Source organism: Cricetulus griseus, chromosome 6 (genome assembly GCF_003668045.3).
Source record: "Cricetulus griseus strain 17A/GY chromosome 6, alternate assembly CriGri-PICRH-1.0, whole genome shotgun sequence".
In the NCBI taxonomy this organism is placed as follows: domain Eukaryota; kingdom Metazoa; phylum Chordata; class Mammalia; order Rodentia; family Cricetidae; genus Cricetulus; species Cricetulus griseus.
This window is the reverse complement of record NC_048599.1, coordinates 61,584,188-61,656,276: the sequence shown is the minus strand read 5'-3', so window position 1 is coordinate 61,656,276 and position 72,089 is coordinate 61,584,188. Positions and strand designations below refer to the sequence as shown.

Below are 72,089 nucleotides of genomic sequence, written 5' to 3'. Positions count from 1 at the left end.
CAAACAACAAATGCCACCCTGCCTCAGACATTGCCAAGGCAAATGCCTCTGTTAGGCTGAAGCCATTGGCTAGCAGGCATCCTGTCAGCACCTTGCAGCCAGCTCTTCCAGGACACCTGTCACTGACTACCACTGGTCCTTCAACACTGAGAAACGCAAGCCCCACCCCCACCCCCAGGCCTGTCCTTCCTTCTAATCTCATACATATGACTGGGATGTGGAAACCAGGAAGTGGGGGGGCATGTGTGAGGAAGCTGTGACAATGAGGACAGTCTACATGAATGGGGATTGCAGAAGGATTCTGAGAAGGGTGGGTGGATTGATCAATAGTTGGAGGATGACAAGTATACTTTGGGGGAGAGACAGAACCAAACTGGAGTGAGATTAGAAGGAAGGCTATTTGTTTTATTTGGTGCTCTTTGCAGTTTCCAGATTGCTGACTTCTTCATAACCAGAAACAAGCATAAAGATAAGCCGGGAAAAGTACCACCATGTCACCCTTCCTTGTGTCATTAGCCATTGAGCCTTCTCTCCGTCTTCCAGAATCTTTCTAAGTTTCTTTGAGATACAATGTGCTGGAGTTGTGTTGCTGTGGTGTGTGTGTGTGTGTGTGTGTGTGTGTGTGTGTGTGTGTGTGTGTGTGTGTGTTTATTTCCAGTTCTAGGGATCGAGCCCAGGGCCTCATTCCTGAGAGGCAAGCACATTGTGCTACAGCCCAAGCCCATGTGTGTAGTTTTTAATAGTACTTATCAGAGGAATGGAGATGAATACAACTATTCCATTGACTTGGCAACAATCTGATGTTTAAAATATATTTGTGTTATATTTCTATCAGAAAATTTATGTTTTTCAGAGACTTAGCTCGACCATAAGTTCCTCCTTAAAGCTCTTCCTAGTCTTTCTATCCCAGATTAGAGTCCCTTCCTCTCAGTGTCCCCAGATTCACCAATGCCTCATGACAGAATCACCATACTGTTTTGCAGATGCCCATCAAATTGTCCATCTCACACTGTATGAACAGTGCTTCATTTGCCATTGAACCTCCAGAGCCTACAGTAATCTCTGGCATGTGATTGACACTCCATAAATGCATTTGGAAAAGCACACACGCACGCTTTCCTAACTAAAATCTTCATGAGCATGCTGGTAACCTTCATAGAAAGGTCACCACTTGGTTTGTTAACTAGAGACTGTGCAGCCAGGCTTGTTAACCTCTGGAAATGAAGCTCTCACAAATCGTCCTTAAGCAGAATAATCAGCAACGAAATAATCCTGTAACCTTCTACCAGCCTGCGTTTCCACCCACCAGAAGACACTTTCTTCCCACTAAGATGACAGGAGGACAGATCCTAGCTCATGTCGTATCTTGGCTTCCTCCACAATCTTTTCTTTATAACCACCTTAGCCTACTTTGCACAGTAGGAAACCAGTTACTTTTGTTATAAATGGCTGTGTGTTATTTCTTTCGAAGCATGTCACCGTTGCCACATTTCCACACCTATACACACTAAGCAAGTAGGAATAGCATCTTTCCTTAATCTATGTCTTGATGTCTTGTACATACCAGGTCCTCAGTAAACATTTATTTTCAAAGAAAAACAAAACTTAAAAGAAGCGTGTTTGGGAAGGACATCCTTAAGTTGTGAGTTAAGATGCTTGACTCTCGCTGGAGAGATGGCTCAGTGAGTAAGCACTGGCTGCTCTTCCAGAGGAGATGGATCAACTCTCAATGCCCACATAATAGCTTACAACCACCCAAACTCCAGTTCCAAGGAATCGGATACCCTCTTCTGGCCTCTGTAGGCACCAGGAATGCATGTGGGGTACATAAATAAAATTAGACAGAACACTCATACACATAAAATATACTTTTTTGGATGAATTCTCCTTCCAGATCAGCTTCTTACTCAGTGCTTACACTAACTCAGTACTGAGACCTTTGTTCCTTGCTTTCTCCATTGGCAAACTGGGAAGAAAACATGACCATTACAGACACCTTAACATATGCTTGAGCTTCGTGCCAATGAGTTAAGTGATGTTTAGTAGAGCTGTTTGTCTGTGCATTTCTCAAAGGCAGCTCAAATTATTAGGTTCACAGGGATCAGGCTAATCAAGTGACTTCAAGAGCTCAGAAGTAAATCACTAGCTCCAGACTAGTTCAGACTGTATAAAGCTCATCTGATGGAAGCTACCCTCTCAGCTGTGCCTGTCTTGGACACCTTGGCTGGTGATGAGGCTGTCTGTAATCAGTAACTTTCACAAAATACATGTATCTACTTAGACAGACACAGTTTATCTGCAGACTAATTTTTACACAAGATGCCTTAAATATAAGTATTTTGGAAGAGAGGATAGCATGGGTTCTGTTCATGGAGTCGTTTTCTGGATATAAATAAGTATCGTCAAGGTCATTTTCAGCTACATGGAAAACATCCCTCCAAAATGCAGGGAGTTGAGTATTAAGAGTCGAGGAGACCAGGGACGTGAGATGACATGGATAAAGATGACTGCTGCCAAGGGTGAGGACCTGAGTTCAATGCCAGGAACCCATGTGGTAGGAGAAAACTGACTCCCACAAGCTGTCCGCTGACCTCCACATGCATGCTGTAGCATTGCATACACACACAGAGGAGGGGGGCGTCAAGGAGACACAGCTGGAGACCTGGCACAATTGGCAAGGTGTTTAGTGCATGAACATGAGAACCTGAATTTGATCCCAGCACCCAAGTGAAAAAGGCAGGCAGCAGCATGCTCTTTTAATCATAGCCTTTAGGAAACAGAGACAGGAGGACCCTTGGGACTTGCTAGCTAGTAAGTCTAATCAAACCAGGGAGCTCCAGGCTCCAGAATAAGTGATTCTGATGATGGTGATAATGATGATGATGATGATAAATGTGGAGAAGCTTTTGAGGAAGACCCCAACATAACTCAACCTCTGGCCTCTACACATGTGTACATACACAGACGTGCACACATTTATACCACAGAGAGAAGAGTCATTCTCTAAATCAAGAACAGGAAATGCAATGAACCCAAAGCTGGGTGGGAGACAACTCTAGGAACCTGCTAGCATTGCCTGGAAAGGACCTCTAGCTCTGCTGGAACAAAACAGTGAGGCCTCTGGCCCCAAAATCCTTCCTCCACAAGAGGTTAGAGATATGGCTCAGCAATTAAGAGCATTGGCTGCTCTTCCAGGAGATGCAGGTTCAATTCCCTGCACCCACATGGTGGGTCACAACTAGCTGTAACTCCAGTTCCCGGAGATCTGAAGTTGCCTTCTGGATCCTGTGCACACGAGGCATGCATGTGGTACATAGATATGCCTGGAGGCAAAACTCCTCTATACATAAAGTAAAAGTAAATAAATCTCAAAAAAGCTTAAAAAAAAATCACAGAATGAACCACAAGAGGCTTCCTTCTGAATGCACAAAAGGAAGTTCAGAAGCCCTTCCAGAATGAAGACTTGTCTCTGAGCCTGTGTTCAATGGAATCAAGCTTGGAGCTGGAGCCTGTAGAGCAACCTTGCCATTATTCAACAGAAAATAATTTTAGCAGTTTCTGTAGGAGGCAAGGAGGGAAGAGTGGCTGATGAATCAGATGAGCTTGGATATATAAAAGGGCCAGTGGGAGGAGTGATGATCCAGGATAACAGGGAGAAGAGGGAGGCAAATGGAAAGCTGTTCACCTCTCTGCTTTTGACTTTAATTCTTGAACCCCAGTGTCAATTAAGTGACTACTAGAGCTTATTATTATGTATACAATATCTGCTGTGCAACACTCGTGTATACACGTAGTGGTTGCCTGCTGAGGGTTCACAATTTCATTGAGTGTAATCCAGGAAAAGGGTATTGTAAAAATAAAACACATTACTAAATCAATTCTCTCTGAATAGAGACATTTGAGAAATGGGGCATTAGCATACATTTTGTAAACAGGAGGCTTTTATACTAATAAAGAGGATGTATTTGTTGTTCATTTTGTTTTGTTCAGGTGGATTCGCTAACATAGGATGTTTTGGATAAAATAACGACTTACTTTTCCTTCACCACCTCATAAAAATCTCATAGGAGTCCCTCTGTACACCCCCACCATTGCCTCCTGGGACGGGTAAGAGTTCATGTTTGTAATCCCTGGGAACTGTTTCATTTCCTGCCTTCCAGACTCTATGCCCAGAAGGATTCAATTCACATTTGTAGGCTCCCCTCTCCTCATGACCAGATGACTTGAAGCTAAATCAACTTCTCCCACAGTCTCCTACTACCGTCACTGAGTTCCATTAGCAGGTTCAAGGAGTCCCAACCTGGACCTTACAGCTGAGCTTTGATGGGCACATCCCTGTCTGTCTGTTACTGGTCTATTCTGCTGACTGTTAGAGCTCATTTTGCTGAAGATTTTATCTTCCAGTGCTGACTGACTCAGTCTCAGATTCTATCCTCTTCTCATCCGAAACAGCTCTTGGGTGCTATTCTTATTAATCCCTGTCCGAGCCACTGTCAATCCAACTTTAACATCACAACCTCTTAATTCTTCTCCCAGCCTCCAGACATGCTGCTTCCTGGAAGTACTTTCCACTTTGCAGCCATCCACTTTTTAAGCCCTATAGTACCTTCTTCTTGCTCCTCAAATAAAACCTAACTACCTTAATAATAATAAAAGACTTGCCTTGATGGGACCACCATTATCACACTGACTTTGTGTTCACTCTCCACCCACAGCCCTCTCCACCTTAGACTCCAGACACATTAAAGTGAATCTCTATGAACCAATCAGTTTCCTTTTCATGGTACTCATGCCTGGGAAATTGCCTGTTGCCTCTTCATCCATCACATTCCGGGTGAGATGGCACATTTGTAGAGAATCCTTTCCCTGGCTTACTGAGATGAGTTGTGTGTGGATACTTGACTCCATGTATCAGTTGCTTTTCTTGCCATTGCCATAATGATAGGAGTAACTTAGGGAATAAAGATTGACATGGATGCACAGCTTCCCAGGAACAGTCCATCATGGTGGGAAAGGAATGGCAGAGCAGCACTTGTGCATGACAGCAGGAGCTCGTGGCTGCTGTTTTACATGTCAGCAGATAAGGAACAGAGAATTAGACCATAACTGGAAACAGCCATGACCTTACAGGCCTAGGTGCCTACAACCACTAATAAGATCCAATGTCCCAAAAGTTTTGCGTTCTCCCAAAAGAGTACTGACAAATGAAAACCAGGTACTCAAAATGTTAGCCTGTAGAGGATGGTCCAGATTTATGACAGCAGTAATGCTGATGTGACACTACCCACTTATTTACCTCTATTTGGCCTTTATTATGTAGGCCACATCCAACTACAACACACACACAAAAAGCTACAACAGAAGGCCTTCAGCCCACTGTTGCCATGATGGCTGTAAATCTGGGAGCAGCTCTCACTTCAGTTGTCTTTCTTTATTGTAAAATGAATGAGTCCAACAAAAGGATCATTCAAACCCTTCTAGAATTGTTAGTGTCTATTTGAAATCCTTCCAAATGAAAGCCTTAGGATCAGCCATTCCCAGTGTCAGTACAGAACAGTTAAGTACACACACAATTAAAGAAACAAACAGACATGCCTAGAAATGTTTAGTTGCTATGGTTTGGACAAGAGAAAGTCACCCAAAAGGCTCTTGTGTAGAAGGTCTGATTTCCTGGATGATGGCGCTACTGAGAGGTGGTGGTTGGATTATTCAGGCTTTTACATCTGTTCCATCAGAATGGACTATTAGGAAAAGGAAGCTGGTTGAAGATATATATATATATATATATATATATATATATATATATATATATCTGGGTACGTGTTCTTGAGGTTCTTACCTTTTCTCTTTGTCCCCTGGCTGTCACAAAGTTGGTAGCTTTGTCTTCCCTATTCTTCCACTATGCTATTCAGCTGGTTCTGCCATGTTCTTCTGCCACCTGTTCAACCTCAACACAAGTCCAGAAACAATGGAATCAAACACAAGAACACTGGTCCCAAGAAATGAAGCTATTGTGAATATATCTGGCCCCATTTGCAATGGAGTGAGGGACACTGGGACATGGACTAGATGGCATTTGTATTACATTGGTATCAGTTTAATTTACATTTGTCCATGTCTTGAGATTTTGTAGGAGGCCAAATTTAAAGATTAGGGACTAATTAATGTTGTGAAGGAGATTCCAAGACAGAGTGTTGTTCAGGCTGTGGCATGGTTGTTGCCGACTGCCTTTGTCCTGATTGATGACAAAACAATGGAACCAAAAAGCAGAGCAGAAGGATTTTGAAAACTTGTAGTTGGGGAAAATAAAGTGTGGTTCCCGAAGAGATTAATCGTGCTAAAGTCACCCATTTTTCACAAGGCAGTAGGTAAAATGCTTTAAGGGTGTCCCAGGAATTGGTTGAGCCCTACTCATCACAGGCTCAAAGGAACAATCATTTGGAAGACCCTACTATTGAAAGACAACACTGGGACACCCTGCCCCCTCCAGGACTCATTTCTTCATGCTCAGTCATCCAAATGCCCCAAGCTAGCCATGGTCTGATGGGCCTAGCTATTTCTTGAGCTAGTAGGCTTGCCTCCCCCATGTGATTCTATATTGGCATGAAGTGCCAGGAATTAACATTTACTTTGCTGGATTTTGGTCCAACATCAGTCCCATCCCTCTTTTCTATGACCCATTACTCTCTTTTAGAGTGTACTATTCTACATTGGATAAATATAAGTATTTTCCATTTTTACAGGGGCTCATAGAGAAGCATCTCGGAGAAGATGTGGAATGGGAACTTTGCCCCAAGTATCATGGATTTTGTACTTGACCTTTTGATCTGGAACTGTTTAGGCCATGAGTGTAATTTGCATTAGGAGATAGACATGAGACTTTTGAGCCCAAGGAGTGGAATGCTGTGTTAGTTACTTCACCTGTTTCTTTAATAAAATACTCTCACAAAAGCAATTTAAGGGAGAAAGTGTTCATTCTGGCTGGCAGTTCAAGGATACAGTCTATCCTGGCAGGGAAGTCACAGCAGCTGGAACTCGAGGTAGCTGGTTTCATTGCAATTGTAAACAGGAAGCAGAGAGCTTTCTTTCTTTTTCTTTTAATTCTTTCTAGGACCCCAGCCCAGGGCATGGTGCTACCCACAGTTAAGATGGGTCTCCTCACCTCACTGAACCTAATCTAGATAACCCCTCAAAGGCTTGAGCAGAGGCAAATTCACCGATGTTCTGTCAGCTTATTTCCTGGATTAGTGTATATAGCATCATGTTAAAAACAGGCATTAACCATCACACATGTCATGGTTTTAATATGAGTGTCCCCACCCCAAAAAAGTCTTAGGTTGAAGGCTCTGATTGGTGACACCATTGAGGTGATTAGATTATAAAGGCTCCAATTTCATGAATGGACTGAGTTATTGAAGAATGTATACCTGAATGAACACTTAGAAAACAGGGCTTAGCAGGAAGACGTAACCAGGATATCTTTTGTGGGATAGTTCTTGCCTCTGAGATCCCTTCTGTCTTTTTCTGCCCCTTGGCCCGTAAGGATAGCAGCTTTTCTCTGCCACACTGCCTGCCACGGTGCACTTCCTCACCACTGGTCCAAGAACAAGAGAGTGAGCTGTTGGTGTACCTTGAAATTTCAGAAGCCAAGATACATTGTCCCCTCTCTAAACTGCGTCTCTCAGATGTTTGTCACAGTAACAAAACAAGAAAAAGTTTGTAATATGAGAAACTTTCCCCAAAAAGGAGCTGTGTTTCCCCTCCAAGTGCCTTTGCCCTTGAGCTGAATTCTCACCACTCTGGAAAGAGAAAGATTAAGATACCAGCAGGTTCAGTCAGAGTCTGGTCAGGGCTCGGTCTCTGCCTCCAAGATGACTGCTGTTTTGTTAGCCAGAGGGACAGTTACTGGGTCCTCACATGGCAGGAATACAAGGGCAGAAGAAGCCTAGCTAAGTCACTACAGTCAATTGATGAGGTCACCAATCCCACTCATTAGAACCCTATCCTCGTGACTAAATCTCCTAAAATCCCCACTTCCTAATACTATCACATGTTAATTGTTTCAGTACAGACTGGAGGCCACATTCAGACGGTAGCTCTAGAGAAGACTGGGTTTTATATGGATATTGAGCACAATGGCCCTTACTCTCAGTCCCAGGCAGCTTAGTGAGCACAATGTGACTGGGTATGTAGCAAGAACCTCCATACTCAGGCTATTGGGTGAGCACCAAGGGAGAACACATCACTACCACATTCCCTTCAGAATCAGTTTGTATTTGCCTTGTTAGTTTGGAAGGGTAAAACTCCTCCTAAATGTCAAGATGAAACACTGAGTCACTTCCAAAGCCTCTTTCTCTGGCTCCACCTCCCCAGCCGCCCCCAGGGTGCTGTTCTTAGACCTCTACTCATTCCTCCTCACTTTCCCAGCTGAATTCATTTACTCCTACCATTCAGTATCAATCCAAATGGCACCAATGCCAAATGTTTATATCAAGTTCCAAAGACCAACATCTGTCCATGGGACCTGCCAGAAGACTGCCAAGATGTCCTATGGGTATTCCTAACATTAAAAGCTGCCAAAGGGCCCCTCTGCTCTACAGGGTCTGTCCAAGCTGACCTATAGCTGTACCCAGGTACCATCTGGAGCCTACACAGTTTCCTTTCTAGTCCATTCTCTTGAGGGAAAGCTGAGCTACTTTACACATACCCCAAAGTGTGAAGGGAGCTCTTTGTCGGACTGTAGAGCATCCTGTGGGCTGCTATCCTCAGCACATGTTGGGAGTAGAGATAGACAGGAAGGTTGTATAGGCCTGAGTAATTTCATGTAATTCTGGTATGAAACTTGGAGGATGACATGAATATACATTCTAGCATAGGTAGGTACATAGGGACTGCAGCATTTCATTTAAATATGTAGTAGCTTGATTCATTACTTTTAAATATTTAGACATAAGGGATATGGGATCCCATTGATAGCCTTTCACCAAGCTTCAGGAATAGAAGCAGAGAGCCTGGGCACCATAGGCTCCCCACATTCCAAACCAAACCTTTCTTTGTGCCCTTGACTATCTTAGCTTGTTGTGTTTGAAAAGTAGAGATGGAAATATGAGGCAACACACAGTTTTCATGAGAGATGATTTCAGGGAAACAGTACCAGATGAGAGAGGGGGATAGAAAGGAAGAACAGGGGCTGGAGAGATGGTTCAGAGGTTAAGAGCACTGGCTGTTCTTCCAGAGGTCCTGACTTCAATTCCCAGCAACCACATGGTGGCTCACAACCATCTGTAATGAGATCTGGTGCCTTCTTCGGGTGTGCAGGCATATATGGAGGCAGAATGTTGTATACATAATAAATAAATAAATAAATAAATAAATCTAAAAAAAAGAAGAAGAAAAGAAAGGAAGAACAGAAAGCCAATGAAGAGATGCCATGGGTACCTGGTTCTGCCACAACACCTGAAGGTCAAAGAATGCCTTGGACCACCCAAAGCATAGAAATGGGAGCAACTACCCTTCATTTCCTTCCTCCATTGATTGATGGTTGCACTGCTACTGTTAATTCTCAAAATTTTTGTGCTTGGACCCAGCACGCCCCAAAGCAGAAAGCAAAGACCAGGGCATTTAGAGAGGATACAAAGTGAGTGGAAAGTGACCTATAATGAATGATCTGCTCCAGTCATGGTGAGAAACAGAGACAGAGATCAAGAAGAGCAGAAGCGGGTGTCAGATGTGTTGTGCCCCCTCTCTTTCCTGAACAAAAATTCTGTAATTATCCTATTTTCTGCCCTTATTACCAATGCCGCAAATGACTTCGGCTTCCAAGGAGAGGATGCTGGAGTCCAATTGCTTCTATTCCTTGTGTTCTTAGCCTGTCAATCACAAAGCCTTGACAAACTGGTCTCTATAGAGTTCCTCGTCTGGAACCCTTCCTCTGCATTTCCCTCCCTTTGACTTAGAATTAGCAATTGTCAGACCAATTGAAGGAGCTTACTCCAGGTCAATACTAATGGAAGATTACATGGTGATGTCTCCTGCAAGCAGCATTAGCTGACTTGTAAAGAACACCCATCAACCCTCTGACCCATCTTCACCAACTCCAGTCTCAACCATGTACCATGACCTTTACTGTCTCTTATCACTTAAGTATTCTTCTATCTTAGGACCTTCATGTGTATGCCCTATTACTACAGAGTCAAGTCAAGACTCTCTACTTAACTCACAGCATCCTTTCCTCTTTTCAGACTTCCCTTGCCTCAAGTTCATCACCCACATGTGTGTACACATACACACACACACACACACACACACACACACACACACACACACACACACAGTGCTCCAGCCGTACCCAGCTTCTCACCATTGTCCCAACTTGCCATGTGCTTATGAGCCTACACACTGTGCTCCACACTCCTTGTCAACGTACAAGTCATCTCTGCAGCATCACCCTGTTGTTCCTACACATCGATAAATCCTGTTCTAACCAAAATGCCACCTTCTCTGCCTCCTCTGAGATGATTCTGTGCTATTCCCAATGGAGCACTTGGATCATGGTATTATCATGTACTTGGATGACTCTTTCCATCTTTGGGAGATCTTCCCGGTCAGTAATAATGTTTTATTCAACTGTGTATTCTTGGTAAGCAGCCAGTGGTGAACACAAAACAAAATGGCATGATTGTTAGATGAGTGCAAGAATGAAAAACTGCTGAGTCACACTGAAACAGCTGCTACCCACGCTCCCTCCCATCTGTCTCACTTAAGAGGCACGTAAACAAAGACACTGACGTGGAGAATTCAGAAGGAAAACACTGATGAAAGGGTCTAATGCCCGTACATGCTCAAGAAGTGAGTTGCAAATGAGCTAAGTCACTGGTGTCTCTTGTGGAAATACCAGAGGTGCTAAAGTGGCCGTTAGCACATGCATAACAAGTGATAGCACAGAATGAACTGGAGTGGGCAGGCCCAATGCTATGAAAATTGTCTGATGCAGGCTATATTCAGAGGGAAGAAGCCAGTCAAATGTTCAGAATCATCTCTGTCTCCGTTTTTATCTCTTTGACAGTCTATGCATTTTTACAGTATTTATTTCAAACCTTGCCCCACAGAACATCCTGTAATTCAAATTGGTAAATGTAAAATCAGCTAGGTTTCTGTTTGTATAATAGTCACATGTTTTTATTCATGCTAGGAAAATATGTAGGGAAGCAAGGTAGGACTGCTTCCTGCTCTTACAGAGTTTGTGTCCTAGCACCTGCATAGCAGCTATAATTTCAGGACATCTGACCCCATCTTCTGGCCTCTAAATGTACCAGAAGATGCATGGCAGAAACACACACACACACACACACACACACACACACACACACACCTTTAAAAGAAAACAAGTGAAGCATTAAGTACCCTAAACTCACTTGTGGGTATAAGATGAGTGTGAGGGTGTCTGTGGGTGAGTGTGAGGGTATCTGTGGGTGTGAGTGTGAGGGTGTCTGTGAGAATGAGGGTGTCTGTGGGTGTGAGTGTGAGTGTGTCTGTGGGTGTGAGTGTGAGGGTGTCTGTGGGTGAGTGTGAGGGTGTCTGTGGGTGGGTGTGAGGGTGTCTGTGGGTGGGTGTGAGGGTGTCTGTGAGAGTGAGGGTGTCTGTGGGTGTGAGTGTGAGGGTGTCTGTGGGTGTGAGTGTGAGGGTGTCTGTGGGTGTGTGAGGGTGTCTGTGGGTGTGAGTGTGAGGGTGTCTGTGGGTGAGTGTGAGGGTGTCTGTGGGTGAGTGTGAGGGTGTCTGTGGGTGTGAGTGTGAGAGTGTCTGTGGATGAGTGTGAGGGTTCTGTGAGTGTGAGTGTGAGTGTGTCTGTGGGTGAGTGTGAGGGTGTCTGTGGGTGTGAGTGTCAGGGTGTCTGTGGGTGAGTGTGAGGGTGTCTGTGGGTGTGAGTGTGAGGGTGTCTGTGGGTGTGAGTGTGAGGGTGTCTGTGAGTGTGAAGGTTCTGTGGGTGTGAGTGTGAGTGTGTCTGTGGGTGTGAGTGTGAGTGTGTCTGTGGGTGAGTGTGAGGGTGTCTGTGGGTGTGAGTGTCAGGGTGTCTGTGGGTGAGTGTGAGGGTGTCTGTGGGTGTGAGTGTGAGGGTGTCTGTGGGTGTGAGTGTGAGGGTGTCTGTGAGTGTGAGGGTTCTGTGGGTGTGAGTGTGAGTGTGTCTGTGGGTGAGTGTGAGGGTGTCTGTGAGTGTGAGGGTGTCTGTGAGAGTGAGGCTGTCTGTGGGTGAGTGTGAGTGTGTCTGTGGGTGTGAGTGTGAGGGTGTCTGTGGGTGAGTGTGAGGGTGTCTGTGGGTGGGTGTGAGGGTGTCTGTGAGTGTGAGGGTGTCTGTGGGTGAGTGTGAGGGTGTCTGTGGGTGGGTGTGAGGGTGTCTGTGAGAGTGAGGGTGTCTGTGGGTGTGAGTGTGAGGGTGTCTGTGGGTGTGAGTGTGAGGGTGTCTGTGGGTGTGAGTGTGAGGGTGTCTGTGGGTGTGAGTGTGAGGGTGTCTGTGGGTGTGAGTGTGAGGGTGTCTGTGGGTGTGAGTGTGAGGGTGTCTGTGGGTGTGAGTGTGAGGGTGTCTGTGGGTGAGTGTGAGGGTTCTGTGGGTGTGAGTGTGAGTGTGTCTGTGGGTGAGTGTGAGGGTGTCTGTGGGTGTGAGGGTGTCTGAGAGTGAGGGTGTCTGTGGGTGAGTGTGAGGGTGTCTGTGGGTGTGAGTGTGAGGATTCTGTGAGTGAGGGTGTCTGTGGGTGTGAGTGTGAGGGTGTCTGTGAGTGTGAGTGTGAGGGTGTCTGTGAGTGTGAGTGTGCTTTCAGAGAGAATTCACTGAAAGGAAAGACCTTCTGTGAATGGGAGCAGCACTATTGCATAGACTGGGTCAAAACCAGCGGAAAGAGAAGGAGAAGGCAGAGCATTGACGCTCCCCTCCTCTACTTACTGGTCTACCGAAATGTACACATGGAGGAAACTCCATGCCTACCACCACATGTCTCCACACTACCAGGCCTTCCCTGCCATGAGAAACTGTAGATCCTAAAGCTGCAAGTCAGAAGAAGAAGAAGGAGGAGGAGGAAGAGGAGGAGAAGGAGGAGGAGGAGGAGGAAGAAGAAAAGAAGAAGAAGAAGAAGAAGAAGAAGAAGAAGAAGAAGAAGAAGAAGAAGAAGAAGAAGAAGAAGAAGAAGAAGAAGAAGAAACCTTCCTTCTGGTCCTAGTGATAAGAAAACTAACTGATGCAAAAAAAAATATGTAAAGTGTTGGAGATTACAAACACAGGACACAGGCCAGCCAAATGACATTCTCAACTTAAGGCCAAGAACCCTGCAAAGACCAGCCATCCAGCAAACATCTACCATCCAGTAAACTCCTATGGTTGCCAAGAGGCATAACTATAGACCAGCACCAGGGAATTGTGTTTCTCCTGTATGAGCAGACACCAAGGGATGGAGTGAACAAGTTGGGTATCTTTACACCACCATGTTCCAGCTTCACAGAGGTAGAATCCCTTGTTAACATTACACAATAATTAACACAAGAAAATGAAATCCTTTGTAAAGTGTAAATTTCCCTTCAGTTATGTTTGTTCTATGAGTGCAGCCACATTTCCTTTAAATGGCATGCAAAACAGATGCAAGAGAATCAGTAGGAAGAGTGTCCCTGTCCCAGTGATGTCCAAGTAATCTTGTTTGTGTCTCTGTAAAATCATTGTATGATATGGAACACCTAAAGCAGTACCCCATCCATCTATTTTATCTGTTCCCACTACTACACTGCACCACTGCTATGACTGTAAGTAGAAACACAGCTGACTCCATCCTCAGCAAAATGGAGTTTTGCTTTCTGATGAAAATACTAGTGTGAACCATGGGTGATGGAAATGTCACTGTCTCAATCCTCCACTACTAGATTCTAGACACCCATTTCCCATCAGTTCCAAATTGTTTTCTTCCCCTAACTAGAAAACTTTCTAGTCTTCTGAGATAAGCCAGGTGGATTAGTTGACGCAGGAGTCCTCTCATTAGTTACTACGCACTGAGTCACAGTCACAGCATTCGAAATTAAAGTCAGACCACAGAGGAAGCAAAGAGGACTCCACATGTGTGTGTGCGCAAGCCTTGAGGATAAAGTCCAGCTCATCCTCCTCATGTAAGTCAGCCAAGAATGAAGAGGAACAAAACAGAAAGGCCAGCCAAAGGCTGCTGAGAGATGCACATCACCAGGTGGCCCCATCTGTCCAGTGCCAGGTAGGAGACAGCACAAGCCTTCACAGAACAATAAGAGATATAAGAGTTGTAAGTTATAAAGTCTGAGTGTAAGGGCCATTAAATATAGAAAGGGATGACTAAGAAAGACAGAATGATCCTGGGTACATTCCCAAAACAGAAGTACTCTTCACCTGGCTGGGATTGCTTGGTTATTACCTGGCTAAAGAAACATTAGGGGAAGCATCTAATGCAAGCTTTTGTCTGTGAGGTGGCTTAGACAAATCGTAACTGTTTCACAAGCTCTGTCCCAGTACAACCTCAGCTTCTGGTATTTCCTCTCCCTCCTCCAGTCCCCCAGGACATAGATGCACTCATCATTCTGTTATCATTGTTTTATTCTGATTACTTACGGATGCTTCCTGGAACAGGGTGTCTAGAGAAGCATTAAGCAAGCAAAATAGGACTCTGCCTCTTACTTCTTTTTCCATTCTAAAAACTATGCCCCAGAGACATAGCTTACTCAACAATTACCAACCCCATACCTGAACTGCTATGTGGTCTATCGTTATGGAAATCACACTGATAAACAGGATATCTGTCTGAGCAAAAGAATTTGATAGCCCTGGCCACATTGCATAATGGAACAAAATCCTAGATTTCTGGATTAGTGTGCTAATACTACGTAACAGATTGCCACAAACCTAGGCTCACAAATCACTCCATATTCATTATGTCTGTTTTCCTGGGTAGGCTTAAATGGAGGCTTCTTCAGGGCTCACAGTCAAGGCATCATCTGGGTTGTAATCTCATCAAAGGATCCACTGGGGAAAATCTACTTTTCAAGTTCACTCCCAGTGTTGACAGAATTCACTTTCATACAGTTGTGTGCCTGTAGCTATCCTTGGATCAGTGTCTGCAGCTCCTCCGCCCAGGAGTTTCTTCTCTCTCCAAATACTAACCAGGCTTTGTCATGCTTAGATTCCAAGATCAGTGGTGATTGGGTACGTTTGGGATAGTATGGCCATAGACCACATGAGGTTCTCTAAAATAACAGCATATATCTTAAAGGGAGAGTATCCAGTCTATTGAAACGTAGTCTTGGGAACTGTTACAATTACCAAATTGACATTTCATATACTATCCATTAGAAGCAAGTCACAGGCTCACATGGTGGCAACCCGGCATCCCAGGTACTTCAAGGCATAGCTGCCCTGCAGTACCCACCTCTGCATCCTGTGCTACTAAGAGGCTCCAGTGGAAAGCCAGCTCCAGTGAAGAGATAACGAGACAGTGAGGGGGGAGCCCAAGAGAGTGGCAAAGTGGCCTGCTATACATGTTCCTGCAAAAGTAGAGAGGAAGTCACACCACACATCACGGTGTGACCGGTGCCTCCCACAAACCACCTTATGATGTCAACACATTGTCCTTTGGGCATGAAAAAAAAGTAGAAAAGAAGCCCACCCAAAAGTCAGCAGGAAAGGATAGATCTTCAGAACAAAAAGAGAAAGGGAAGGGAAGTGGCTTCCCAAGAAACTGAAGAAACATGCAAAACTGGAAACATTTAAAGCATGCGGGGCAGGCACAGCCTCTGGTGAAGCAGAGGAGAAAGAGTCCAAACCTGATTGGCCATGTATCTTGTCTATCAGTGGCCCTTGTCTCCCTTTTTGTACAATCCAGAGGAGTGGTTTCTGACCAACTGCCTTGTGACACAATGCTTTTAGTAGCTCTACAAATACTTTTAAAACATGGGAGGGGGGAATCCCCCCTCATTTCGTTACACTTCTCTTAAGTGTAAATGATATTTCAAAGAGGTGAAGCCAAAGCCAGTGAGATGGTCTATTAGGTAAATGTACTTACAGTGCAACATGACACTTGAGTTCAGCCTCCAGATCCCACAACAGAGGGAGAAAACCAACTCCCAAAAGTTGTCTTCTAACTTCTACATGGGAGATGCACCCTACATGCGTGCTCTCTCTCTCTCTCTCTCTCTCTCTCTCTCTCTCTCTCTCTCTCTCTCTCTCTCTCTCTCCCTCTCTCTCTCTTTTAATACACACATCCTAAAATAAAATGAAAATAAATAAATTTTTAAAAAGAGGTAAAATCGTCCACTCATTTATTTTTTTTAGTACTACCAGATAATATTGGGATGTTGAATTATGGCAAGTCAATGCCTGTGTCGGGTGCCATCTTAACATTTTATAGGTGAGATGTTCATTTTATAACCTATAATACAAGGCATATCAAATAGCAATGTGGGGCCATGAAAATACATTTAATACTTTAAATTGATTTTTAAATGAATACTTTGAGAATCTCACACAGTACATTTTTATCATTTTGTTTCCCAACCCCTTCCAGATTCTACCCTTTACCTCCTTATCCATTCAATTTCATGCTGCTTCTCTCTTGAAAAAAAAAATTAAGAAAGAAAATCACTAAAAAACATGGAGTTGGATGATTTTGTGTTGGCAAATTACTGCTAAGCAAAGGGCCTGCCATGGGGTGTGATTGATGTATTTTCCCCTCTCCCAACAGTTACTATTTGCATACAGCTTCTTAATGTCAGGGACTCTGTGCCCACTTTCCCTTCCTCAGTGCTGGGATGTCTGGCTTGAACTTATACAGGTTGTGCTGGTGCTGTCACAGTTTCTGTGAATACATATGTCCATCTGCTCTATTGCATCTTGAAAATGCTCTTTGTGGTCCTACCACAGCCAGGGCCTATGATGATGTCTGTGGCTCCTGTTGCCACTGAGTGCCATGCTGATGCAAGGGGTCTGGGCAGCCTCCTGGGGCCTTGTTGGTGTCCAGGGGTCATGCTGCCACTGGGGCCATGCCAGTCTGGGTGGCCTTGGCTGCCACCTGGAGCCATGGTGACATCCAGACCTGGGCTGCTGCTGAGGACCATGCCTAGGTCCATGGTCTTACCAACAGCCAGGGTCTGTGTTTAAGTTCATGGCCCATGTTGCCACCAAAGGCCACATGGAAGCCTGGGGTCTGGGCCACAACCTGTGTCCTTGTTGGTGTCTGGGGACTGTGCTACTGCCAGCACCATCCTGATCTGGGTGGCTGGTACTTCCACCTGGAGCCAGGATGTCATCTGGACAGAGCTACTGACTAGGGCCATGTCTAGGACTGTGGTCCAGCTGCAGCTGGGGGTCTGTGTTGAAGTCTGTGGCTCAGGCTGCCATTAGGGCCCACATGGAGGCCCACAGTCTGAGCAGCAACCTGTGGCCTTGTTAGAGTCTTAGGACCTTGCTGTAGCTGGAACCTTACAAATCTGTATGACCTGTGTTGCTACCCAGAGCCATGGTGTCTTCCTGGCCCAGGCTGCTGGCGTCTGTGTTTGTGGCCCTATAACAACCAGGGTCTGGATTGACTTATGTGGCTCCAATTGCCACTGAGGGCCATGTAGATGCCCAGGATCAGGTCAGCCACCTGAGTACATGTTGGTGTCCGAGGGTCATGCTGCATCTGGAGCCATGCAGATCCAAGTGGCCTGCATTGCCACCCAATGCTGTGATGTCGTCTAGGCCAGAGCTGCAGGGCTATGTCTGGGTTTGTGGTCCTATTAAACCGGTGTATGTGTTGATGTCCGAAGCTCCTGTTACCATTGAAGGCCATGGGACACCCAAGGTCTGGGAATGCCCAAGGTCCGGGGCCATGTTGGTGTCCGAGGGACACACTGCTGCTGGAGCTGTGCCTGCCAGTCTGAACAGCCTACACTGCCATCTGGAGCAATGGTGACATCCAGACCCTGCTGCAGCTGAGGACCAAGTCTGGGTTCATGGTCCTACCACAGCTGGTGTCTGTCCTGGTACTAACACAACTGGGGTCTGTGCTGAAGTTCCAGTCCCATATTGACACCAAAGACTGCAAGAAGCCCAGGATTGGGGCCAAAACCTGAAGCCTTGGTGGCATCTAGAGGCCAAGCTGCCACCAGAGCTATCCTGATCTGAGTGGCCAGGGCTTCCAATCAAAACCAGAATGTCATCCAGGCCTGAGTTGTTGCCAACGGCCATGTCTGGGTCCCTGGTCCTGTGGGGAGCTGAATTTTGTGCTATTAGAAAGTGTCTAGGGGTCCAAACCTCTAGTTCCAGTAACCGGGAGCTCCAGTCTACAATTGTATTGCAGATGCTAGCTAATCTGTTATTGAGTGGCATAGCCTCAGTGGAGAATGCCTCCTAGTTTGCGTCTCTACAGAACTAAGCATTTGAATAGGCCTGCACCAGGGCAGAGGGCTAGGTGTGCATGACAAGTGAGGACAGACAGAGTTAGGAGGTATCTGGTGGAGAGACAGTTGAGAGAGATCTGCTGATAGGGTCCAGAAAGATGGAAGAGAAGTGGTCTCAGAGTCAGGGAAGCACGGTTAGGAAACAGGCAGGAAGATGCTGAATAAAGAAGAGACTCCAGTTTTGCAGCATGGAACTGAGAGCTCTCTAAAGATGACAAGATGCCTATATCTGTTTTTTGTTTGTTTGTTTGCTTGCTTTGTTTTTGTTTGTTTGTTTGTTTGTTTTTCTCGCTATTGGGTTACTTGGAATTCCCAAGTCCATGCTCCCCCACTTGGGCCGGACCTTGTGGCTTCTATGGTCTGGGGCTGAGACATGCCTGGCCATGACATGGTCCCAGCTGCAGCTAGGGTCTGTGTTCATGTCTATGATCTCTGCCACCTCAGGTGGCCAAAGGAACCATGCTTGAGGGCCATGCTGAGCCAGCCCTGCCCTTCACTGGCCCAGGGAAAGCTGGCCCTTCCTGTCACTCTACACTGCAGCAAGAGAATTGGCCCCAACCCTCACTGCAGAACTGGCCCCTGCACTCAGGAGAAATGGTCCCACCCTTCAATACAAGTGAGGGAGAACCGACCCTAATGGCATGGGCATAGAGGAGCCGGCTCTACCCATTTGCCTGAGGCAGGTGATCCCAATAGCCTAGACTAACCAGCTCAGCTACAACCCAGGCCCACAGAACACTCTAATACCTACACCATCTAGGACCCACTGGAGCTTGTGAAGGGACTGGTCCTGTGGAACATTACCTGGAGAATCTCCACAACAAAGGGATACTGTGGGATATCCCAGAGGAATTCTGGTGAAGATCCAGTGATGACGGTGTATCAGAAACCAGAGGCCTTGAACCAGACCAGTGACTCAAGGTAATGAACATCTGCTAGTAAAGCTGATTGAACAAAAGGACACACCATTGCTCCAGTGCCTCCAGAATGAACGAAACGGTGTTGCAGAGGCAGGAAAGGAGAAGCAAAGAGGTTTGGGGTGTTTTGGGGGGGTTGGGTTGGTTTGTTCTTGTTTTGTTGGCTTGCTTGCCTTGTTTTGGTTTGGTTTGATTTTTTTATTTTGGGGGCACGGCATGAGGGGAGGATACGGGGCACTGGGAGGTAAGCAGAATTGCGGTGCATGATGTCAAATTCCCAAAGAATCAATAAATAAATTATGTTCAATAATAAAAAAAAAGTTGCTCTTTCTTGAAAATCTTCCACCACCTCTGGCTCTTATATTCTTCTGCCTCCTCTTTCACACAGATCCCTGAGCCTTTGAGGGGAGGGGTTTTAGAAAGACATCCATTCTGGCCTGAGCATCTTAAGTCTCTCATTCTCTGCATGCAGTGCAGTTGTGCATCTCTGTGTTAATTCCCATCTGCTGCAAGAAGAAGCTTCTCCACTGAGGGTTGAGTATGGCCTTGCTCTAAGGGGACAGCAGTATGTCACTAGGAGTCTTTTTATCGCTATGTTCAGGTAGGAGAATAACACTAATGGTTTTCCCTAAGCACATGACCTATCCAGTCTCATGTTCTTGACCTAATTAACAATATCAGGCTTGAGCTTCATCTCATGAAGTGAACCTAAAATTCATTCAAAAAGTAGATGGTTACTCCCATAATACTGTGTCACTATTGCCCCAATGGGCATATCTTAAAGGTGGGTTATTGATATAGCTTGCAAAGTTTGAAACTGGGTAAGACTCATGATTACAGCAAAAGACATCATTATTTGCACAAAAAGCCCACGGAGTGGGAGAAATCCTTTAACAACTGTACATCTGGCAGAGGGTATTTAGAACATAAAAACCACCCCCCCCCAAAAAATGAAACTGAATATATGGGGGGGAAGTGAATTAAAAAATAAGGTATAGAACTATACAGAAAGTTCTCAATTTTAAGAGGGGAAAAAGCAAGTACCAGTCCTCTTCCAACTAGGAGAAGAGATTACACAAACAACAGGAGACAGGGACCATGGGGTCACATTACAGTCTTCATATCTCAACATCTGTAGTGGTGTCTGCACCATGAGGGTTTGACAACCATGGATCTCAGGCTGCATGACCTGGCCTTCATAAGAAGTCAACCCTAGGGCTGCAGAGATGGCAGTGGCTATGAGTACTGGCTGACATTCTGGAGGTCCTGAGTTCAAATCCCAGCAATCACATGGTGGCTCACAACCATCTATACTGGGACCTGATACCCTCTACTGGTATAAAGTCATAATGCAGATAGAGAACTCATATATAAAATAAATAAATCTTAAAAAAAAAAGTCAACTCTACCCTTTTGAGAGAAACCGTGACTATCATTGGCCCTAAAAGTTCACTCTTATGAGTACTCACAAGAGAAATAAAAATGAATGTCCACACAAAAGTGTGGACATAGTCACAGCAATATTATTCAGAACAGCCAAAAAGTGGAGATAACCCAAATGCCCATCATCCAGCAAATGAATGTTTACAGGTGTAGGACAAAGCATGTAGAAATTTTAAAAAAAAGAAAATACTGAGATACGCTATTACACAGATGACCTCCATAATCGTCATGTTAGGAGGAAAGAAGACAGTCACAGAGAATCGTGTATCATATTGTTTTACTCATGTCCACAGTAGGGAAGCCTACAGAGACAGAATGCCTAGAGCAGAGAGTACAGAATGAAGAATGAAGGTGTTGTTGGTTGCACAGTCGTGTGAAAATACTAAACTTTTTTTTTGGGGGGGGGTTTCGAGGCAGGGTTTCTCTGTGGCTTTGGAGGCTGTCCTGGAACTAGCTCTTGTAGACCAGGCTGGTCTCGAACTCACAGAGATCCTCCTGCCTCTGCCTCCTGAGTGCTGGGATTAAAGGCATGTGCCACCAACACCCGACAATACTAAACATTTTAAGTTGACGAACTTTGCATTACATGAATTATATCTCAATAAAGCTTTACTAAATAAGGCTTATAAGTTGCATCATGCAAGAAAACCAACCAAAACTTACTGCTTACACACCAAAATATTTGCACAGTGGTATTTCTCTGATATTTAGATGATTTATAGAGATCCTAAGTATTCAAAATGTAGACCATCTCAGAAAGTCTATACTACCAAAGCTCTTTCCAGTGCAGACACAGAAAAGCAAAACAAATGTGCACTGATGATAAGTGGTTTTCCCCCACAGCTGAGCAAAAAAAATCACTTAGCTTCTCCAGAATGCTTGTCTGCATCCATTTCTCTCTTCTCTGGCTAAAACCTCTTTGTTTCCCACATATCCTCAAACACTTGAACACCAATATACTTTAAGAAAAGTATACTGTCCCAAACATTTGCAGTACTCTGAGCTTTAACATACAGTAATTCTGATCTCACCGTGCAGAATAATAGGTTCTCCAGCCACTTTTATCCAAAAGTATGCCTGTTTCTCAGATGGACATTTTCAGAGAACCAACAGAGCTGACTAACTACACCTTCGGACACCAGGTTACAGGAAAATGTGCACCCATGCTTGTTTAGAATTGTATTTCCCAAGCCGGGAGTTGGTGGCGCACGCCTTTAATCCCAGCACTCGGGAGGCAGAGGCAGGCAGATCTCTGTGAGTTCGAGGCCAGCCTGGTCTCCAGAGCGAGTGCCAGGATAGGCTCCAAAGCTACACAGAGAAACCCTGTCTCGAAAAACCAAATAAATAAATAAATAAATAAATAAAAGAGAGAGAGAGAGAGAGAGAGAGAATTGTATTTCCCACGTTTGTCAACTTGCCCATTCACAAGCTTCCTTCCTCTCCACACTACTTAGCACTGCTCTATTGCAGCAACTCACATGAACAGAAGCTGTGGGCTAAGAACTCCTGGAGGCTTGCTAGAGTCACCTGACCACTGCGCATGCGCCCCTCCCTAATAAAGCAAGGGTTTTATTTTTTGTTTTGTTTTTGTTTTGTTTTTTTGCTTTGGTTTTTTTGTTTGTTTGTTTGTTTTTGTTTTTTCCTGTCACCCGTCCTTCCCTTACTGCTTTGTGGGAGCAGGAAAAATAAAATAAAATAAATGTGTTTTCTGCCACAATACTGTCTAGGGCTTCAAAGACAACATAAGTCTTTTCATTCAGAGCTGTTCCTAGTGCCAACGTGACTCCAAGGGCTCTCCAGAGTAAGAGATAACGCCCTTCAGGTAGCACAAGCCCCTTCAGAACACCCCTCTCCCACCTATAGGAACCTTCACTTCAGAGATCCAGCAAGTAGGGACAGTTAAAGGCCCAGCCTCAGGACCCAAAGACCCTCAGCAGTCACCCAAGACCTCAACCGGCTATTCTCTTAGAGAAAACAAAAACAAAAACAAAAAAAACTGTCATTCTGCCCCTGGTCTCTAAGAAGAACTCCCCTCAACCCTGTTCTAACCCAATTTCAAAGTAATCTCTAACAGGGTGGTTTCTCTAGCCTAATCTCTAGGACAAGTCAGGAATTCTCTACTCAAAACTGGGCCCTAAGGCCTGGGCTTGCTTCCCCAACCCAATTAGCTCCCCGCTGCACCACACAGAGGTGTGGATGGCAACTTCCTCACAGCAAGCTACTGCGCTATCCAGATCCACCCGTCAAGGCCCTGGAGTTTAACCTAGTTCCTGTGATTTGAGGTGGTAGGATTTGTTTTGTTTTTAATTCCTAAAATATAGAATCAAAAGTAAAAGCAAATGTTCTGGTATGTTCAAATTGTGAGTCTTTTCAGAGTCACAGGTCATAGTCATATTGAACCTCTTTTTAAAAAACAGAAAGAGCCATCTTTCTGGCTCAGACTATCTCTTGATTAGAAAAATATATTTCCGTAGTGCTGGGCACAGAGGAAGGAAATAGCTGGAGAGGAAAACGACAGGGAAGGCATCTAGCAGAGCTTGCAAGTCTCAGCCGCAGCTCAGCAGCCCTCTGAGGTCTAACCTTCCCCAAGGCTGATGCAGGTGCGCAACAGCGTCGGGAATCTGGAATTCAGTTCCTCTTCACTGTTCCTGTCCAGGCCGGCTGCTTCAAAAATTATGTCTGCGCTCGCACTTTCTCTTGTTAGTACTTCCTCCTGCAGCCAAAACAAACACCAGGGTATGGCAACACACAATCCTAGACATGGGGGTTGAGGGCGGATATCTCACTGCATACATGTGGCGCAGAAAACACTTCTGAGAGAAAAGGGAAGAGGGCCCTCTTTTTATCCTGCTTTCTGACCTTGTGCCTGCCTCGTCCTACACTCAGACGGCTGAGGTTCTTCAGTCTGCAGTCCCTGCCAAGCCTTCGCTGACCTCAGGCTCAGGTTGATACAGCTGTGGCCCTAGACCAACCTCACAAGGAGTGTGGCTATTCTGGGTGATAGTGTTAACCCAGCAGGCTCCATGTGCCCTGCTCATCAAATAATCACACCACAATGGGCAGGGCCCTCCCACTAAGAAAATGCCCTACAGGCTTGCCCACCAGGAGGCACACCAATCCTGAGCCTGTGCATACCCCTAGACATTCCCCTTATGCTGCCCTATAAGATCTCGGTCCCATGGCTTCTCAGAGTCTTTTCTCAGCCATCCGCCATGGTGGGTGGATGAAAGGCCCGAGCTAACATGGGGTTAGCTCGTTAAACAACTGGAATAAAGCCTCCTGCTGTTTGCATCAAGCTTTCGCCTCCGCCTGGTGATTGGTGTCCCTGCAGTCTTGGGCCGAAATCCTCGGGGCCTGAGCCACCGGGGTCTTTCAAAACTATCTGTGGGGTGGGCAGCAAAGGACACAATAATGTGGTAAAGGAATGGGTGTAGGAAATGATTGGTCACACTGCAATGGTCAGTGCCAAGAACTAAGGGAATTTGATGTCTATTTCTAAGACTGTGAGATATGAAACTACTTCTGAAAGACCCTCAGATTGAGAAATCTCCAACCTGGACGGTCGCCAAAGAACTCAATATCCAGTCCAGTTGATGCAACACGTAAGAGGTTTTATTGCAGTTTTTTAACGAGCTAACCCCATGTTAGCTCGGGCCTTTCATCCATCCACCATGGCAGATGGCTAGGAAAAGACACTGGGAAGCCACAGCATAGAGATCTTATAGGGCAGCATAAGGAGAGTGTCTAGGGGTATGCATAGGTTCAGGATTGGTATGCCTTCAGACTTGCCCTGTGTTGATTGGCCAACTGGTTGTTATGGCCCATAGGCCCTCCCAGGGTGGTTGCTATGCTCTGCACGTCATTGCTGTGTACTTCTCCGTAGAGCACACCCAGAGCCGTAAAGCATAGCACTACCAGCTAACTCCTGATTGGTTCCTTGCCACGAGACAGGCATCTGACCTCCTAGTGACCAAGGCAAGGTCAGGCAAGCATGTGTTAGGCTGTTATGGCTGCCGAAATGGGGAGCTGGTCCCTTCATTTAGTTATCGTGAATTCTACTGCATCAAGCCTTTGTCAAGAGGACTTCTTCTGGAGTTTCCCAAGAAAACATATATTCTTGAGTTGATCTTCCAGGATCAGGGTCTTCCTTGGTCAGAGGTCCCATGGCAGGCCAGGCTGCTGAGCAGTGACGATGACAGTTGTCTACCTCATGTCAAGCACCTCCGAATGACTGAGACCTCAACAAGCAGTGTTGTGACCTATGGGTCACCCCAGTATCTGAATAGTACTCTCTTACACAAAGTTGTCCCAACCTATGATGTATGCCTCAAAGCAAGTGTGAACCTTCCACTCCAGTGGTTTCTAGGGAGCCCAGTCACTTGTCAGCTCTCTCTCTTGAGCTTCTTTGCCCCTGTATGAAGAAACCCCATCAAGTGGATCAATCCTTTTTGGCTTGTGGTAAATCACTTTTAGTGGGTCAAAACTTGTCTTTGGACTTTTTCTAGTTTACAAAAAGTGATCCTATCTACTGGTCAGAGAAGGCAGTTCTGAAAGCATGAGAGAAACTTGGGATTGGTGGAAATGTCATTCTATCTTCATGGGGCATTGCTTACATGGGAGTGTACTGACTATTCCTGCCATGAAGGATTCACAATAACAAAGGCGAAATGCTTGTGCCAGTAAGAGGTTCAACGGTAAACAGCAATGTGCTCATCTGGTTGTGAGCCTGGCCTTCAATGGTTGAGCCATCTCTCCAGCCCATACGTGCTCATCTGAATAACATGAAGAGATTAATTAAAGCCCATTGCAGGCCTAGGAGTCCCCAGCTGTGCATGGAATAAATGAGTTTTATTTCCTTGATATAGAGATATAGAGACTTATTAGTTATAAATGCTCGGGCTAGCTTAGGCTCGTTTCTGATTAGCTCTTTTAACTTAAATTAAGGTTTACAGGATGAGGAGGGGAAAGAGCGGCTGAGAACCAGATTCTGGGTTTGAATCTGCACAACACAAAACTAACAGCTTTCTAGGAAAAACAAGGAGTCTGAAAACAAAGGGGACATTTTTTTGGAGGACTGGAGATGCATATCTAGGGTTCAAGTCCAGGCCTCGGGCTGCTGCTATCAACTACATGAAATCAGTGGGATTCCAGCGGCATATGTAACTCAGCTAATCAGAAAAAAGCATGTGAGCAGTTGAGTTGCTGTCTTCTAAACAGAGTTTAACATGGATCTGAAAAATACCCCAGATTCTGCACCAAAGTCCAAAGCATCAAGGTTTTCCTACTATGAGTCAGCAAGACAGTCCCATTTCCAAAGAGTTCATTACTTACTAAACTTTGGTTCCAAAAGAAGCCTTTTATTGTAAGGGAAAGAACACTGACTTGTAAGGTGTATGAATATGGGGCTCGGGTAGATGTGGGCATATGCTGGTGCTGTGTGGAAGCCAGAGGACAAGCTCAAGTGTCATTCCTCAGAGGAGCCATCCACCTTTGCTTTTAGGCAGGATCTCTCCCTGGCCTGGAATTTTCCATCTAGTCTAGGCCACTGGCCAGGGATTCTCAGAGGTCCACAGATCTCCACATTCCCAATGAATGAGATTCCAATCATGCCCCACCACACCCAGCTTTGTCTCCCTGGGGGTCATTCTGGGTTGTTAAGATTGCATAGCAAGCCTTTACTGACTGAGCAACCTTCCCAGGTCCTGGACCTATAATTTTGACTTATCTCTGTCTCACTGACTCCATCAGTCATGAATGTATCAATTTATCCACCACAAAGACCTGACATAGACTAAGGTTTCATCTAGCCTCACCTTTTGATAATTTAATTTTATTAGTTTTCTAACTTGTGTTAGTAACCAATTCATTTTAATCTGGATAATAATAAAGAAAATGAATTAATAATTCTATGCCCAAACTGTATAAGATCTATCTGGAAGGATCCATACAAAACATTTAGAAGCCAGGCGTTGGTGGCACACGCCTTTAATCCCAGCACTCAGGAGGCAGAGGCAGGCAGATCTCCGTCAGTTCAAGGCCAGCCTGGTCTCCAGATCGAGTGCCAGGAGAGGCTCCAAAGCTACACAGAGAAACCCTGCCTCAAACCCCCGCCCCAAAAAAAAAAGAAAGAAAGAAAAAAGAAAAAAACATTTAGAATTTTTCAATCAAATTGGTGGAAGTATATATGTTTTCCTTAATATATGTGAAGAAGTCATTGTTGGGCATGATGGCACTTACCTGTAACATCAGTACTCTGGAGACTGAGGAAGGAAGAGCACCAATTTGAGGCCAGTCTGTGCTGTATAGGGAGAACCTGTACCAAAAATAAACTTTTCCACAGTAAAGAAGGCACAGTCCAGGGTTGGAGAGATGGCTCAGTGGTGGACCCTGTTCAATTCCAAGCATCCACATTATAGCTCACAACTGTCTGTAACTCCAGTTCCAGGGGATCTAACACCCTAACACAGACATACATGCAGACAAAACACCAATGCACATGAAATAAAAATAATTTTTAAAAAATAATTTTTAAAAAAGCCATAGGCTTCTGGCAGATTACATGTGATCTATCTTGGTAAGATGTCTGTTTGCCTAGAGGACCAGTTCATAATACAGAGTAACAATGTGGCAGAGATAAAAGATAGGTGCATTCATATAGAATGCATAGGAACAAGCCACGGGTAAGTGATATGACCTCCAGTGGGGATTTGTGTCAGTGTCAGCCAACATGGAGACTAACATCACCTAAAATTATATAATAGCTATATAATAGAGATAAAACAAAAAAACCTCTTGGAACTGATAGTAAGCTGGGCCCCTCTTTTTGATAGTGCTTTACACATTGAGTGATGCCATGTGCTTATCAGGTGAGGACCATGGTGTAGCTCCCTGTTGGTGACATCTATGCTAAGTCATCTCTGCTTCTTTTCTTGGCTTGTTTGAGTCTCAATCCTTCTCAGAAAGCAAGCATTACCATTGGACTTGTTTGAATTAGAAACGAGGATAGTCCTGAGGACTATGCTTCTAATCTGACAGGGGGCTAAATCCTCTGCAATACCACAGCAATGCAAATAAATAAAATTTGAGATAAATATTATTTTCCCCAAACATTGGTGGCCTATGACAATTCCCCACAAAGCAGTCAACAGCCTTCTGAGATATTCTTATCTTTATGCCTTTTCTCTTAGTCTGTCTACTGTTCCTTTAGTGCACTCTTCCAAACCTGAAAAAAAATGTAATTTTTAAAAACACTATTTACAAAAAAAAGGGCTTTTTGTCTGCATGTTTATGTGTATCATGTGTGTGCAGTACCCAAAGAGGCCAGAAGACGGCACCAGATGCCCTGGAACTGGAGTTACAGGTGGTTGTTAGCCACCATGTGTGTGCTAGGAACTAATGTTCTCTACAGTTGAACCATCTCTGTAGTCCTAGAAATTCTTACTTTTAATGAAAGTCATTTTCCTGTGTTTATGGATTTTTTACTCCTTCATATCTATTTCTTTGGAATTTCACCTTACAATTAAGCCACTGCTATTTCTTCTAATTGTTTATGGATATATTATTTTTCCCTACCATGAATACTAAGTCTATTAAATTAAAAAAGTAGCATTCATGAAGGATGTAGCCATGCCTGGGTTAAAATAGTGCTTACTAGCATGAATGAAGCCCTAGATTCAACCACCACCACCCCCAATCCTCAGCACTACATTAAAACATGGGCATTGTGGAAGCGACCTGTAGTCCCAGCACTCTTGAACGTAAAGGTAAAAGGATCAGGAGTTCAAGGTGATCCTTAGCCACATAGCAAGTTCAATGCCACCCTGGGCTCCATGAGATCTTGTCTCAAAACAATTTCTTTTTTACAAAGTAACATTCTCAAACCCAGATCTACCACTATGGAAATCAATATGAAGGTTCCCTAAAACACTAGAAACAGAACTATCATACGGTTCAACTGAACCATGTTAGATACATACCCGAAGAACATTATCAGTGCACCACTGAGGTGTCTCAGCATCTACATTTACTGCTACACTGTTGAAGACGATTGGGAAATGGAACCAGCCTGGCTGTTTGTCAAGAGATGGATGAGTGGATAAAGAGATGTGCGACGTGCACACTATGGAGTTTCATGCAGCTGCAAAGAAAAGTAAGGTCATAACATTTGCAGGAAATAGATGGCATTAGAAATCTTTATGCTAAGCAAAATAAGCCGGACTCAAAAAGACATGTGCTACATATTTCCTCTTAAGTGCAGAACCTAGGTTCAAAAAAAAAAAAATATATATATATAATATATATATATATATTTATTTATATATAATATATATATATATTAATATAATTTATATATATTTTATATTATATATATTTATTATATATTTAATATATAATATTTTATATATAAATTTATATATAATATATATAAAATATATATATACATAGAGAGAGAGAGAGAGAGAGGGAGAGGGAGAGGGAGAGGGAGAGAAGGGGGGTTTCCGAGTGTGTGGATAATATGTGTGTTATAAAACTTGAAAGAGAGATTCTGAGGGAGAGAAAAAGTCTAAATGGAGATGAGAAACAGGGCAATGGAATACATATAATAAGAAAGCAGAACACAGGGATTCACATATTTACATGTGTGTGGCCAGAGACTGACAATCTGTCTGCACAACTAACTTACCTACGTCACCACTTTACTATCCTAATGTGTTCACCATGTAACTTTACTATTGCAGGAAATTTGGCCATAAAACCAAAAGTTACAAATGACTTTCCAGACCAGCAACTTCCTGGAGGACTCATCAACTCTTCAATAGAAACTCTCAAATGATAGAATAAGACTCTGAACCCGTCTTTAGCATCTTACCACACTGTGTCCACCAATCCTGAATTGCTATGCCATGGTCCTTACCCAGTACCAGCCAACTTCTGCATTAAAAGACACATTTCCAGCTAGGTAAGTCCTCAAGATTCCAGTAAATACCTGGCAAAATTTCTGCTCCGTCTGAGGATCTTTCAAGACTATACATAGTTTACTCTCTCTCTCTTCAGACTAAAAATAAGTACAACTTGCTGTCACCACAGGGTTTACTCATTTCCAGATGCTATAGGGAACCAATACTTAATGCAAGACCCTATGGTATGCCTAAGATAGCAAAAGCCATTATTTCCCCCTGTGGTTGTTTATGAAAAAAAGGTACCACCCTGTGGCAGAGCGTAGATAAGAAATATAGGTTAAATTAAGTTGTAAGAGCTAGTTAGTAACATGCCTAAGCTATTGGCTGAGCATTTATAGTTATTAGTAAGTCTCTGTGTGGTTATTTGGGAGCAGGCTGGAAGGATGAAAAACTCCACCAACAGAAGGGTAAGGAGATGTATTGTCATTTCATTGGGAAGAGAAATATACAAATTCTTGCTACTGGTACTTTAAATGTGATTTCCATAACTAACATCTCACTTGGCCCTTAGGGCATCGCCATGTGGTAAATAGGGGACACATGAGGTTCATTACTATGAAGATGGAGATGCCAGACTCATGGAGGTTGCACTTGAGAGCTGAGACAGAGAGCTAGAAGACAACTGTAAAGCAGGGCTTAGCCAACTGCAGCTTGTGAGCTAAATGTGGTCCCAGGGTCTGCTTATGTAAATACAGTTCTATTGGAACACAGCCTGACTGTTTGTTTACATAATTGTCCATGGCCACTTCAGGCACACAACAGTCTTGCTGTGTAGTTCTGACAGAATCCATCTGGCCTACAGACCCTGAACTGTGTACTACATGACCTTTTACAAGCAAGGTTTGCTAATTACTGGTCCAAGACAATATATCATCAAGTTAACTCCCAAATAAATGGAATAAAGTTCTTAAGCAATAAAGGCCTTAAAGATGTGAGTCAAACATTTCTTCATGAAGCAAAGGAATATTTAACAATACAAAGTATTAAATTGCTAGGCACTAAAGAGTTATTTATTTATTTACTTATTTACATACCTATTGATGCAAGGTGGCTTCAAACTTGAGTTCCTCCTGCCTCATTCTGGAAGCTGAAGTGTGCTACTGTGCCTGCCCCAAAAAGGTTTAAAGTAATAAAAAGAGTTCCTCGAGAACATCTCAATCGTGTTGGTGGCGGATGGCTGCCTAGCCATCCCTGCGAGCGTTCATACAGCAGCAAACAGGAAGGGAAGCAATGAAGATGTTGTTGGTGACATTTGAACTCAAAAGACTCCCAGCAGGACTAAAAGCTGAAAAGTACACTACAGTTGCTGAATCATCGATCTTTAGGAAAGGAACTAGGCCTGAAGTGGGTGGGCATGACTTAACCAGGAAACGCATCGTAGCCTTGTGGCTCAGTCAGCTTTCCTGGAACTCACAGAATTTGTTATGTCTGTGTTTTGACTTGCTTTTGCAGCAAGACCATCAGCTTCCTCACACTCCCCCTGCTCCATGAGCCCCTCCTCTGTCCTTCACAGTGCACTCTCCACAGGGCCCTCCCCTGCAGTGCAAGGACCAAAGCCAGGACTCTGTAGCCCAGTGAAGGCTTTTAGTTAAACAAGCACTGAGTTTGGGTCAGTGGTTGTGACTCAGTTCCTCTAGAGCAGTGGTTCTCAACCTTCCTGATGCTGCGAGCCTTTAATACAGTTCCTTATGTCCTGGTGACCCCCCAACCATGAAATTATTCTCATTGCTACTTCACAACTGTAATTTTGCTACTGTTATGAATTGTAATGTAAGTGTCTGTGTTTACCAATGGTCTTGGGCAATCCCTGTGAAAGAGCAGCTGGAACCTCAAGGGGCTGTGACCCACAGGTTGAGAACACCTGCTTTTGCTGGTGGAGAGATGGATTCCAGGAATGTATCTGCCACCCTGTGTACCAACTTACTTTGTGACATTCAAGTTCAAGGTCAGAGGTCACAATACAGGAATTTGTCTTCTGTATCAGGTCAACACTATGTGGCTAATAGAAGAAAAAAGGGTTGTAAAGGAATAGAACCGAAAGTTGCACTGTAGGCATTATACAAAATCTCTTCTGGCTGATTATTTTGTTTTTTGTTTTTTTTGTTTTTTAAGACAAGGTCTTAGGATAGAACCCAGGCTTTCCTCAAACTCACAATGGTTTTCCTGTCCCAGCATCTTCAGTATCTACAATCACAGGCATGTGCAGCAAGTACTTCATAAATCATATCGTTCATATGAAAAAGAAATCTGAGAAGAGTTTTCCCAGATGAAAACAATCCTTAAAATTGCTCACAAAACTACTAATAAACATTGAAAGTTGCAAAATTGAAGGGATTTTTTCCCCCTAATTTTGCTTATCTTTCTGCGATAGGGTCTCATGTAGTCAAGGCCTACACATCTTGATCATGTACTTCCCATCTTCTAAGTGCTGGTATTAGAGGCCTGCCCCACCATGACTGGCTAAAATATTTCTATCTGACAAATAATGAAAGGACAAGTTATAATCAAACAAACTAAATACCAAATTATGTTTATGCATCCTGTGCAAAACAGCATTACCAAATAATATGAAGAAGCAACCAATGAGATTTTTTACCTTGCGCTGATGAAAGGAAGAAAAGCAATACATGGAAGTAACTTAATTAGTAAAAGTATATTGTTATTTCTATTTCACTTTAGTGGCTTGTTTAGGATTCCCATCATTTTGTGAGTTTTCAGTTTATATCTAATTGCATATCTCTTTACACATAGAAGGCCCTAGGATTATAAAGAGTTGTACGCCAGAAACCCTTGGATCTCATCTGCAATGCCCTCACAGCTGGCCCCCAAGGCCAGCCTGGTGGATGCTTGTTTCCTAATAGTTCCGTGTCTACTCCTCCCACTCTCTTCACACACTCCACTTTGGCCACCTGCTGTTTCCAGATCACACCCAACACTCTTGCCACAAGACATTAGCACTGGCTGTTTCCTCTCTGCAACACTCTCTCAGTTCTTACTGGGACTTTTTTTCCCACTTTCTTCAGATATTTGCCAAAATATTACCTTAACTGACACCCATGCTTCTAAAAACAAACTCTCACCCACATGCCTACAAACAACTCTAATGAAACTTAATGGGTCACAGACACAGAGATCCACACAGACACATGCATATATACAACACGGAAGTAGAAGGGGGAGCCTGCTGGGAAGAGGGAGGAACAGGAGAGATGAGAGAATAGCAGAGGTGGGTATGACCGCAATACATTATTTACGTGTATCAACATGTCATAATAAAATCTACTACAGTGTATAACTAATATATGCTTGTTGCCTGGGTCCCGTCGATGCCTTAGCCCCCAAAATAACACACAGAGACTCTATTACTTACAATACTGTTGGCCAATGTCTAGAGTTTCTATTGGCTGACTCTGTCTTAAGTATTAACCCATAACTACTAATATGTATCTATTTCTCAAGGTCTTATCTTACCGAGAACACAAGACTCATGCGTCCTCTCCTCCCGGGATCACCATGGCAACTCCACTACTACATTTCCCAGAATCCTCCTCTCTAGTCCCACCTATCTTGCTTCCCTATTGGCCAACAGTGTTTTATTCATTAATCAATAAGAGAGACATATACACAAAGGACTTCCCCCATTATATGCTAATAAAAATATACTACAATATTACCTTAGCACAGAGCCTTTCTTGACTCCAATATGAGCTAGTACTGACCTCCAGATTCCTTTGACCTTCTATCTACTCACCTTGCAATATTCCACCTTATTGGTTCCCTTTAATACATTTTTTGCTCATTGAGACAGGATCTCTTTATGTAACCCTGGCTATTCTGGAGCTCACTATGTACACCAGACTGGCCTTGAATTCACAGAGACCTGCCTGCCTCTGCCTCCAGAATGCTGAGATTAAAGGTGTTGCACCATGCTCCACCCAGCATCCATTAATAGTTTACTTGCTTATTCTGACCAACTTATTTTGAGTTTCTCCAAGTAGAATTTATGTAAACATCAACCATGGACCTGTTTACTGTCCATACTCTGGGGCAATGCTTCCCTGGCATGAAGTTGCTATTTGAAAATTAATGAGTAAATGAAATGAAATGAAAAACAAATGAGTTAATGAAACTATTAATACTGAAGTCAAAAGTTTAAAGTAGTTAGTAATAAACACAAGAGTAGACTGTGGCCAGTGTTTGTTTGTGTGTGTGTGTGTGTGTGTGTGTGTGTGTGTGTGTGTGTGTGTGAGCATAAAATACATACATATGAATAATAGTTGTTTTACATAAGTAGAAATCATACATTGTAGGGGAAGCTGTAGCCACGCCTACTTAGGGGCTGGCTACAGGTGTGCCTGACCATGCTTGTGAGGGCGTGGTCAGGGTGAGGTAGGGCGATACTTGCATGGGACTGCATTTTCTCTTTCGGTTTCACTTTTGTACTTGCTGGACAGACTGCTGCCACGCCAGCTGGCTTAGGTTGCTCTGTAAGTAAGGCTTTTCCCTATTAAATACCCTTGTATTTATACCTGATTCCGTATTGGTAATTTCCCACTATAGCTGGTGTCAGGAGTGGGATATTGGAAACCTACACCCCATTTGGGACAGGCTGTGGGTCCCACCTGACCTGCGGCCTTGGCGGGGAAAGGTCCCTCTCTTCACAGGTGTTCCTGGCTCCCAGCCGACCCATTGCTGCTGAGCTGCTCCCAGCTTGGAGACTCACACAGACCTCCTACGGTTTTACCACCGTGTGCTCGGGACCAGCTCGGACTGCTGCCTACCCACACCCGGAGGCCTCCAGCCCTTGAACCGAGTAGGTCTTGGCTTTCAGCAGGGTCCTTGCAGTGGCCTTAAAGCGGCGCCTCATTCAGTGGTTGCAGCCGCAAGGCCGTATACTCTCTAAGATAAGTGCAGCCTCTCTAAGAAAAGTGCAGCCGCTTTTGTGACCTCTCTCCACAGCTGCCACCCACCACTGTCAAACACCGCAGACTAACTGAACACCTGTGCCACCTACTGGTCAAAGATAGTTACTGCATCTGGAGTAGAAATCAGGAAACTATCAGAAACAGAAGTAATCCTATATACATTACACATATCAGATCCCATACGGGTCTGCCAGGCCCACTAGCACAAGGCAATCGTCGCGTCCGCCTCGACCAGCAAGGGAAACGAACTCTTCTTTAAGCAGTTTATTCAGGAACCTTGAACAATCTTCTTCTACTTCTACCTCTACCTCAGCTTCTACCTCAGCTTCTATATCTACTAGCCCCCCCCCCAACCCGGCAAGCCCTTAAAAGCAAGCTCATTAACTCACACCACCTGGCAATCCCAGATAGCAAGCTCATTACCCAATTAGCTCACGCCACCTGGCGATCCCGGATAGGTCACAGCTGGAGGAGGCACACCAGATCCACTAAGCGCTTCCAAATAAGGCTTGTTTACAGCTAAGCTCGGTCTCCCTGGCATCCAACCAGGCGCCATCTTGGGGCTGTGGCTCCCCACAGGCAATGATGAGATTGATTGTTTATTAATTGGAAGTGTGCTAGAAGCCTCAGAATTTCCTAAGAAACATCATGTAAATATCAAAGGTTTGAAAAAGAACTTCTCCATCACTTGGCAACAAGCCAAGGAGATAGTAAAAAACTGTCCTACTTGTTCCTTTCAAAATCAAACTCCATTGCCAGCAGGTTGTAATCCTAAGGGCATTCGGAGAAATGAGGTTTGGCAGATGGATGTCTTTCACTTTGCAGAGTTTGGAAATTTGAAATATGTGCATCATACTATAGACACATTCTCAGGGTTCCAATGGGCTACTGCTCTTAACTCTGAAAAAGCTGATTCTGTTATTACACACCTTCTAGAGGTGATGGCAGTTATGGGTATACCTGCACAAATAAAAACTGACAATGCTCCAGCATATGTCTCTACAAAATTGGAACAATTTTTCAAATATTATAACATAAAGCATGTTACTGGTATACCACACAATCCTACAGGACAAGCAGTGGTTGAGAGATCTAATAGAACACTTAAGGAGATGCTCAACAAACAAGCTTGGAAGACTAAACCCCCCAAACATAGGTTATATAATGCTTTATTAACACTAAACTTTCTTAATGCCAATGAAAAAGGACAAACAGCTGCAAAAAGACACTGGACTACGGAGAAAACTGCTGAACTCAATCAGCCGGTATACTTCAAAGATGAACTAACCTCTGAATGGAAACCAGGACATGTGTTACGTTGGGGTAGGGGTTTTGCATTGATTTCTACAGGAGAAGAAAAACTTTGGATACCATCAAAGTTGATCAAGATTCTAGTGGAAAAGGAAAAACCTCTCGACGAGGACGAATGACAGGTATTCTACTAAGGTATATCTCATAAACTAAATAGAAACACCCCCCCCCAAAGGAAAAGGAAGTGTTTTGCTTTTATCTTCACAGGAAAACTCATCTCCAGAAGGCAAAGGACACTGCATGGGTAGATACTTAAGAAGAAAAGGTATCTATAACCATCAAACGAAAGGAATGTGCCATATGGTAAACTTTACAGCTGTCTCTCAGAGAACTCTATTTCTCTTCATTTCCTAGTCCCTATTCAATTAAACCAATGCTTGATTTAGAGGTGGATTTGGCTTTCCTTCTCTAAAATCCAAGCACATTATTTAACTAAACTTTAGTGTTTCTGTATTGTATCAAGAAGCCAATTGATGTAATACAGAATAAAAGAAGAATTTGGGGACTGTCTTTGTCTTTTCTTGGGTCTTTCTCTCAAGGTGTATACCCTCTCATAATTGTTATCCTCTCATGGTTACATTCCCCAGCATGTGTACATTCACAAGCAAACATTTCTCTGGTAACTGTTTATGTTTGAGTCCCACACAGCCAATGAAGACCTGCCTGACAGCAATCCCTAAACACCCTAGAAAGAACATGGGCCACACCTCCTCAACTGCACTGGATCCGACTTGCTCCATTTCAACGGACACTCCGGCCAGAGGTTTGGGTACTGACTTCAATCAAGTTGAGGATTTCAAGCGAGATTTTCAATCAAGTGAATCCCATCTAACATGGACTGGATACAATTCATTCAAGACTTGCACTATACTAACATTTTCTTCCTACAGGACCCCACATGACTATCATCGTCCCATTTCAGCAGGAAGTAACTTGGAGGATGTTACACTCCCTTTCCCCATTGTCGTTATTTAGGATAATGTATATACCTAGTTAGGGGTAGCTTCTTATTGTTTATGGTTGGGATTGGAAGGAGGTGTTCAGGCTTGGACACCTCTTTCAGATGACTTTAGGGTTTAGTTAAAATAGATAGTTAGGATGCGACATAAGCAGATTGTTGTATCTTCTTATATTTTACCTTTATGATTGTTAATTTTGGATACTTTACACTGTTAAGTTTTAATACTCTTTTAGACTAAATGAGGAATTGTAGGGGAAGCTGTAGCCACGTCTACTTAGGGGCTGGCTACAGGTGTGCCTAACCACACTTGCCAGGGTGTGGTCAGGGTGACGTACAGCGATACTTGCATGGGACTGCATTTTCTCTTTCGGTTTCACTTTTGTACTTGCTGGACAGACTGCTGCCATGCCGGCTGGCAAGGTTGCTCTGTAAGTAAGGCTTTTCCCTATTAAATACCCTTATATTTCTACCTGACTCCATATTGGTAATTTCCCACTATAATACATACTTAAGAAACTGATTCATCTGTGTTGGTGTCCAAGGTCCATGATGTCTCCTGAGACCATGTTAGTGTCCATAGTCTGTGCTCTCACAGGAGGCCATGTTAGTGTCCATGGTCTGTGTTCCCATAGGAGGCTGTGTGGATGTCTGTGGTCTGTGCTGTTTCCTGAAGTCACATTGTTGTCCTTGGCCAGTTTTGCCATCTGAGGCCATATTAGTGCCAGTGGTCTATGCTCCTTCAGGAGGCCATGTTAGCTCAGTGATCTATACTGCCACCAGAGATCATGCTGAGGTCCATGGTTCATACTGATACTGGAGGTCATGTGGATGTCCGTTGTCAATGCCGTGGTCAGATACCATATGGAAGTCTATGAGCCATACTGTGGCTGACTAAAGGGCTAGGAAGCTTCTTTTGAGGTGGAATCGATAACTGCAGACTCACAGTTGAGAATGAGGAACACAGGAGGCTTCTGTAACAACTTCTTTCCCCCAGCCCCCCCCCAAAAGAAACAGTCTAGACAGGAAACCATTAAAAAGAAGTCTTTAAAATTGTTATAGAGATTCTGTAGTATAGCTCTTCACACTTGATGACTTCTCATCGGGTTGGGGGTGGGGAAGGATTCGGGTTTTTTGGTTTTTTTGGTTTTTTTTTTTTGTTTGTTTTTTAAGAGATTGACCACTGGAAGTTTGACTGTGCTCCAGGCAACACAAATTGGACTTGATATTTTTTTTTTCTTTTCTTCCTTTTTTTTGGGGGTGGCCACAAGGGTAGGGGGTGTGCATGGACCTGAGAAGATGGGGAATGCATGTGATCGGTGCATTATATGAAACTCTCAAATAATCAATAAAGACGCTGTGTTTGGAAAAAAGAAACTGACTCATTTGAAGACAAGGTTTTGCTCACGCCTTTAATCTCAGCACTTGGGAGGCAGAAGCAGGAGAATCTCAGTGAATTCAAGGCCAGCCTGGTCTACAGAGTGAGTTCCAGGACAGGCAGGGTACACAGAGAAGAAATCCTGTCGCAAAAGGGAAAAAAAAAAAAGACTGAGTGACATCAGGAGCCTCCAGATTTTATGAAAAAAAAATATTAAACAGCTTGGGTGTTTGATTGCAGGTTTTTCTGAGACATAAAAGAGGAAAGCAATAGTTTTATCAAATAACATCTTATTGAGGCCCAGTCCTTTGGCCAATAACACCTCTTTCACAGTTCCCTGCCACTGGAGCACAAACTGTCCTTTCATGATTGACTTAGACCTGTGACTTACTCCACACAAAATTAATCCTAAGCCCTCACATGCTCCAAATGGGAATGTCAGAGATCACCGGGTTTCTGGCTCCCCATCCAGCTCCGTGCTAGGACAACCTGAGGTATTTTTTGTTATGTTTGTTGGTTGGTTGGTCTGTATCCCATGCTGGCCTCAGTCATATTGAACTTGCTGTGTAGCTGACGACCAACTTGAAATTTTAAGTATATATTTAAATCATATATATTTTTAAGTGTATATATTTAAATTATGTATAATGTTGTATGTAATATATATTTAAAATTTATACTTGAAATATATAGATATCCTTAAAACTTCAATTTTGTTCTCAACTACACTGTGTGTGTGTGTGTGTGTGTGTGTGTGTGTGTGTGTGTTATGTATGTGTGTATGTGTTTGCCCTAGCAAGTGCCTAGATGTCACAGAACAACTTACTTTTAGAAGTTGTTTTTCTCCTTCCACTAAGGGTTCCATTGATCAGAATGATATCATCAGGCGTGCTCTAGGCAAGCACCTAATCCTCAACCCCCTCCTTAGATATCTCCTAGACTCTGGCCTTGAACTTCTGATACTCCTTCCTCTACTTTCTGAGTGCAGACATTATAGGCAAGCATGCACCACCACAGCCAGTCTTACACTGTGCTAGGCATTGAACCCAGGACTACACACATGCCAGGGGAGCCCACCATTGACTGGGCTATATCCTCAGACAAAGGTAAAAATATTCCTTAACTGGCTTAGAAAGAGCTGTAACCAAATGCAAAGACTCCCAGAACCAAGATCTGATGTATCACAATCTAGTGGTGGAGACTTTGCAGAGAAGTTTTATCAGCTCTTCTCTGGATTTTATACTACCTCCCTGACTCATTCGATTTGGGAATTATTGACCATGATTGTTCCTCTTATTTGTGGGTTTTTTATTTTTTTCACACTGATCATGACTTTATTTAGAACTCAGCAAGCAGTACTGCAGAAAAACATCCACGTGTCAGGTTCTAAATGCTGCATCTTAGATTTAGTTGGCAAAGGCCACATTTAGCAAATCAAACATTTTAGTCTTCCATGTACAAGCCAGATACACACTAAACTGTAAAAAAAAGAAAAAATAGTTTCTATTGCTTGAAAATAGCAGTTTAAGTGTAAGGTTGTAAAAAGAATGCATAGATCTTCAATAAAAGAATTAATTGGCTGTCCTTTCACAGCATTGCTTTTTACATCCTAGGCAAGTTACTGGTTATGCTGTCGGATTTAATGGTTACAGCACTAAAAGGCAACTATTTAGGGAAGAGGCAGAAAAAGGAAAGAAGGATGTATGTAAGGCATTTTTTTAAGGTAGACAAGAATTACTCGAGGCTAGCTTGGGTCTCACTGGATAAAAACAATGGACTAAATATTGCGCTCTTGTGTGTGACTAATAATCAATACCCTGGTCATCACCATATTGGTACTCTCGGGGATAGTCATCTGGGTACTCGCCATGGTACTCCTCCGGGTATTCTGCCTAATAATCACTATCACTGATTTCTGGCCCATTTGTTCCTGTGCCCTGGCTTCCATTGTGAATGACAGGTTCTGTGGGCGCGGCACAGTACTTAGGGTCATACACTTGCCGCCCAAGCCCACACATGCTCATTCCTTTCTGGGAAGCAACTTTGTTGGTACCCATCTGTATAGAAATGGTGGAGTTGTCTGTCCACTGGCTGTAATGTCAGCTTCTGGTCGTAGATGTCTCTTCTGGTACCCAGTGCTAACATCCCAGCCTGGCTGGCTCCCTTGTTGGTGCCCATCTGCAGACTAATCGTAGTCTGGTCAAAAGGCTTGTCAGTCTGCATTTTGGGATCATAAAGATACCTCCTGGTCCCATAGGCCGTCATCCCCGCCTGGCTGGCACACTTGTTGGTTCCCATTTGTAAACCAATTACACTTTGGCCAGCCTTTAATTTGCCTTCATTGAAATGTCTTGATTGTTTTTCTGCATACTTAACTCCAATGACAATGGTTGTATGGAAGCCTTTTGTTTTCGCCAGGCCTGCTAGAGCTACCAGCGTAGTCTGAACCTGGGTCATGTTGCCATTCTCAAAAAGATCATTTGTTTCAAATATGTCGTGGGACTTCATACCATAAGCCTAAATAGCTTCAATAAAGTTGCCGATATTCTGCAACTGAGGCCAGTTTAGTGAGGATTCATTGACTTTCTTCACAGAGCCTGGCTGTAGCTTGTTGATGAGTTCGCAGAGGATAATGCCGTCCTTCAAGCCCAGCTGGAAATTGGTGCCAATGCCCATGCCAGTCACCTCTTCTATCCAGTTGCATAGATTTTCCTCTGCTTGTTGATCATACTTGGATGCAATCTTGTTCTTGATTTCGGCGGAGAGCCCATAGGAAGGGCCCTTGTTGAAATGGGTCATGGCGGTTCCGACGATGGGAAGGGGCTACGCTCGGGCTCGGGGGTCTGTCGCCCCCGGTGGTGTCCCTACTACCTAGCCCCAGAGGCAGCTGTGCGGGAGATGCTGGAGCTTGCTCCTCTGCATAGCGGGAGACTCCGGAGCCCGGCTGGGGGACGTGGATGATGCTTCGAGGGTTTGGTCAGACTCGCTTATTTGTGTGTTTCACAGATGGTGAGACTAGTGTACATGAACCTTGAGCAGGAGATAGATAAGACAAATCCGTGCCCTGCCTTTCTGACTGGACAACGAACCACCTCACCTACAAAGATCCTCTCCCTAAGGTTGTTCAGTCTGAATCCACAGTGTAGGACCTGTGGCATTGGTGCTTATAGATGATCTGCGGCATGTTTTGGGGTACCAGGACTGAAGAACCTTAATCTAGAAGAAGACTATCAAGAAACTACATTTGTCTTGTTAGTTTTAAAATCATGCCACCCAAAGGCAACTTGGAGATGTCCCAGTCCATTGATGGAGTGTTTTTGCTTTGCTGTTTGATTTTTTCGTTTTGTTTTTTTGGGGTCTTGTTTTTGGTTTTGGTTTTGGTTGTTGTTTTGTTGTTGTTGGGGATAGAGTCTCAACATGTAGCTCAGGCTGACCTAGAAACTGCTATGTAGCCTAGTTTGGCCTCTAACTCGTGATCTTTTTCTTTTACCCTCCCAAGTTCTGGGTGACAAGTATGTATCACCAAGTCCTGACCTACTGAGAGCTTAGTAGTTTTGGTAGTTTAGGGAGAGGAATTTGTCTGAGATCAAATAATAAGTGAGAGCCTGACTGAGGGCCTGAACGCAGATGTGTCACTTCCAAAACTGACACCACTTTCACAACAGGAAAATCTTCCAATCTGCAGCATTAATTCCCTAATCAGCCTCCGGAGACCTCACAGTCTTTTCTCAATCTCTTGGTCACTCTGGGGACCCTGCAGTAAATCTAGACAGGAACTAGTTTCAGTTTAATGGTGGGTCAGATGAGCAGCCAAAAGAATCCCAGGAAAATGGTTAAGAGCATATATTACCAGGTTCCTCCTCTGCAGATACCAACCAAGACTCAGGCAGGGCTGGCAGAATGTGAGGAGGACAAGGATTGTGGATGATTGTTCTGTATATTTGGGCAAAATTCCCACAATGTGATTAAAATCAGGTGATGGCTCAGTGGGTAAAGGCCCTTGCCATCAACCGTGATAGCCTGAGTTCCATTCCCCAGTTCCACACGGTGGAAGGGGAGACATCATTCCTGAAAGTTGTCCTCTGATGCCCACAAATGTGCTGTGACATGTGTGAATACCCACATGTACAATAAGTAAATTATGATCCTTTAGAAATTAAGTAAAATGTTACTATAATAAAAGAAACTTTTATCCCACTTAACCCTGATTTCTACAGATGACACTTTGGGTATGAAACCATATGCCTTTTCTACAGTAGATCAAACAGAAACAATACAGGCTTGGCAGGCTATGTGGCTGTTACTGCTACCACTCAACATCCCATGTGGTATGGAAGGAACTATCCCAAATACACAGATACATACACACACGGGGACAGGGAGAGGGGACGACAGATATCTTCTAATAAAACTTACAAAAGCAATTAGAGGGAGAGGCTGGACTCAAACAATAGGCTGTACTTAGGTGAATTCTTGCTGTAGCAAACTAGACTATAGATTTACAGTCACATCATTTACCATATTTGCCTCTAAAATATAGAAACAAAAATTAAGGGTGAGTTGTAAAATGATGGTGTGCCAAGTGTGGTGGTATAGGTGGCATAAATGCAATTTGTGGGGAGTTGAAGTAGGAATTTCAGGAGTTCAAGATCAACTTTAGCTGCATAGTAAATTCAAAGGCTATTTGGGCTACATGAGACCCTGTCTCATAATAAATAAATAGTAAGTATCAACAGAAATATAAAGTGATAGCTTATTTAATTTCATATAACAAATTTATACTTAATTTGCTGCTGATGTTAGTTTACAGGAATCTTAGAATTGGAGGGATATGAATCTAGAAAGCTCTATGAGACCTTCCTTTTCATCATTGTCTAAATTGGAGTTGTATGACCACATCAAGCTCTATAACTAAGTTTGCCATGACTGAAATCAAGGGACTTCTGATAGAAAGGAATCAGAGAAAATACTAGGAACCTGGAAAACGTCTGAGATATCTTCACATGGAAGAAGGCTTCAGAAGTGTTATCATCCAGGCAAATGTAAACCAGGCCCCGCCCCTTGGGGACCTAGTGCATATGGCTTGCAGTACCCTGGCTCTGTACAGGTGCAAAGGTCCCTTTAAGAGGCAAGTTCTGCTCACTTCTGATGTCTTTCTTCCTTTTCCCTGAAGAGGCAGATAGGTCTCTGTCTGTCTCTCTGACTCTTTCTGTGTGTATGTGTGTCTCTCTCTTTCTCTTCTCTCTTCCCTTCCCTTACTTCCTTTTCCCAATAAACTTTCCCCATAAGTGCTGCTGATGGCATATTTGTCTTTAACCTGCCAAGGGATCTGCTAAAAGTCCCACCTTCCTATGTTCAGTAACAGGAATGCACCACTATACCTAGTTCAGATCGCTTCTTATAAACATGGAAGTTTCTCTAAGAAAAACCAGGCTATCTCCTTCCAGAACATATAATATATAATGATTGAAATATATAAAAACAAAAACTATTAATTTCTTGCCCTCTCAGTGGAGAATCTTTGATTGGTCAATCTCTTGCTTCCTAGTTCTGCCATTTATGAAACGCTCCCTATGTTCCTTCCATGGCCTTGGGTAAGATATGATTTTCCTTATTAATCACTTTCAATGCCTATATCTGAAGTGGGTATTCAGGGGAAAGTTACTTGCTAGTTTTAGCAATCCCCGAATATTTATACAAGTTTGTATAACCAGGGATTATCTTTGGGTTGGGTAATTACATGCCATTGTTGGCAAGCCTTAAGATGTCTTTCACAGTAAAGTGCCTCTCAAAAATTCAGAAGATCTATGTATTTGCTTCTGGTCGATTCTCTGCATTAGTAACCACAGATAAAGATCTTGTCTAGACACAGTCTTTGAGGATAAGAATTGTTGTCGCCCTCCTGCTAGACCCCATACTCGTCCAAATCCTCCAGTATTTAACTCACACAATTAGGGCTTTGTGTTGGGAAGCTCTGGTTTTACCCGTCTTAAGAGAACCACTTTCCCACCTCTGCGTGTATTAACTTGGCCTACCGAGGACTTCTTGAGCCCCGCAAGACTTCAAAGAATGAGATTCCATTCATTTGGGCCAAAGGTCATACATACATGGGAAGAACCTTCCAAAATTAAATCATACCTTCTCCCCTCTTTGATTACAGCTTAGCTATCTAGCATAAGTTTGCATTTCATTGTAGGATTTTTTTTTCTAACAGCCATTAAAGTAAGCCAACACATGTAAACACCCTAAATGTTTCTCCCCATTTTCCACTCCACAGCAACCCTAGTCAACTCATGATCTATAGTCAAAGACAGATGTGCCAACAGGGTGCTTATGTGTCTGTTATATGGTAAATTCTCCCAGTTTAGGGGAGAGGAGTCCTCAATCTCCATCCTGACCTACCATTTTAAGTCTTTCATTAATCTGTTTCTAGTTCTAAAACCCAAATTTTCTGTCAGTCAGATATGCTGTCAGCTACAGTTCATTAAAAACTAACCATAGTTATGATTTGGGTGTGGTTCATTTGTTCTTCAAAGATCCTTTGTGATTGAGATCTTGGTCCCCAGGGTGACTGTGCTTGGTGACAATGTGGATTTTTTAAAGAGGCATGGCCTAGTGGGAGGTTCTTGAACTATCCAGATATACTCTGGGGAGCGGGGGGGATGGGGGGGGGGGGGCAGTTATCACTCAAACAAACCTGGACTTCCCCATCCTTTCTCTACTTCCACCTCAAGATGTGATTATCTGTTGGTGTTGGCTCAGCACTCTCACCACTACTGTTCACACACAAGGAAGGAACAGCCTCACCAAAAAGCCTATGTTGAGCCATTTGTACTTCGAATATAAAGATTTCCCCAACTGTGAGTTCAATAAGCCTCCTCTTGTTAATAAGTAAAAATAAATAATAAATTATTAGGTATTACGTGTGTGTGTGTGTGTGTGTGTGTGTGTGTGTTATTACATATGTGTGGTCATCTATGCCAACTCATGCATGTAGAGGTCAGAGGACAACTTTGAATAATCGGGTCTTTCTTTCACCCTTTACCTGGGCCCTGCGCATCCAGTTTAGGTCTTCAGGCTTGCACAGCAGGCTGGTGAGCCATCTTCCTGGGACCCATGTCAGGTACTTTGCAGTGGTTAAAAGAAAAAGCACATAGTTAATACACCATAGTTTAAACAAACAAAAATATATTTCTCTACCAAGAAATGCAAATGTGAACAGTGACATTAAGGTCAGCAGGTCCTTAATCAGCATCTCTGTGGTTCTTTTGGCCTCCTCTGTGGTCACAAGGGTATGTCCCACCGTCACACTTTATGCAGACGCAGAAGTAGCAAGTGTCACTCAGAGCACTTCCCTTCAGCTCGTATCTGTTAAGAAGGGGAATTTTTTTCAAACAATCCAGATAGATTTCTACTTATATTTCACTGGCCAGAACTGGTTCCAAGCCAGCCTGCCTACGGGTCCATAGCTGTGCCTACCAGAAGGCTCCTGGCTGGAGGTGGGGGGAAGGGGAGGTCCTGTTAGCAAAGAATAATATCTGTGGGAATTCTATCAATAGTACCACCCACAGTACTGTTCCCAACAGAGGGGATGGAATCTAAGTGGAAAATTTTTTTAATTAAAATAAAAATAAATAAAGCCTCCTGAACCTTTTCTCATGATGCCATCAATTACACAATGCACTTGGTGGGGGTGGGGGTGGGGCTGCAGGAAAACTCCAAAAACAAGAGAAATCAGTTTTCTATTGCTGTATGACAAATGGCCAGCTTGGGGGGGTGTGGGGGGGGGACAGAAACAACACCCTTCTATTTTTCATAGTCTGAAGACCTGTAATTCCAGGAACTGTTTCTCCTGCACCAGGATTCACAAGGTCAAAGCAAGGCTGGACTCCGGGAAGAATGCTTGCATGGACTTAGGCACACAGTTGGTAGAGCTGAGTTCTCATGATGAGGCCTGAGGGTCCCATTTCCTTTGAGACTGTCGTGTTGCTAACATCTCTAAAAGGCTGCTCTCTGGTCCTTGCCTTGGTTTCTCCCAAATTCAGAGAGCAACAGACATGTCAAGTCTTTTCTTTTGCTATAAATTTGACTTAATATGAGTGTGAGTAGCTTAGGCCCACTCTAACCTCCCCACATGCTGGCTTGTTTTATATCAGTTTGACAGAAGCTAGGGCCATTTTGGAAGAGGGCACCTCAATTGAGAAGATGTCCCCACTTGACTGGCCTGTGCTCCAGCCTGTGGTGTATTTTCTTGACTGATGTGGGAGGCCCAGCTCACTGTGGGCAGTGCCACCTCTGCACTGGTGGTCTTGAGTGCTGTAAGAAAGCCAACTGAGCAAGCCCTGAGAAGCAAGCCAGGAAGCAGGGATCCTCCTCCATGATTTGGTTCTCATTCCTACCCTCAGGTTTTCATCCTCAGTGATGGACTGTGACTCGGAAGTATAAGGTGTAATAAACCCTGCCGCCCCTGCCAAGTTGCTTTTGGTGATGGTGTTTCGTCTCAACAATAGAAGCTCTAGTCATGACACCCCATGTGATAGTGTACCGATTAACCACCATAATTAAGTTTCCTAATTCTCTTTTGTTGTGTAAAGTATTAGATGTAATGGAGAAATGCTAGTGGGCAAAAGGTCACATTTTGGAATTCTGTCTGTAACAGTAAGTGCCACCCCCAGCTAAAATCTGAAATCATATCATTCATTGGCTAGAGACAATATATTAGTTTATCTAATTTTAAGATTAAGTTTGTTTCCCAAGTTGTCTTTTTAATGAAATTATTTTAAAAAAGAAAAGAAAACTAAAGAAAGAAATGAAATAACAATGTTTTTAAAGAAATACTTTCAAAGGAGGCAGAGGCAGGTGGATCCCTATGAGTTCCAGGCCAGCCTGGTCTACAGAGTGAGTGCCAGAATAGGCTCCAAAGCTACACTGAGAAACCCTGTCTCGGGGAGAAAAAAAAAAGGAAGAAAGAAAGATTTTCAGGTCAAAATATAACTGGGCATGGTGGCACAAAATTTTAGTTCCAGAACTCAGGAAGTAAAGGAAGGTGGATTTCTGTGAGTCTAGGCCAGCCTGGTCTACACAGAGAGATCTTGCCTTAAAAAAAAAAAAAAAAAAAAAAAGTTGTGCTACACAGCACATCGCCTGTTGTGGATGATAAATACACTGTGTTAGCCTTGCACGGTGGAGCATACCTGTAATATCAGTCCTTCGGACACACAGGCAAGTGTCAGAAATTCAAAGACATCCTTTAGTGTAGCACAGCAATTTTCTCTGAGGTGAAGCATTCCCTCTCAGACCAGCTGTTACTTAAGATTCAGGAAAACTACTAGGCTTAGAAGGTAAACAAAACTCACAGGTTTCAGGAAGCTCCTAACATTCACAAGCTCTCCCTCTCTGGCTCCTGCTCCCAGGATATTAAATATACAGTGGCGACTGCAGACCAGAGGAGCCTGAGAAGAATCTACTGCAAGCTCCAGAGATGCATCTTTCATGTATCATCGTCAGGCTGGGATGGGCTTTTTGATGTTGTGGCTTCCTTCGAATTATTGGTACATTCATCAACCTCACCACACTCCTGGAAGTACCCCCCCACCAAAAAACAAAAAACAAAAGACAATAAAAAACAACTCACTGGTTCACCAAGTTGGAGTTGGGTGGAACCATTTCTTTGATCTGTCATCAGTGTCCTAGATGCTTGTTCATGTCTCCCCAAGAAAAGTCACACAGCACACAACACTTGCCTATGCTGCAAGTTCCAAGCAAGCCTGGGCTACACGAGACCCTGCCAGGGCTGGGGGGGGGGGGGGCGGGGAAGGGGTATGGAGAGGGCAGTTTATCCACAGAAAACAAAATGTTTTCCTTACTCCAATTAAATAATTAGAAAAAAAAGAAAATAGAACCCAGTCCACAGGGCTGAGGAAATGATTGGTGAGAAGAGAAACTTACAGCTCAAAGGTACAGAGTGGAGAATGTGTTCATAGTTTAAAATGTCTAATAAGTTGGAGTGGGTGTGCTCCATGGTGGCTATAATCCGTTGCCTGTTACAGGTAACTTGTTAGGTGTAGAGACAGGAGGATGATTGGAGCTTGGTGGCTGCCAGTCCAGTGACTCATTGAGAGACACTGTCTCAAGTGAAGAAGGCAGAGAATGATAGATAGAACCGATAGAACCGAGCTGGATACCAGATGTTCTCCTTTGGTCTCCTTACATGTATACTGTTGGACACACATACACACAAAGTAAACAAATGTTTTTAAAATGATTATTGGTCTGGGGTCACCAGCACAGCGGGCCACATTTCATAATCCAGAGCCTGGGGTTGGTGTAGAAACATGCTTTAAGCAGGGATTTACAGCTCATTGTAAAGAAAGCAGCACACAGGAGAAGGCTCCCAGGGGGAGGCAAGGAGAGCACAGTGGCCAAACTCCTGTGCTTCACAGAGCCACAGTCACAGAGTCAAGGCATGGAGGACAGACAGAGTAAGAGAGGGGAGACCAAGGGGAAAATACAGGCACCTTGCTGAAGGAACCAGAGCCACTCACCCACCTCTGAATGCCAGTACATTTCAAACAATCCCTAATAGCTCACCTTCCCCAATATCATAGGGAAACACAGACTGTTACTTCCCCAGAGCCTCAGGCTGCCTGACGTGTGACCTTTGGGAAGCCCCTCTCCCTGCCCTTTAAATTACTACATTTAACTAAAGTGTACTCTCTGGGATTTTCCCTGGTCCTGCATTTCTCTAAGCATTTGAGCCATTTTCCCAAGAACAAATCTCCCAAGTTGTCCTCATCCTCTACCATGTTTCTGTGTAAATCCCCCTCACACACCCACTCATTCTCCTCCATGTCCACCCATGGCTGAAGTTTAATCATACTTTTATAGTGGCTTTTGTTCCAGCATGCCTTCCATAATGTGGAGGGAATTTCTGGGCTTTTCACAGTCTTTAAGCTTCCATAACCAGGAATCTGTTGCCTGGACTAAACGAAAAATCTATGTATCTCCTGAGGTGTGTGTGTGTGTGTGTGTGTGTGTGTGTGTGTGTGTGTGTGTGTGTGTGTGTGTGTGTGTGTGTGTGTCTCTCATAGCTCCATATCTTGCCATGAAATTCAAAGGACTACCCATAAGTCTCTCCTCCAACCTTCTCTTTACCTAAGAGAACACCTATCCTTGCAAATTAGACTGAGGGTCATGAGCCGCTATTGGTTCTGTAGGTTGCATTGTCCATTCTCAGGCACTCTTTAGATAAATGCTGCCTCTGAGCTCTTGAAATGAAGCAAAAGAAGTGGAGACAACTGGCATTTCGAAGATAAGCCAGATACTGGCAGAACACTGACAGCTCACTCAGTTGTCTCAAGCAAAGAGGAGGAGGACCAAGGTGTGAGACTGTGGACCAATGGAGAGTGTTGTGGCTTAGATGGACCTTGTCCCCCAGTGGTCAGGATACTGGAAACTTTCACCCCAGACTGTGTAGAAGGGGTGGAACCACCAAAAGGTGGGGCATATCAGGTTACAGGAACTTCACCCCCTGGAGTGGATTACCATGCATGTCAGGCCTGGTAGGAATGGATTAGTTAGTTCTACCTTGAAAGCAGGTTGTAATGAAAAAAGCAAAGTCCTCCCAGTCTGATTAATCCTGTAGCTAGCTCATCATTGGTCTCTGTCTATCTCTCGAACTACTTTCTGCTATGATGCCATCTGCGACGTGATCTAACCAAGAAGGCCCTGACCAAGATTTAGTAGACAGGCCTGGCCGATCTTACACTTTCAGTTCCTCAAAGTGTTTGCTAAAATGCATCCTTTTCCTGGGCAAATTCCACAGCCTTGAGTGTTCTGTTAGAGCAATACGGAAAAGGCTAAGACAAGAGGGAAACTACCTCAACAGAGGAGCATTGTGTTGGAAACCAAATCCTCAATACAATCAACAAAAGTACATAAATTCAGTTCCTCTCAGCCAGAAGCTATGAATCTATTGAAGTGGCTTGCCTTGGAGTTTTATCTTTTAAAATCCACCATACATAGGTTTTTCTGTCATTAAGACTTACGGCCGATTTGTCAAACCCAAGGGACTTTGGTCTACTGTGCCTGTGTCTCTGTGGGATGCATCGTTCATTCTCAGGAACTCCTTAAATAAGTGCTGGCCTCTGAGCTATTTCTTGATTTCACTTGCATATCTTTTTTTAACTGACGCATTAAAAAGATGACCCAGAAAAATTTACAGAGCCAGTATGTATTTGAATACTAGGCAAGGGGTGAGGATTGCTACATTTTCCTGGAGCTAGCAAAAATAGTACTGAGCAATGAATGATGCTAAATGTAATCTAATGATTTGGGGGTTTTGAGACATGGATGCAAAGAAAGGAGAGGGGACGAAAAATCATAGAGTTGTGGCTTTTTATTATTTTAGAATCAAGAGGAACCCAAATAGAAAAGAGATAAAAGTGTGGGCTCTGTCTTGTAATCCCTGCACTAGGGAGATGTAAACAGTATTGTCAGGAATTTGAGGCCATCTTGGCCTTGGAGTGAGATTATATTTTTGGAAAAAAAATTGATCTGACAAAAGAGATGAATTCAATTTTTCTGCTTGAAATAAAGCAATGGGATCCAGGGCCCCACTTCATATCTGATCTCCATTTATCCCTAAGCTGGTCTTCACTTAACTCAACTTGCACTGATCCTTAGAGCAAAGTTTGGGTATCACTGGTGAAAAACACAAGAGTAAATTGCCCAAAAATTTGAAGGCATCTAACTTATATGACCTTTGACTCATGACTAACATGTAAGAGCGTTTCTCTAAAGTCACCTCAAGTCCAATGCCCCTCAGCAGTTGCTCCAGTGACACAGAAGGCAAAATGTCAACATCAAGGAGTCCAATGAGTGACCAGTGACACAGGAGGAAAAAAGAAATCAACACACTTAGCCATACACAAGAAAATCTGTATTAAGAATTAGAGTGTGTTTTATTCTCCAAAGCGAGTGAAACTAAATCTGAGAAAGAAAAATAAAATGTGAGAATGTCCCTGATTGCCTTGTTTATTTTTATACTATTGAATAATACATGTACATTTATACATATGTATTTTGCAAACCACTTGATAATTCTTTGTGGAATGTCATGAAAAATGAGGTAGCAAAGATATTTTAATGGCAAAATGGAAAAGAAAGAAAGATACTTTGGGTGACAGGTAAAGATCCAGAATCAATATGATAAAACCTGGGCAACTGAGTCACTTATTCATCTCATTCATGAGATACTTGTTAAACATCAACTTGGTATGAAGGACCTGCAATCAGGCCTTGGGGACCCAGTGATAAGAGCTCTGCCTGGTAGAGCTACTGAGAGTCTCCACATCTGAAAACCTAAGACCAATAATCATAAGTACCCCTTAGGGTGCTGTGAAGGTGAAATGAGGTCATCTGTGAATATGGCTGCCTTAACTACTTTAATTAACCTTTATTTGTTGGGGAAGGGGGACTCATTTCCTTTCTGATATGTCCACTGAATTAGCTGTAGAAAAAAAATGAGACTTGGTCGTTTGAAAACACCCACACTTATGTTTATCTTGAGCTAGCTGTTCACCCTAATAGCAACAAAACATTTCTTTTCTTATTCCTAGAGTTAGAATCCTGAAGAAGCAACAAATGGATGCAAATATGTATAATTCCAGGACTGGGAAAGCAGAGGCAAGAGGATTGAGAGCTCAAGCCATCCTTGGTTACAATGTAAATTGGAGGCAAGCCTGGGCTCTGTAAGACCCTGTCAAAAGAAAATAGAGGAAGAGGAAAAACCCTGAAGCAAGCTGGGTGTGTGCACATATCTGTGCCCTAGAGAAGACTGTGTAGGATATAGGAAAATTGAGAGTTTCAAGCCAACCTAGGCTATGTTACATAATGAGACCCTTTGTCAAAACCCAAAGACTAATAGGAAACCTGAAACCACAGCTTAGGGGCTATGTGCGTTGTTGTTTTTCAATGTGTGGATGTACAGAGTGTTTGAGACAAGGAATAACATGGAAAGTGAAGGTCATAGGAGTTTGCAGGGCAACTCAAAAGCAGCCATCAGGTTCGGGACAATACATTCATATCTGTAAGAATTTGCTGTCGTTTGTTTTGCTTATTTTTCTCAAGACAGGGTTTCTCTATGTAGCCCAGGCTTTCCTGAAACTCACTCTGTAGACCAGGCTGGCCTCGACTCAGAGATCCACCTGCCTCTGCCTCCCGAGGGCTGGGACTAAAGACGTGTGCCAGCACCACCAAGCTATCCACAAGAGTTCTTAAACAAAGAAAGTCATTTCACTAAGCAGAACAACCCCAGTCTAGTGGCCACTCCACAGGTCGAAGCACATTACCAAGATCAGAACTAGGGATTGGCCCTTGCAGCAGTGGGACCCAAGGTACACCTTGGTCTCCATCAGGCCACCCAGTATAGGGCGACGGTCTAGAATCTAGATGAATCCAGGTACAGGGCAAACACATTAAGATTTTAATAAATAAATGAAAAGAAGAGAAGAGGTCATTTGAGGTAACAGAGTCAGAACAGCAAACAAAATAACCCAATCAATCCTAACCAGTTTTCCCTCGCCTGTTTTTGTTTGCTTTCCTTTTACTTTTTAAGTTTGTTGTTTGTTTTGGTTTTTTTTTTTTTTTTGGTTGTTCTGTTTTGGTGTTTTTGTTGGTGTTGGGGCAGGTAGTAATGGTAGTTTTTCTTGTTGTTTTGGTTTCAGAGGGTTGTTTTGTTTTTTGGTTGGTTGGTTTTTGGTTTTTTCAAGACAGAATGTCTCTGTATAGTTTTGGAATTTGGCCTGGAACTCCATCTGTAGATGAGGCCAGAAGAGGCTGGCCTCGAACTCACAGAGATCCACCTGTCTCTGCTTCCCAAGTGCTGGGATTAAAGGCATGTGCCACCACTGCCCAGAGGTGATAGTGTTTTGAAACAGGTCTCCCTATGTAGCCCTGACTGTCCTAAAACTCACCACTTAGCCACCATTCCCCAACTCTGAATTTGTGGCTATCTTCTGGCTTCCCAAGGGCTGAAAGAACACACATGCTCAGCTTTGTTTTCTGTCTTAATTTTAATTATTTTTTTCCAGTGAGAAAGTGTCTCCTTGAGGGAGAAATGACTTACAACACAAGGAAAGTCCTTGATTAGTAACCAGTAGCTTCCCCTGTAGCCGTACCATAGAAGCATTTCTTTAAACAAGCTTCTGGAAAGGTCTACTTAAAGCTGCAGTTTCATTTCAAAAGAAACCAAGAAACAGGATGAGCGGGTGGGAAGCCACAGAGAAAATCTCTTTCTTCTGTCTTCACTATGCTCTTTCCAGAGAAGTACCAGGTATGGTGGTGCATACCTGTGAGCCTACCATTCAGGCTGATACAGTAGGATTGTTTGAGGAGGTATGTTCAAGCCAATCTATGTTCTACAGCCAGACATTGTCTCAAAGGTTCAAGTTCAGCAAAACCAGTTTCTACCAGGATAATGACTGCTCAGTGTGAGGGTAAGCAACCCTTTTCTCCCGTTTACTTTGAAGGGATCAGACCCTCGCCCAGCCCCCCTGCTTTGGTAGCCATGACAGGCTGCAGAACACAAGTTGCTTAGTTTTCGGCCTTCTGACCTTGCTGGAGCTGCCCTAGTCACTTGAGTTCAGATACCCTCCTCTTTCAAGGAACCAATCAGAAGTTAGCTGGTGGGCTCTGGGCATGCTTTATGGTGCTTTATGGTAAAAGTGGTGTAATAGTGAGGTGCAGAGCATAGCAACCACCGTGGGAGGACCTACAGACCATAACAACCAATTGATCAATCAACACAAGACAGGTCACCCAAGCCTGGAAGCACACCACCACCGAGGTGAACAGACGAAAGCCTGGAGTTAAGAGAGTTAACTCGTTAATAATAAAAGACTCTTTGCTTTTGCATTGGAATGGGTCTCTTGGTGATTTGGGGGTTCAGAATTTGGACACAACGACTTCAGCTGTGACTCACAGTGGAATGTGGATAAGGATTCAAAATAAAAACACAACACCCTTCCTTGGAGTCCTGCACTGTTTATGAAGACTTGAAAAGGAGGCCAGCCCACATCACATCTGATGTGCTTTCAGGGACTCATAATGCAAATCCCAAGCACATGACTGCAAAGCTGAAGGGCTTCAGGCTGAGAGACACTGGAGGAGGGGAAATAAATACCCTTATTTATATGTTAATTGTCTGTTCCCGAGGAAAGCAGTTTGTTAAAAGATTTTGGGGAGAAAAATCTGTGTTTCCACGATAAAGCAGAAAAGATTTCTGGGAGACAGGTAGCATCAGAGATGGTTAGTGACTCTCAGTCACTCAGACAAATTCAGATGCTTTCAGCATATGAGGTACATCCTTGGGTCTGAGGACTGTCACCATCTGTTCAGCTAAACCAGAGTCAACATATTTCCCATATGCTAGGGTTTTTGTTTTAATTTGCCAAACAGAAATTAATCTTTTCCTAGTCAGAATGTTTTACTGTGACCATAGTCAGAGGAAGTCAACAGAATCTCTGTGAGTTTCGTTGGGTTTTGTTTTTGTGGTGCTGTGGATTGAAGCCAGGGTCTCGTACATGCCAAGTCAGCATTCTACTGCTGAGCTACCTCCCAGCCTTAAAACTGTGTTTTTATCCCACCCCTGTCCCACCCATTCCCCACCACTAAATTGTATGCCCTTTAAATGTTTTATATTATTTGATGTGTGTGTGTGTGTGTGTGTGTGTTAAGTATATGCGTGTGTGTATAGTGTGTGGTGAGGTGTGTATGTATATATAGACACATACCACATGCTACAATATTCATATGGAGGTCAGAGGATATTTTGTTTTTTCTTTTTTCTTTTTTTTTTTCTTTTTTTTTTGGTTTTTTTTTTGGTTTTTTCAAGACAGAGTTTCTCTGTGGCTTTGGAGGCTGTCTTGGATCTAGCTCTTGTAGACCAGACTGGTCTCGAACTCACAGAGATCCACCTGCCTCTCAGAGGACATTTTTGGAGTTGTTTCTCTTCTTCCATCTTTTGATCTTTTGCTCTGAGTACTCCAACCTGGATAACCTTCAATTTTCTTGATAATTCTGCTGTCTCTGCCTCCCATCTCACCATAAGAATGCTAGGATTGCAAATGTTAGCACCACATGGAGCTTTTTATGGGATCTGCACTTGGCCCATCAAGTCCTAGCTCTGTGCCTAGCACTATGTCAGGTACAAAAGGACATGGGCAATAGTCTTGGGCATGCTCTCTGTCCACAAGAATCTCACAAACTTGTTAGGAATAGGAGGGAACAACTTGAGGATCTCATCATGAAAGCATCCACTGTGACGGGGTGAAAAAAAGACAATGACAATGATGGAGATGGGGGTGGGGTATGACTCCATCATTCATCTGAACCTTCTCTTCCAAGATTGTAGATGTTGCTCAGCAAGAAGAGAGTGAACTCTTAAATCCCTCTAGTTAAAAGTCTAGCTCACAATTTTAGCAGTCCCTTTAAGTAATGCATAGTTATATAATACTCACTCCCAAAACATCTTAACGCTTAGAAAATAATTCCCTCACCCATTAGCTGTTTTATAGCTCTGGGCAAAGCTTGGTCCATCTGTGATCTTTGATAAAAAATCATTAGCACTCTAAAGATGTAGATTTATTCCTACCAAATTTTAATGCCCATAAAGAAACAGTATAAGAGACGTGCTGAGAGGCATTTTGTTATTTTTAGACAGGTAACTTAAGATCTAAGAAAGATACACATTAGAATAACTGTTGCCAACTGAATTGTGTTTCCATATTAATTCACATGTTGAAGACCTAACTTCCATTACCAAGTATGTAACTGTATTTGTATATGGAGGTCTTTAAAAAGGAGTTTAAGCTAAAATGAGTCAGTGACCTGGATTTTAATAAATATGGCTAGTGTCCTGAAGGAAAGATGAAATTGGTACATTATTAGGGTACATTAGGTACATTAAATTAGGTACATTATTATCCTTCACTTGCTCCTGTTTGGAATGTTAGATCTCTAGCTAGTCCCACTATATTGGTACATTATGGGAACTTTAGGAGATAGGGCCTGACTGGAGAAAAATAGGTCAGCAGGCCAGGTCATTGGGAGGTATATTATCCCTAGCCACTTCCTCTCTTGATTGATGACTGCTAATCAGTCATGATGTCTGCCACATACTCTCAATGTCATATTATTCTGTTAAACTATAAAATCAATTGACTGTGGACTGCATACTTTGAAACCATAAGTCAAACTAAAGAATCCTCATCCTTAAGCTGTTTTGGTAAGATAGTTGATCATTCCTACACAAAAATAGCTAACATAAATACGTATAGGTGCAGAGGGAATATTACCAAAGAAGAAGATGGCTACCTCTAAGCCAAGGAGAGAAAAATGCAAAAGGAACCAGCCCTGCTGATACTTCAGACGCATCAAGACTTTTGAGAAAGTACAGTTTTGTTGTAGTCACCCAATATGTAGTAGTTTATTATAGCAAGCCCACCAAATTAATACAACAAGTAGACTCTATAAGCATCTCTCCATGGATGATACAAAAACAGAGAACTTGGGGGCTGGAGAAATGGCTCAGTGGTTAAGAGCAGTGGCTGCTCTTCCAGAGGACCCGGGTTCTATTCCCAGCACCCACATGGCAGCTCACACCTGTCTGTAACTTCAGTTCCAGAGGATCTGGTATCCTTACACCAATGCACATAAAATAAAGTTAAATAAAGTATTAAAAAAAATAGAAGCCGGCGTTGGTGGTGCATGCCTTTAACCCCAGCACTCAGGAGGCAGAGGCAGGCATATCTCTGTGAGTTCGAGGGCAGCCTGGTCTCCAGAACGATTGCCAGGATAGGCTCCAAAGCTATGCAGAGAAACCTTGTCTCGAAAAACCAAAGAGAGAGAGAGAGAGAGAGAGAGAGAGAACTTAGGTTTGTGTCTCTGTGGAAGTTTGGATGTAACTGAACTCCATAGACTCCATAAGCTCATACAGGGTGGCACTAATAGGAGGTGTGGCTTTGTTAGAGTAGGTATGGCCTTGTTGGAGGAAGAATGTCACTGTAGGGGTGGGATTTGAGGTTTCCTATGCTCAAGATACCACCTAGTGTTACAGTCCATTTTCCTGTTGCCTTCTGATTTACCATGTAGCCAGCACCATGTCTGCCTGCTCCCCGACCATGATGACACTGGACTAAACCTCTGAAACTGTAATCAAGCCACCACAATTAAATGTTTTCCTTCATAAGAGTTGCGGTGGCCATGGTGTCTCTTCTCAGCAATAGAAATCCTAACTAAGACAGACTCCTATTGGCATTTGTTATTATATACATTTCAGTGGTACCTGGAGTAATTAATGTTTGATGATATTTGTTGAACTAATGAATTAACATTATAAAGTTTAGTTAATTCAAGATACAACTTGAGCTATCTGTGCTATTACAAGCTTATACTTCCAGTAAGTGGAAGGCTGAGACAGGAGGATTATAAGTTAAAGGACAACTTGGCTACATACTAAGCCCCTGTTTTGAGGGGAAAATACATGCTACTAACCTGAGAAAATAAAGTCACTTATTATTTTAAAATTATGTACAGAGCTGAAGAGATGGCTCTTCCAGAGGACCCAGATTCAGTTCCCAGCTCCCACATGGCAGCTCATAACTGTCTATAACTCCAGTTCCAGAGAATCTCACACCCTCACACAGACATGTATACAGGCAAAACACCAAGACACATTAAAAACAAAAATCATGTGTAGGACTTGAAAGATGACTGGTTCCCAGTAACCTTACAGTGGCTCACAACCTTCTATAACTCTGGTTCCTGGCAATCTGACCCTCTTTTCTGGCCTCCTCAAGTACCAGAAATGAATGTGATGTGCATACATGCAAAAAAGCAAAACACCCATCCACATAAAATAAAAAGAATACCTTTTTAAAGCTATCTGTACTTAAATGTTAGCTGAATTTATAGTAATAGCTTAAAACTTGTAAAGATCAAAATAGCAAATAGCCAGAAAACCTGTCATTTCTCTAAATGTTAATGAATCACTTCAACAATATAAAAGACTCAAATTATAAAGAGGTTAAATTGTGGAGTAAAAAAAAATATTTCACCTGAGTGTATATATATATATATATATATATATATATATATATATATATATGTTTCTAGCATTGACTTCTACCCTAAGAAATTGTTTCTTAAGAGTTTTTCCTATTACCTCACCGATTGATTCTAAACCCTGCTGAAGTTGTTTGAAATACAGTTATCTCAAATGTGAAGTGTTTGGACTATGACATTAGTCACCCCATTTTCTAAAGGGTTGATGGAGCTGATCTGTCCTCTTTCTCCATCACCACTCTGTGTGTATCCTTCCAAAATCACTGAGCTCTGTCAGTGACTCCATCCCCCTAAAAAGGAAGACCATGACTCAGCTAAGTGTATAGAAGAAGCTACCCTTGCTTGCTAGAACCTTAGACAAGCTTTCAAGATAACAGTTTTCTTTATTTTGTAAATGGGAAGGATGACCTTGCAAATCAAGGAATATTCTAAATGACTGGGGGGCAACTTCATAAAGAAGACACAGACACAAAGTGGAGACTATTAAACTTACCCACAGGAAAGGCAGAGAGGATGGAAAAAGAGGACCTGGATAGGACTGTAGTATGTGAGGTTTCCTGTGTTGGTATGTCTTCATTGTCAATTTGACTTTATTTAGAATCACCATGGAAACACACCTCTGAGTGTGTCTATGATCTCCAGAAAGGCTTAACTGAGGAGGGAAGACATACCATGAGTGTGGGCAGTACCATTTCAAGGGCTAGGATTTTGGATTAAATATAAAGACAAAGGCATCGTCTCACTGTTTCCTATCTTCCGGAGCAATTGGATTAGCTGTGCACGTTGCCACCATCATGCCTCCCTGTCATGATGGACTGCACATTCAAACTGGATGCGGGTGTGTGTGTGTGTGTGGGGTCTTCTGTAAATGCTTTGTCATTGCAACCTTGAAAAGTAACTAGCACGGTCCCTTGGAATGTGTTTGATCCTATTGAGAGCCTTTTCACAGTATGCAAAGGGCTGTGTGCTGGTGTGTTTCCAGAATTAAACATCTTCAGCTGATTGTGTTGCCTAATGATCAGCCTCCACCCCAAGAACATGATGCCTGTGCTCTCAGCAGACCTTTACTGTCTGGGGATGTATGTCCTCTTCTCTCGTAAGAACTTCACAATGAACTTGCATCTCTCATGGCTAGTTAACTAAAACTTGAACAGCAGCTTCTCTTCTACTTAAAGACCCTACTCCTACTGAAGGAAACTGGAAATGGAGAAGGGACAGACTCTGAAGTGTTACCCAAGTAACTTCTGGGACGTGGTTAGAAAACCCTGTCCTCTATGTCAGTAACTCCACACATTCTTTCTCAGGAACTACTTGTGGAGCACTTACTTCATGCAGTAGATAAGCCCCTGGGAATTCAGTAGCAAGCAAAACAGACAGAAGTATATCAGTCTCAGGGAACTGACACTCCATTTTTTTTAAGTAATTGGATATGTAAGCTTGCTACACAGAACCTGTGTCCAGTGAAGCACACCTATATTTCTATTACTTGAGAAGCTAAGGTAAGAGGACCACAATTCAAGACCTGCATGAGCAACTTATTGAGACCTATCTCAAAACCTGGGTAAATAAAAAAGTCAGAGGGGATGAGCATGTATGGAGCAATCCCCAGTATTGTCCCAACTACCAAGAAAAGATAAAAGAAACATACTAGATCGTTCTCAGTGCAATGAAGGAGAAGTGTTATGGGGGTAAAGGATATAAAATGTGATAACAGGTTGAACTACTAGCTTCTGGGAAAGGAGCTATGGATCTGGATCAGAAGACTTGGGAGACAACATCAAATCATACTATGGCTTTCTCAAAAGCCCCTGAGCTCCAGATGTTAGCTACCCAGTTTCACAGTGAACTGAAAGTCCCTGAAAAAGCAAGACCTGCAGTAAAGGTTCTGCAGCCTGCTTGACGTCAGCTGAGTGGAGTACAGTGATCGCAGAGAGCTGGGATGTTACAAGTTCAGAACCCATACTGTCTTGGACACTGGTCCTTTTCCATTGTCATGTATCATCAACCTCTGTATCTGACTTAGCATCATCTTTCCTTTCAGATGATGCTCTTGGGATGTAGGGCTAAGTGGGACTCACCTAGCCTCCTTAGCACTAAATGAGAAAGCCAACCGGTAAATTCTACAGATTTCCCTGCCTTGCTGCAGCCCTCATGCCTAATGACTCTACTTGTTTATTTTAAAGACACATCAACTCATAACTCCCTATCCTGAGACTTATATACATGTATGTAAACTTTCCCATAGCACAACAGGTCATTTAGAACAACTCAAGTTCCCATTCACTCGTATTTGACTCAGAACAGACTTTTTCAAAGCTGGGTTGGTATTTCTATGCCAATACCTTTCATGGCTCCACTCATTATTTACTGTGTAGATTTGAGCAAATCACCTGAGTTTTCTGCTTTGAATGTTACTATCTTTGAAATGAGGGTGACTATACTTAACCTGTAGAGGGTTGATGAATCAGGAGGTACTAGGTTGCAAAGATTCTTTTGGGGGGAAAAATCCTTTCTGTTCTTTGACTTCACCACTGAAAGGAGACAAATGATGCTGGATTACTTCATGGTTTGTGGGGAGGACTAGATGAGAGCCAACACAAGGAGCTCCTCAGGGAAGGAACAAACGTGAGGTTCTTGCTCTGTTGTCATAGCTACCAGATACTGTTGCTACTTTCATAACAATTGCAGCAGCATCCTCACTGGGGAAATAGCCATTGGGACCACATGGTATGACCTTGAAGGCATGAGCAGACATCTAATTTTAGTATGTAAGAGAAGAGAGATAATTAAGATCATCTGCACTTGGGGCTAGGGATGTTGCTCAGTTGGTAGAGTGCTACCCTATACCACAATGCCCAGTGCTGTATAAACCAGGAGATGGAGGTAAGAAGATCAGAAATACAAGATCATCTTCAGCTATGTAGCAAACCTCGAACTACCTTGGGCTTCATGAGACCTTATCTGAAAAGAAGGAGGAAGTGGAGAAAAAAAAAGAAGAGAGGAAGTAGAGAGGGAAAAAAGAAGAACAAAGAGGAAAAGAGAAGGAAGGGGAGGAGGAAGTGACCGCAGCAGCAAAGAGCATAGTGGCACTGAGAAAACAAGGAAGTGGAGAGAAAATGTGGGAGGACTTGCTATAAATGGGGATTTTATAGGGTGAGGGAACTGTGGATATTCTCTAAGGATGAGCCAATGGAGAAACATCTTAAAAAGAAGGATCCATGAAATTAAATTGCAAACTATTTGTTTAGTTGCAACATGAATGCCTGTCTGTTCATGTCTCCAAAATCTTTAGCAGACAACCGCATTCCTGAGAGTTTTATAATTCCTTTGTGAAAATTTGGGGAAGAGTTTGATGAGCCACAAGTGACTGTGAAAATATAAGTTCCATGACAATTTGGAGAAATCTTACAGAGAATGGGCAGGGTTGGAAAGGAGGGAGGAAGACACAGGGGAGGGGGGAGAGAGACAGAGAGAGGGCTTTGGCTGTGTGTGTGTGTGTGTGTGTGTGTGTGTGTGTGTGTGTGTGTGTGTGTGTTTGATTGAGTTCATAATGAAGCCTAAAGCTCGTACAATGGTGAGGCCTGTATTAGCAGTCTGTATGAGTCCATTATTCTACAGCCAAATCAAAGCAGTGGACCAAGGTGGGCAAATAAGTCAGAAAGGAGAGATGATGAGCAACCCTTAACAGCTTGTAAATAGATGCCATAGACCTGCATCAAACCCAGAAAAATGAACTTATTCACCTTTACCTTCATCCCTATCCCAGTAACTGTGAGAACCAAAAACAGCCCTCATTGCCAGATGTGGCTGGAAACCTCCTAGCACCAGGTTCTAAGTCTTTTTGGCCCCATGAATGGGAAGTGAAGTCTACATTAAGCAATTTTAGGAAGAAGCATTTGTGCACTCTATTAGTGGTGTCAGCTGTAGGGACCCTCTGAAGTTCCCTCCTTTCCATTCTTTAAGAGACACTTAACTGTTCTGAGTACTGGGTCTAGGACCAGCCAGATGGTTCACTGGAGAAAGGCATTTGCTGCCAACCCTGACAGCCTGAGTTTTATCCTTAGGATCCACATGGTGGAAGCAGAGAACTGGATCTCACAGGTTGTCCTCTGTTCTCCACATGTTTCCATGAGACAACAAAGCTCACACAGTCTCACTGCCTTGATCTTTGCTCAAGTACAACCATGGGTTGAGACTTCTGAAACCATGAGCAAAACAGTTCTCCTTTTAATAACTATGGAAATGAAAGTATGATCGCTCACAAACCTCCTTTTAAGTTATTTGTGTCAGTTACTTAGTCAAAACAGCATAAAAGTAACACATAAACACAAAAGTAGAACATAAAGTATACAAAGAAAGAAAATATGTAAGTGCCATTTAAAGTGACTAATGGATGGTATACAATATGGAAAGCAATAAAATACAGTTAAAATGGACAGGTTGGGAGCCACAGGAAATAAAATTAGAAGGATAATTTGGAACCTGGTTGTGTTAGATCTTGAACATCATCATAAGGAATCTGAAATTTGTTAGTAGAAAAACAATGAAATGAGTTTGGGGACAACATGAGGCAAGATGATGAGCTAGTTTGTAAAGGCTGAAGGAAAGCAAGCTTCCACTAATGTATATTTATTTTTCAACCCTATTATCACATAAAGTATGAGAAAAAGGTTTATTAGTCTTTTGTAATCAAGTCTAGTCATTCTAGTCATTGGGCCCCTGGTTAATTCTTCATGAAGATGAAAACCTGGATGGGATAGAGGCATTGGAAGTGATTGCAAAGACAAAATGTCCTGTTGACAACTAAATCCAATGTTTAGATTCATTTATTCAGAGCCCTAAGATAATATGTCTTGTTGTCATCAACTATTGTTTTCTATAGCTTATGATTTCAAGAGCAATCCCTAGTTGATTTGTAGCTTCTAGTCTAAGCAAAAAAAAAAAAAAAAAGGACAAAACAGCACTTAATTTTCTGATAGAAAAAAAAATTACAAGGATGATTGTCCCTGAATTATCTCAATGAGAATCACACCATATCTCTTCATTTCAATGACTAGGAGAATGAATAAACTCAGGCTGGACAGCTCATGAAATTACCCATCCATGCATCATCCATCAGTCACTTGATAGTGTTACTAGCTACAGTGACTGTATAATATTCACATAAAACTTCAGCCACACCAGGCAGTGGTGGTGCACGCCTTTAATCCCAGTACTCAGGAAGCAGAGGCAGGTGGATCTCTGTGAGTTCGAGGCCAGCCTGGTCTACCGAGCTAGTTCCAGGACAGCCTCCAAAGCTACAGAGAAACCCTGTCTTCCAAAAAACAAGAACAACAAAAAAACAAAAAACAAAAACAAACAAACAAAAACTTCAGCCACAGGGCAGAGAAGAAATCATGTTGTCAAATTAGCAGTGTTTCCTACTAAAGATGTCTCAGCCTGAGATTGTGAAAGAACAGGGAAAGGTTTAAATTGTTTCTGGAAATATCTATTTCTGTATGTATCCATATATACAAGTATCTTAATTATATTTTTATTAAAGTACTTTCCCTGATCCACTGAATGTTTAGAGCTGGGTGACTGAATTTGAAAGACAAAGGAAATGTATCATATAATACAAGCTATGTCCTGCATGGGTTATCCTTAAGCAAAAATTCTGAATTGGTGGTAGGACAAGCAAACGTTAGCCTTGCCATCTTGCAGAGGTCACTGCCCATTCCAAAGCTCATGGGAAAATACCCAATTATCCTGATTGTTCTTCTCCCCACCCCCAGAGAAACAGAAATTGTAACTGAGCCCACCTGACTCCAGTCTGTTAGAATATAAGTGGTAATAGTTTTACTAATGGTGATATCGATGATGGTGCTGATGATGGTTATAGTGATGAGGGTGACAGTGGTGGTGATGAGAGTGATGCCAATAGTGATAATGATGACAGAGGCAATGATAGTAATGGTCTTGATAATAGTGATAGTGATGATGGCAATGGTGATGGCAGTGATACGGTGCTGATGGTGGTAATAAGTTAGGATGCTAATGACACTTTATACATATCAATGTCATCTTTTTTTAACTTCTTTATTTTTATTTCTCTTTATGTGCATTTATGAAGGTATTATGCCTTCATATATACCTGTATGAAGGTGTCGGGTATACCCTGGAACTGCAATTACGGACAGTTGAGCTGCCCTCTGGATGCTGGGAATTGAACCTGGGTCCTCTGGAAGAACAGCCAGTGCTCTTAACCACTGAACCATCTCTCCAGCCCCCAATGTTATCTGATGGATATAAAAAGCCAGAGAACCCCAAGTATTAGTGGAATGAGGAACACTCCAGGAGAGGGAAGAAAGGTACAAAGATAGCGTTAAGGAGTCTGTGTCAGTCAGAGGAGGTCAGAGACTTGGTCCTCTTAACCCGTAACCACTCTTCTCTCTCCAGGAACAATAATCCCACTCTACTTGCCGTTTACATTTTGAATGAATCTTTATCACTCCTCCAGTGTGGGAATGATACTCTGTCAATGAATTCTTCTCCTCACTTACATGGAACTTACATTGCTTGGGTGCTGAGAACAAATGAAAACAAGTGCCGCCCCCCCCGCGCCCCGCCCCGCCCCCCCGCCCCGCCCCGCCTCATGCAAAAATGTTGGTAGCACATTAAACAGGCTCCTCTGACTTTTTCTTTTCAATTTTTGTTGCTTGGGGTTTGTTGTTGTTGTTTTGGTTCTTTTATGGGGGGGGGCGGGGGTTGGTAGCAGCAATGCTGGGCCTGTCTCAAGACTCCCCTGGCTCCCTGAAATCAATGCATATCCATCCCCAGAGGCCCCAGAGCCTCTGAGAAGCAAGTAGCAAATGGAGCGAAAATGGAACAAATGATCCACAGCCCCAGAGCTTTGTTTCCAGAAGCATCTGGTGGCCACTTCCAGATCTCTGAGGTTGGAAATGACAGGAAGCAGTAAAGGCAGCTATTTGGCGCATGGGGCGTGGGAGGGGGACCACTTACAGACCTGAATGTCTTGCTATTATTAAATTTCCCACTGGACCAGCGTCTTCCAAATTTGCCAGGTTTTGCCTAACCTCATCCACATTTAAAAGTCTCCGGAAAACCAGGAAGGCCTTTTGGGGGGAGAAGGAGGAGACCCATTCATGTTGGACTCAGGCAGACTTAGAAACCTGTGATAGCACTGTCATTACCCTGCCCAGGCATACCACAGAGCAGTCAGCAAGCTCTCCCTCAATGGGCACAGAATTTCCCCTGGAATTTACAGAGCAGAAACCTTAAACACATATCACCATACGAACCAGATTACATAATGTCTCCATCACCCTCCTGACAGCTACAATTATGAGTCAATCCTGGTTTAAATATGAAACCGGAAGCTCCGAATTTCCCCTCTGACTATGTGGCAGGCTAAGTTAGAGCTCTCCAGGCCTGTCAGCTTGGAGATCTGAGCTGCTTCTACAGTCACTAATCTAGCAAGAGACCAAATGACTGGGTAATTAAAAGCAGTACTGCAGAGAGCCCTGCTCTGGGCCAGATGTTGCAGAGCCCTGCTCCAGGCCAGATGTTCGCTTTGCTTAGCCATTACCCACATAAGGAGCAGAAATAGCCCCCCTTATCCCTTTAAATTCTCCTTTTCTTTATCCTTTCCAGCTAATTTCCGGCTTCTGATCTTTCAATCCCACAAAATAAAGTAAAAATAAAAGCCCCATTACGGAAAGATGGCATGTTATTGAACACATGACTGTAAGTTGTAATGTGCTCTGTAGTCTCCTCTTTGTACTTCTTAAAGCATTCCAGTGCCTGAGACATTAAGTTACCCTGGCAACCTCACATGACTAAGGGCTCCAGAGAGCCCCACCTAGCTGCAGGGACTCATTTAAGTCAACAAGGGCCACCCCTACACTTAGTAGCCCAGAGACTGAGTAAATAGCACTGCTGGCGGGGGAGTAGGGGTTATTTTAAGGACCAAAGACTGTTGAATGAGGCAGCCCCTCCCTTTTTTTTTTTTTTTCTTTTTTTTACCCCAAACACAAGACAAATAAAACTCTCAATCCTACCCTCCAGAGAAGCCTCATTAAGGTCATGGGTCAGCTGGTAAATAAAGGAGAGGTCTTCTGGGCATTTTTCTAGCTAATGGTCAAATTACAAGACTCTTTAAAAAACAAAAAAGCCAATAATTTATACCTGGAAAAAATGGCAAAGTAGTCTATGATAGAACTACTGTGATCTTATCAGACTGGGAAATGCAGTTTGCCTCTGTCTCCATGTATTCAGGGTCTGGTCACTCCACTGCAGGCTGCCCTGGCTTTAGAACCTCAGAGGCCTGAAGGGTATTTCAGGGACAAAGAGACTGGCGAAACAATCCTAATCCTGATTAGTAGCCATAAATAAGTTGCCTTACCTTTTCAGAGCATTTTCTTTTGAGGCAGGGTTTCCATGTGTCCCTGGGCTGGCCTCAAACTCGTTATGTAGCTGAGGATAAACCTTGAGTACTCAACCCACATCCCAATCGGTAAGATTGCTGAAGAGTACAACCCACCACACCGGGCAAGAACATTCTGCTCTTGCCTGTAGCGATGTCCTTTGGATCATTAATATTTACTAACACCATTGCCTGCTCAAGACCAAGCTGAAAAGGCTGCTATAAACAACACGAAAACAGGATTACTAGAACTCACCAGGTCTGCAGTGTGAGGGGCTTTGTTCTCATGCTAGTGTGTGGCCTGCATTCTAGCCCGGAGCCATTTCATCCATGGGGCTTTGCGCTGTGTTGTTTGTGTCTACATGGCTAAATAGAAGGAAAGAAGGGGGAAAGGAATCTCAGCTGTCAGGCATGACGTCCATATGAAGGCAAAATGGCGACCAGCAGACAGCCAAATGAAACCCCAGAACAAGAGAGGGAGTTCCTATGCACAGCAATGTGCTGGTGGCCAAGCTATACCCTAGTAAATAAGGAAACACCGGGGCTCCATTTTTAAAGTGGACTTTCTGTTACCCATTGCTTGATCAGTATGTGTGTGTGTGAAAGAGAAAGAGAAAGAGAAAGAGAATATGAGAGAAGCCTACATTTGCATTACTGCAGATGCTTGGAGTGATCCTTGAAGTAGGGTATCCTCTTCCATCTCATGTTCATTGGCCTTTTAACTAGTGTGTGTGTGTGTGTGTGTGTGTGTGTGTGTGTGTGTGTAGAAAAAAATCACATATTCCAGGCCTCAGAGAAAATAAATAACCAAAGAGTACAAGCCAAGCCCCAAGTAACAATCACCATGGAGACACTGGAGCAGCATATAAGAAGTAATGATGCTTAGCATACACAGCCATTACTCTGACCACCCTGTTTCCATGGCTTAAAGCATCAATGATGGACTGGGCACACTCCTTACAGACGTAAAACATGATTCACGTTAGCCAGAACTAACCACCCCAAAGTTGGAAAGGATGACTCCTCCACCTAAGTGCTCCACTTTCATTTGGGTCACTTCAGGAACCACTTGAGGCATGTCTGTGTTCTCAAAAATATTTCCTAACCTTCTATTCAAACTTCTCAACATCTCCTGAGCCCAGGATCCTCAGTAATAAAGATTCACCTTGTGCTCCCTATTTCTTGTTTGGAATTACAAGAGTCAAACAAACAAACAAAAGACCAAACAAAAACAACAGAGGTTCTACCTTCATTCGTGCAGTCATCGAATATATCTGCTAAGCACTGACAAGCATTGGTAAGGATCTGCTCCGAACACAGAACCTTCCCCCACCTCAACACCACCACTCCCGCCCCCAGAAATGGAAGTCAAGGCAGCACACGCCTGTGACTCCAGCACTTGGGAGTGGAGAACGTAGGATTTGGAACACCTCTGTTGACTACAGAGGGAATTCAAGACCTTGTCTCAAAAACATGCAACAAACAAAGCTACAATAAAGGGATGGTGTTCTCTAGGAAGCACCTGCTGGAGGAGGAGTAGACTTTAAAGATCAGCCCTAGGGGAAAGGGATATAAAGTCAACCAAACAGAGAACTCAGTGAAACCTTCTACATGGGTGTTACTGGGGCTCCTGTCCACACACTTGCCACAACTGCATATATACCTTCAATTTAGAAAGAATTCACAAGCACGCTTGTTTTATGGCGTCAGCTCTCCGGCCTTAGAAGTTTTCACTGGAACAGACAAAAACCGCTGTACCCAGAGCAGCCTTGAGTTCTCCACAGTCACCCACTTGTCTCCAGGGAGGAAGGAAGGAACTCAAGAGTCTCAAAATAGCAGCCCGGTCCTAGTCCTTCAACATGTGCAGGTTACATCACTTCGCAGGGCTAGCTGTGACATCACTTCTAGACCTGAACGCAACCCACCCCGCCGCTGAGAAAATGGAAAATGCTGATCCGCAGCCTCAGGACTTCCTTGCCCAGAGGCGATTTCTTGTCCCGCCTAAACCTGACAGCAGGGCAGGTGGGTGTAGGGCCCAGCAAAGGAGCCTTTGAAAGCAGGAACCCAGACTCTGCAGGTCAGCTTGGATCAGATCCAGACTGGGTTCCACCCCACCACACACCCCCACCCCCTGGTGATAAAGCAATCTGTTTATGGAGACGCTTTTGTGAGGTTTACAGAATCTCTGCATGAGAGGGAGCTGGTTCTGGCCTGGTCTCTAGGTTACCCACCACACCAAGGTGCACAAACACGGTAGGACAGAGAAGAGGGGGGTAAAAAGAGAAGCTGGCCGGCCTGGGCCCCCTCCCGGGCCGCCGTGAAACGCGCTTTAATTGCTTCAAAGAGCCCTTCTCAATGGGGTTTCAGAGGCGAGGGAGCGGGTCCCCGGCGAGGGCTCCTTTCCGGCTGGCCAGCATTCCTGGGCGCTGCGAGGGGAGAGCCCGCGGCTCATTTCCATGCCTGTCGCATACTGCCTCCGTTGTGCCGGGCTGGGCCGCGAGGGGAGCGCGGCTGGCAGCGAACAAAGCCCCATTCATCCCGGGGGACTGCTTCCTCCCGGACCAGCCGTGGCCGCAGATGGGCTGGCTAGGGCACGCCATCCATCCCCAGGCTGGGGAGCAGGGCCCCGCCCGTGCACAAAGTGGTGATGCAGGGCGCCCCCGGGCTGCGGTACCCAGGCCTCCACAGCAGGGGAGAGGCTGGGCCGGGACAGGCAGACACTGAGGCTTTTCAGCCGGGAAATCCCGTGTCCTCGCCGGCTTCTTGAGAGCGAGGACGTCAGTTTCCACAGCCCTCTTCCCTACTCCGGCCCCCTGGGATGGTACGGTCCGTCTTCCCAGTTGTGAAGGGACTTTGTTTCTCCTCCGTGGCCTCTGCAGTCCCCACGAAAGGGTCACTTCCTGACTTTTGTGTCTCTTCAATCCAGTGCCTTCAAAGTTCCTCCCCTCTGGTTGTGACTAAGTACATAACTGCGAGGCTTATCCATAAGGTTTTTCAGAATTCAAACATCCCTTTAGGTTAAAGACTGGGACTGTGGCTTCGAAATTAACATCGTTTGTTGTTGATTATTTCCCTCTCCACTGCACTGCTGCGTGTCTGGGGTGGGTGGGGGATACAAAGAAAACACACTTGTACTGCAACCGTGTTTGCACACTACTAGAGCTTTTCCGTCGGTCCCACGTGTTAGACCCCGACCAGAGAAAGCTACAGAACTCTAACGTTGAACAGAAGCAAGTCTGGGTCACTTTTCCTTCACTCTGAAGAAGCCCCTCTAGGCTGGTTTCCACATCCCAAGACAGAGACAGGCTCCAGACACATTCCTCCCCAGGGGATGCAACAGGGCATGGCAGGATCAAACAGCCACCAGACACTGGGGAGACTCGCCCTAATCTATCCATCTTACAGATAAGGAGCAGATAAGATCTAAGAGGGGAAAGGATTTGTTCACCTCAGGCGGAAGCTGGTTCCTCTCGGCAAAAAAAAAAAAAAAAAAAAAAACTCAAATAAAAACACAACGACCATCTTCAAAAAGAAAATCACCAAGAAACATTACTGTTCACCAAGATTTACCTTTCTGCTTGAATCAAAAGCGGCCTCCCCTATGGTGCACAAGAATTGCTCCTATGTTGCTTCTACTTCCTGCGTTTGGAACAACACTGGCCTCTCTCCAAAAAGACCTCTTTCCTCTCAGAGGGAATAACAACCTTCAAAATGTTCACATGAAGATAGATTGACTCTGCACTGGTTATTTCTGAAGAAATGGGGGGGGGGGCTTGGTTTCTAAGTGCTTTACACACTGCCTCCCTCACTCCTCACGGTAGGCTCTGAATTGGAGTCTGTAACTTTTCCTATTTCACTGAAAAAGAAACCAAAGCTGAGAGAGACAGAGATTAAGATCACACATAGGTTAATTGGTCTTAGCTGACTTTCTGATCTCTTCCGCACCGGGATTTTGCTTACTAAAAGGCGCTACACAGCCACAGGGCAACAAACCGGGACATAGGGAGGTCCTAGGCATGCACCCGGCAGCAGGGGGAGGGGATGGGAGTGGGGAGGTGCCTCCTGCTACCTGGAGACAGAGCAGGCTGAGGACTTGACAACTGACCAAGGAATGTTTCTTCCAGTGCGCAAAGTGGTGGTAAGTTAATCACTCCCTGAGCTGCCTTAGCATTTTATCTCCCAAGGAATGCTCTGGAAATAATAGTATCTTGGTTTTCTGTCAGAGAAAACTTGAGTTCAAAGTTCAGACCTACCATTTCCAAGGTCTGGGACTTTTGAAAAGTTATTTAAGCACTTTAATTCTGTCTCTTGTTAACCAGAGAAAATAAGAGTGTTTAATCACATTGTGTTCTTGTGAGGATTTACATGGCAAGTCCATGTGAATGTTCACCTTCACGTTTTCTACATTATCATCTATAGCAAGTCAAACAAACTGCATCATGTTTAGTTTAAAACAAGATTTTCTTTATAACAACAAAGAGTTACTGCTCACCCCTGTACATGTCCGTCCTAAATTAGCTGAAAACTCTGCTCCGTGTCTCTTCACTGGTTGAATAGTGATGGTCTCAAATATTGCCAGTCATCATAGCAGAAGGGACAAGAGAACATTGGAAAATAATTACAATGGTAATGAGCGCTCAGTCTGGATCTACCGGATGAAGTCATCCCTCATAACTCTTCAGTCAGAACCAACACGTGCCCCAGCCACTAACCCCAGCTACTATAAAGCCAGGGCCAGGACCTGTAATTCTACTCTGTCCCCAGTCTGGAGGACATCAGAGGCTTAAGGTTAGGTCTGAAGATGCATGTAAGCAGCACTAATGAGGACCATCAATTAACCCAGCCTTCTCAGGATAGAAAATACCAACCCCTTTTGAGACCTCTAATGTCACAGCTAGTCCAGGACACTTCACCGAAGGCTCTGTCTTCTCAGGAGTCAAGTTATGGTAAAATTCAACAATAGCTTCTGGCTACAACAGGCAGCAAAAGTTCTGTTTCTCCATATTCCACCTTCCCCTAAAAAAGATAAAAAAGCAAAGAGCACAGACTGGATTTCCTCTTCTATACTCTAAGGCTGAGGAGCAGAAAGCTTGTAAATAAATGCAAAACCAAGTTCCAAAGGGGGAACTAAGACTCCAGGAAGCCATTTGTGCTGGCTCTATGATCCTAGCGCTGGGAAGGCAGAGGGAGGATTTGGAGTTCAAGGCCATTCCTAG

General features: G+C 43.6%; 1 long non-coding RNA gene and 1 pseudogene across 5 annotated transcripts; both read right to left on the bottom strand.

Annotated features, from left to right (window-relative positions):
* Window positions 1–24,723: 24,723 nt before the first annotated feature.
* Window positions 24,724–69,915, bottom strand: LOC103164261. 5 transcript variants are annotated; one of them, XR_003486584.2, is made up of 8 exons: window positions 68,537–69,915; window positions 67,130–67,239; window positions 45,370–45,450; window positions 31,677–31,751; window positions 30,787–30,943; window positions 28,769–28,929; window positions 27,030–27,121; window positions 24,724–25,203 (listed from the first exon to the last, which is right to left on the bottom strand). It is a non-coding gene; the product is annotated as an uncharacterized LOC103164261 (long non-coding RNA). The 5 variants fall into 5 exon arrangements; XR_004770543.1 differs by having other exon boundaries at window positions 27,030–27,105; window positions 30,787–30,858; window positions 68,537–69,913; XR_003486583.2 differs by having other exon boundaries at window positions 27,030–27,105; window positions 68,537–69,911.
* On the bottom strand, window positions 39,194–43,435 carry LOC113836412 (annotated as a pseudogene).
* Window positions 69,916–72,089: the final 2,174 nt, after the last annotated feature.